General features: G+C 37.4%; 1 protein-coding gene across 1 annotated transcript; it reads left to right on the top strand.

Moving 5' to 3' along the window:
- Positions 1–17,133: 17,133 nt before the first annotated feature.
- On the top strand, positions 17,134–61,341 carry LOC131079062 (CASP-like protein 5B1). The gene is made up of 3 exons (XM_058016949.2): positions 17,134–17,584; positions 60,478–60,610; positions 60,751–61,341. Exons 1-3 carry the CDS (start codon positions 17,370–17,372, stop codon positions 60,940–60,942), a joined length of 540 nt encoding a protein of 179 aa, XP_057872932.1. The 5' UTR covers positions 17,134–17,369; the 3' UTR covers positions 60,943–61,341.
- Positions 61,342–72,089: the final 10,748 nt, after the last annotated feature.

Here is a 72,089-nt window from a genome sequence, read left to right as displayed (position 1 = left end):
AAGCACGATGATAGGCATTGGAGCATGATGACACCTATCAGAGTGAATTAGGTCATATCAATGTCCAGCTGGCATAGGAGGCATGTTAAGTATCTCAAAAAAAATGATTGATTTTTGCCTGATTTCAAACTTTTTCAATTTTTTTTTTAAAGTCCAATTTTATCCATTTCACATTCGTAGTTCAAATTTTTCGCATACATCATATCTTTTTTGCAATGGTTATCTGTATTTCGCATTCGTTAAGCTTTATGCATTAAACTTACCTTTTTCATATTCTGTTGTAACATTTCACGTATGTTTATAGATTGTTACATTAGTGTTATCTCTATCATATTCGTACTTTTGATGTCAAATACGTGTTATCTTTTTCACATTTGTACTTTTGATGTCGCATTCATTGTGAAATGTAAATTTTCATTGTTTAAAAAAAATTCATCTTGTAATTTGACATTTTGATTAATGCTCTGATATTTGTCATTGTAGGAGATTCTCAATGTGCATGACACTCGACAGAATAGGCCTAGTGGTCAGTCATTACATGATCACTTGACTACTGATGATATTTCACTGATTCACCATGTTGGATTGTACCATGTACTTTGTCTCCCCGAGGTTAAGACCAACAAGGGTCTCATTACTGCATTGGTCAAGAGGTGGCATTCAGAGACATGCACTTTTCATTTGTCGATGGGGGATGCATCAGTCACCTTAGAGGATGCGTGGAGGATTCTGCACATTCTGATCCATGGAGAGAGAGTGGTGTATGACCACAGGGCATGTGTTTTAGTTCTATGCAAATTTTATGAGTGTAGAGAGCAGGATTTAGGCATGGATGAACAATATAAGATCGGATGGGAACACCTTAGTCAGGAATATGATAACTTGACTATTGTTATGTGTAATCTTATTACGAGACCATTAGTTCCATATCAATGATGTCATGGATTCCCTATGGGATGGGCTAGGGTATTAGCAGGCATGATCAATGATAGGTGAGTTTATGCATGGGGTCTGTGTGTTCTTACCATGTTGTACTATCAGATGCACATAGTAGTTTACTTGAGATATAGGTCCATCATTTGTGGGATTATTCTCTTACAAGTCTAGGCTTGGGAGCATATAATTGTGTTCCAGGAAATTGTACATGCACAGTTGTAGGTTGAGGAGCCATATGCCTATAGTTATATAAGTACTATCAGACACAAGGGTATAGGGAACACCTTGTATTGGCATCATGTAATCGATGTATTACAACATTTTACATGGAGACCTTATCTGGATTGCCTTGGTTGAGTGAACGATGCACAACATCAATCATAATATCACCAAAAAAGGTATTTGATCGACAAGATTGTACAAATACAATGCATTATCGATGTGCATCTTATTGGATGGGTATTGAGATGGTTTGGTGAGATTTTGGGTGTTCCTAATATTACAACATACTTTTCTCGATCTGCTTGGGAGGTATTGGATTGGGGGGCTTGTATTGAGCCTCATATCGCATATTCAGAGTTTGATTCATTGAGATCAGTACAGTGGGGTTGGGGTGTAGGGGTAGTGGATCCAGGGACTAGACCACAATATGATGCTTGGTGGGCAACCCATCGGCCTGTTTCTTTGACAGATCCTACAATACCTATCACAACACAGATGGGTAGGCAGCTGAGACGACGAGGAGGAGGAGATGCCTGTGGAGGGGATAGAGGTGGAGGGGGTGGTGGAAAAGATGGGGGGAGAGGAGCGTCTATTGCTGCAACGATGGAGGAGGAGGGAGGAGATACTGAGGTTGACATCGGTGGGGATACTAAGTCAACCAACAATGATGATACCTCGCCAGGCTCATGTATCTCAGAGGACATTGAGAGTAGCAGTGAGGACATAGATATGCTTGAGCTAGAGGATATCCCTATGGGCTAGGCTATTGCATAGCTCGAGGATCCATAGGTTATGAGAGCTTAGATACAAAGACTATAGGATGCCCTAGCAACAAAGAAGTGACATAGGAGAGAGGACCAAGCTTTGTTTAGGTAGTAGCAGGAGGCATGGATACATGAGAGAGATACCTTGATAGCTGAGAGGGGTCGGTTACAAAGAAAGAGGGATGATTTAGTTCGAAGGGCTCAACTTTGTATTGATGCATATCAACAACATTTTTCTCCAAGGTCAGAGGCTCATTCACAGGCCAATCATCTCTTTAAGGTTGCCTGTGAGTTGACTTATTATCACCAACACTATGAGGCTATGGTTAACGAGGGTCAGAGAGTTTATAACTATAGAGCATATCGAGCAGATCACGGAATCATGATACTAGCAACGGGGTCCATTTATGGGTCCACCTCATCGACTATTGAGTCATCCTGGGGCAGGATCAGGCAGACAACCTCCTGATAGGGGCAGTGTTGGTTGATATTAGTTAGACATTTCATTGAGCCTTTAGACCTCCATATTGTTGTACTCTTGACACACATATTTTTGAGATATATATGAGATGCAGTTGTGGCGATGCTTCTATATGCATTTATTATATGTTGCGATATATATGTGATGGTTGATTCTATGATGCATGTTATCACAATGATGCACTTATCTTATTGTACATGATGCTCTGTATGTTGTTCATGATGCATATTATAATGGTTTAATACAATCTTACTTATGCACTTTCTAAATGTTGTATATGATCTACATGATATGTTGTGATGATATTATGCAATTATGATTATATAATCTATATGATGTGAGACCTGATAAATGAATGTGCTAATCTTATATGCAATTTGATTAAAATGAACTAATAAGTATATGAATATAATCATTTTGAAATGCCTTTATTATGAAATGTAATGAACCCTAATAAAATGCAACCTAATGCAAATATGAAAATGAATGTAACTATATGTGTGTGTGCGTGTGTGTGTGTGTGTGTGTGTGTGTGTGTGTGTGTGTGTGTGTGTGTGTGTGTGTGTGTGAGAGAGAGAGAGAGAGAGAGAGAGAGAGAGAGAGAGAGAGAGAGAGAGAGAGAGAGAGAGAGAGAGAGAGAGAGAGAGAGAGAGAGAATACATTCTTTGTACGTTGACCCAATGCTTTTAGAAGAACTATTAGTAAATTAGAAGATTGATGAGAAATGAGTTGAGATAGAATTAGGAGAAATGAAAAGATGAAGATAAAATATTGGAGATGATATATAACCACAAATTCGCTATGGATTTATTTTTAACCCAACATAATCATCATTAAGCCTTATTATGTTCTAATAGAGCTTTATACACCAGGGTATAAGAAACCAAGATATAAATGATATCCCATTGCATAAACAAACATGTAATAGACAAGGAGTGAACCCCTCCATTCTGGGTATATCATTAAGGGTCGAGGTATGTGTGATAATAACAAGCATAGCTACCCTTGACTTTCACTTGCATAGGATACTTGCCGAATGAACGTACCAACACAAACACCCAAAGTACTATTGCCTTAGAACATCATCAGTTCAAACCACAAACAAAAAACAAAGAAAAAGATCATGTGTCATCCCAACTCCTCTAGTCACTTGTGGACATCCTTAAGTAGGCATAGGAACATGACCTGTCACCAATTGATAAAAGATAAAGACTAACTAGGACAAAAATCTAGTAGCCATTCTGATATTTGCCTTTGCTTTGATTGTCTGCTGTGATGGTTGATGTCTAATCTTAGAGATTGAATACCCTATGTAAGACTGATTTGTCTGATTTCGAGTGTAGCCTTCCTTGATTAAGACAAGATGGTGATTGATTGATAGGGTTGGATGATCTGATTGATAAGACAATTTTATCTATTTGATTGCAAATTTTGATAAGATGGTTTATCTATTGTCGAACTTCATGTGAAATGTTTATTAGATATCTGCTATAGTGTTTGATCTCCGTGAAACAATTTATTATTTTTTAAGGACATTTTATGCTTTTTAGGGATTTTTGTTTAATACATTTTTTTTACTTTTTATGCTTTTTTCAGGATCATATTTGCAATTTTTTATGATTTTTTCAAGACATCTTGGACTTTTTACAATTTTTTTGGATTTTTTCAGGACTTTATCTGATTTTAAGGGTTTTTTAGGACTTTAGCTGATTTTTTTGGATTATTTTAGGACATTTTTTTATTTTTATGATTATTTCAGGAGATTTTGCGAATTTTTTGGATTTTTTCAGGACATTTTTCAAAATTTTGGATTATTTCAGAACATTTTTCAAATTTTAGATTATTTCAGGACATTTTATGATTTTTTGGATTTTTTCAAGACTTTATTTGATTTTTATGTTTTTTTTCAGGACATGCTCCTAGTTTGTAGACTTACATGATGCAATTTACAACCTATGCATACTTCACTTGTAGACTGGGTATTTAACATGATTATAATTGACACAACATGAATACCCTTATTTAACATAGACGATTGTGTGCACTAATCACATTGTTATATGCCGATAAAATTAAGGTTGCAAAACATTCCAGAGATAAGTATCCATTCCATTTTCATATATCTTTGGATGACTCAACTTAACATACCATGTGATTAGGATTTGTAATCAGAGACACATAAAAATCCTCCATTGACTCGAGACTTTGGTGTACAATTGCCTATGTGTGTGCAATTGGGTTTATTCCAACTCTTATGACCATTGGTGACCCTTAGAATTCTACATGACTAGCTACATGAGTTATCCTAACTCCAAAAGCATCCTAGATAGAACCTCATTGCTAGCAGACATCTATAGCCTCGAGTAGGTTATCACTATAATCTCTCAAATATTGCTTCGTTGCCACCAAACATCTATAGTCTCAATGGAGTTATTTGTGTGTTTCCATAGCCAAGATTTTGATATTAAATAGATTATTTATTGATGTTTCCTTTTCTTTCTCATTCTTTTTCCTTTGATCTTTTGATATATCATCAAGCATGTTTTATTTGGTTGGTAAGTAATGAAACTTATGTAGGTATGTCAATTATAGCGACGTTGAAGTAGGATTTTAGATTTTTCGCTAGTCATGTCATCAACCAATTATCTACAATGACTTAGAGCAGTTGATTAATGTGTGAAAGATATATCAATTGATAGATTTAGGTAACGAGAAGCAACATCAAATCCTCTACCCAACCAAAGAAAAATTCTTACCACAAGATGATGTTGAAGATGAGTGACCTTGAATTTCAAAAACATCACAAATGAATATCTAAGAAATGAGGTGAACCTTGACTTTCTCAAGTGCAAATAGGTGACCAAATCACATAAGCTCCTTCAGACAATTCTCTAATGACAAAATTAAATGAGAATACGATGCAAACATGTGACTAGCGTTATTGAAAGACACTATATGCAAATGCAATGCAACAAAGGAAAAAACTCAAAGCAAAACAAAAGGTAAATTGAACAATCATTAGAAATAATATTTATTTAGATGCATGTTGTTGAAGGGCTCAGACAGTGAATCACCGTCCATTGTTGTTATATTATACGCCCCATTTCCAATAACCTTATTTATCATAAAAGGACCCAACCAGTTAGGTTTGAATTTGCCTCATCACTCTCTTTCTACCAGATTTCTCTGATTCTCTTTCAAAACCAAGTCTCCTACCTTAAATAATCTTGTTGCCCTCTTATTATAACTTCTTTTTAGTATATTATGATACTCCTGCAAGTGATTCAATGCACTATGACGTTTCTCATCAAGCATCTCTAACTCTTGCAACCTAGCTACTCTGTAGTCTTCTCCTGATATGATATATTACAAGGATACTCGTAAAGATAGGAGCTCAACCTCAATAGGTAAAATTGCTTCTAAGCCAAAGACTGAAGAATATGGGGTAGCCCCTATAGCTGTGCGGACACCTATTCTATAGGCCCAAAGAGAAAGATTTATTTGGAGATGCCAATCTCATCCAACTTCAGTGACAACTTTCTTGAGGATTTTTAGAATTGTCCTATTTTTCGCCTCTACTTAGTCGTAGCTCTAAGGGTAATAAGGAGTTGCAAAGAGATGTTGAATATGAAATTGATTCACATAATTCATGCACTTCTTGGTTCTTAAAGGGCGTCCATTTTTTGTGACTATACACATTGGAATTCCATACCATCAAATAATATAGTTAAGTATAAACTTTGATATTTGATTTCTAGTTGTGTATGTGAGAGGGATTGCCTCAACCCACTTCATGAAATACTCAATGGCCATAAAAATAAAGTTATACCCATTAGAAGAAGTAGGGTTGGTTTTCCCTACGAGGTCAAGTCCCTATTGTAAAAATGACCATGGTGATGTGATAGGTTGGAGATCCTAAGCAGGTGCATGAATTAGATCTCCATGTATCTAGCATTGTTTGCACTTTTGAACGTACTTATAGGCATATTTATCCATGGTTGGCCAATAGTATCCTATACGCAATATTTCTATGCTAGGACAGGGCCACTAAAATGGGTGCCACAGATTCCATTATGCACTTCTTTCAAGGCCAATTGTTCTTCTTCAGAATCAATACATTGAAGAAGTGTGCCATCTAGACTTTTTGTATACAAGGTGTCTTATATGAGAACACGTTTGGATGCTTGATTTGTTAGAGTTTTGTGTTGATTGCAGGAAAGATCTGGAGATATGTACTGATCATGAAGATATCCATATACGTCATTATATCATAGTGACTCAAGACCCACTATCTTGCACACACATTCTAAAGGAGGAATTTCATATGCCGGTACCATTAGTTGTTCAACCATGAATTAAAATTGTGTTATGTTACTCAACATGTCAAGAAGAGATCAAACGGTTGCCATGACATCCACTGCTTTATTTTGGATACTCTAGGAAATTGCTCAAAGACAATATGACTGAAATATATGGCATTAATTTTATCATCTTGGTGGTATAGTCATCATTGAATTGGTTTAATATGAGTTGTGAGTCTCCATAGACATTTAGATTTGTGATTTCCCATTGCACAACAATATGAAGTCCTGAAATGAGGGCTTCATATTCAACCATATTATTGGTACATGGGAAACTGATTCTGTATGATTTTGGGATAGAATTACCTTGGGGAGTGACAAAGAGAATGCTTGCACCTGCTCCATGGTTGGTATAGGACCCATTAAAATATAATTTCCACATTGTTGAGTCTATCAATGTGAACACTAACTCATCAAGAAAATTTGTAGCAAAGGATGACTATCTTGAACATGAGCCTCTACCAACTGATATGCCATTATTTGGCCTTTTATTGCTTTCTGATCAACACACTCAATGTCAAACTCAATTAGGATCATGAACCATTTAGCCAATCTTCTTGTTAACGCAACTTTTCTTAAGAGGTATTTGAATGGATCAAAGCTTGCAATGAGTTACACCTTGTGGTTAAGCATGTAATGTCTAAGTTTCTATGACACAAAGATTACTGCCAAGCATGCTATTTTTATTGGGGTATAGTTAAGTTCATATCCCACCGGTGTTGTACTGATATAGTAGATAACCCTTTATTTTCCTTGGTCATCATGTTTCACCAAGAGTTCTCCTAAGGATGAGTTAGTTGTTGAAATGTATAACAACAAGGGTTTTCCCAATTTTGGAGGCATTAGGACTAGTGGTGACAAAAGATAGTCTTTTAATGCTTGGAATGCTTCTTGACATCGATTTGCCCATTTTAAAGCCACCCCCTTCTTCAAAATATGTTGAAACGGTTGACACTTATCTACTAATTCCAGGCTATGAAGCACTTAGTGGATTGTAGCCTTCCTTGTAAGCTCCTCAGTTGTTTTAGAGTAGATGGTGGGGGCATTTCCAGATTAGATTTGACTTTAGCTGGATCTACTTCGATACACCTGCTTGAGACTATGAAACCTAGGATTTTTCTAGTTGGTACTCCAAATACACACTTTTTTGGGTTTAGTCAGACTTTGTATTGCTCAAGTATATCAAAGATCCTAGCAATGACATCAAGGTGATTATCTCTAGTTTTTTATTTAGCTAGCAAGTTTTTTACATAATCCTCCATAATATCATGTATCATTTAATGGAATAATATTGCCATTTCTCTTTGATAAGTTGCAACAACATTCTTTAACCCAAATGCCATCACATTCCAATGATATGTCCTCCACAGATAGGTGAATGTCATTTTATGTTGATCCTTTGGTGCAATTCTGATTTGTTTATACCCCGAGAAACCATCCATTAGTGATAAGATTTCATTTCCAGTAGTTAGATCCACAATCATGTCGATGTTTGAGAGTGGAAAGTCATATTTTGAGTAGACCTTGTTCAAGTTTCTAAAATATGTGCACATCCTGATGCACCCAATGAGTTTAGTTACTGGTACCAAGTTGGAGATCCACTCTGCATAGTCTATTGGTCTAAGGAAACCCACATCTAGCAGTTTTTGTAATTCCACTTTCACTAGCAAAGCAATTTGTGGATGCATTTTTCAAAGCTTTTTCTTATAGGGTTTTGCTCCTGAAAGTAGTGGTAGATGATGCAGAATGAGCTCTAGGTCTAGTCCCGACATGTCAGCATATGACCAGGTGAAATTTATCAGTCTATGCTTAAAGAACTGGATAAACTTCTCTCTTTCTTCAAGCTTGAAAGACTCTGCTAAGTGAATTTTATGTGCAGTTTCATCATCATTGATGTTGACCTCTTCTGTCTTCTCTACAAGTAGTGCTGACCTTTCTAGATCAATCGACGAATTATCTAGTCTATCTTTGCTGGTATTTTCATCTTCTTCACAATTATTTGGACTAGAAGATGAGCTTGCCTTTTCGAAGTATGTAGTTCTATCCAAGTCAATTGCAAAACCTGCCTTGTGGTCTCCATATGATAGTCCCTCATGTGCACCAAAGAATTATGTTATTGCTTTGTCATTCTCGAACCAATCCAAGTGTGGTTGTTCTTGTTGTCCTTGATCTATGAGATGTGGAAACATTAGACATAGGTCTTTACTTTCCTCAAGGTAAGATGTTGTTGTTGTCATGCATCCTTTGGTGTAAAAATAATGCCTCCAAGAGTTGGGGTCTATCTCCTTGTCTTCATAAATAATACTATCATTAGTGGGTGGGTGATGATCATAAGACATGTCCACTACATAGGTACTTCTACTACGGAGAGATAACCATTCATATTCGTGGGAGTTTATAGTAGTTTCAATATATGTTTCTACATTCGATCCATATTTGTACAGTTATTCAATTTCTTCAATAGGAGGAAGTGGGGTTCCAATGATGTTAATGACTAATGGAATGCTTCCATGACTTGTGGACCCTTCTTCTATCATTGCGGCGGTACCAGTTTCTTGAATAAGAGGCTATGGTCTCTTGATACTTGATTCATTGGCAGGGGCTACACCAGTTTCCACTGATGCATTGGACCTCTCTTCTGTCACTAAGATAATGACAATTTATTGAATAAGGGGTTCAAGTCTCCCGACACTTGATTCATTGGCTAGTGCTACCCCAATTTCCACTGATGTGTTTGTATGAGATGATGGTGCAAACACCACTATTGATAAGTTACTCTGACTAGGATATCTTGGCTCAATATTTTGAGTGATGGGAGGTATTATTGGTGTAGGCAAGTTCAATATAACTGAAACATCATGTCTAGCCATTGGTCTTTGTGCCACATTTCCATATCCTGAGCCTCGATTTCTTGGGTTCTTTGAGGGTAAGATTGGTCCTATAACCCCTTGACATTGTGCTTGACCAAGCCCATTGTGCGATAATAACCATATCTTTGTAGCATTTTGAAACCTTTTCTATATAGATCCAATGGAAATTTGATTGAGGGGTTGTCTTCGCCATCTCTATACAACAATTTACTTACATCTTCTTACAAAAGTTCTTCATTTAACTCCCCCTATCTAATGAAAGAGCAAGAGGAAGAGTACCGAACCACTTCTTTTCCTTTATTTTGACCTATGGGATTTGGTGGTGGTCTCCAAAAAGATTTTGGTCATAGAGGTAACTACCCAATAGAGAGTGTTCCAGAGTAAGAATATTCACCACATCTTTCATCCTTGATTTGTAATGGTGCACTAGGTATTTAAGATGAAGACATTGATGTATCTACAATTGTCAAGGACTTAAGTTGTGAGGTGAGCGAAGCTTCTTAACTTATAGGGACTTGATTTTTCGTGCTTGCCCTCAAGTTATTGCAATGCTGGAATGGGTTTGGATAACCTTGTATTGTGATCTTAATGTCGTTATATGGAAATTTAACACACTGATGGAAAGTTGATGGCATGAATTGTATGGCATGTATTCATGGTCAACCCAGTAGCATGTTGTACTCCAATTCTCCATCCAACACTTGGAATGTGGTATCTGTAATAACAATCCCTACTTGCATAGGTAGAGTGACCACACCTTTCGATGGGCGTTCATCATCATCACAAGCTTTAATGTTTATCCTTTTGGAGGGATCAATTGGAATATGTGAATAGCACAAATCTTTGATGGGATTGAGGGTACATATGTTCAAACCAACTCTACCATTTGTCAATACTCTCTCGACCTTCCTTTTATAAACAAAAACTTCTAGGTGTAGTGGGTCATTATGCAAGGGTCTGTTTACTAAAACATCTTGCTCTGTGAAGGCAACACACAGAGTGACAACTAGATTTCTAACCATTGCTTGGAAGGTGTTCTCATCTATGTCTTTGGAGACAATAGAATCATGAAGAGCTTTGTCTAGGATTCTATGATTTGGAGAGCTACAAAGTAGCTCAAAAATTGATATCTGCGTAGGAGTTTTCTTCAATTGATCAATAACATTGTAGGTTCTCATTGCTAGAGGAAGATTGGAAGGAACTCCTTGCAGTGTGACTTTTGAATGGTGGGTAATGACTACACAGTCACGATTTCTTGGATTAATAGTAATGGTTTCCACTATGTCATCTCCTTGACTGATATTATTGATGATATAATCATAAGCAACTTTAGTGTAGTTTGTAGTGTTATCTTGAGAGCCTAAACTTGAAGCTTTCCCTTTGTCATGCCTGAAAAAGGGTCATTAAAAATGATGTGGTCTATATTGTAAGAGCCTTTATTTCTATCCATAATGATATCTCCTTGATCTATGAGGTCTTGAATCAGGTTCTTGAGTTTATAACAACTTGATGTTTTGTGGCCTTTGGTGCAATGATAGACACAAAAATCATCATCATTCCACCAGGTTGGTTTAAAAGGACCCGATTCATATGGTTTCACTTTTGGTAGAGTTATGACATTTGCCTATATCAATTTCTTCAATGTTGACTCAATTGGCTCCCAAGTGGTGTATAATTTCGTTTTGGTACATTATTCCTTGGGGGTCGAGAATTGCTAGTTTGTAATGCATTTGTCGAGAATGTATTGTTATCTTGAGACTGACTTTTGTTTGGAGCAAGAAAATTGGTAGGTCCCTATAGTGAAACCACTAGTTGAGCTTTGTTGACCACTTGGACATCAACAACCCCATCAATTGTCACATTTTTATTTTTTTGACCAAAATTTTATTTTTTCATTGCTTGTGTTATTAGTCGAGTTATTCTCTTTGCTATTCTTCAAAATTCCTTGTTCAATCAGACCTTTCTCACATTTCAAACCCTTTTTATTGACGTGATGGAATGCACTAAGACACTACATCTGCAATGGGTATTTGATCTAGGGAATGAGGTTTTATGTGAATATATCCACTTGTTCTCTTTCTAGAACATGGCAGGGACATCTACGGGTAAGGGATCTCCAACGTTGCACGAATGAAGCAAAATTTTTACCTTCCCTTTGTCTAGTGACACATAAATCCATAAGAGTCATGGGATTATCTATTTTATGAAAAATATTTATTATGAATTGTTCAACTAATTAACCTTAGGATCTTATCTTTGGTGGTAAATGCAAAAACCACTCCAAGGCCTGATCACCAAGACTTTTAGGGAATAGGCATATTAAATATGTATCTTCATCAACTACCTCTATGCAAGCCGTAAAAATTCCCTAATATGATCTCTTGGGTCACCTTTTCCTCTGTACTTATCAAATTTCAAAGTTTCAAAATGTGGAGGAAAGGGTGGCATATATGTTGTCTGATCAAAGGGATACATCCTCCATGGTATAAATTTTCTTTTTGTTTCTTAATTGCATATTCGTCATCTGCCTTTGTAGTTTTTGGACTTGTTGAAGGAGAATGCATGTTTGAGTTAAGGGCACATGTGGGGTATACATGTTTCCAACAAAAGGATTAGTGTTGGTGTACACTGAAGATTGTTGAAACATTGAGTGGTTGTGAATATGCGTGCTATGAGTCCCATTGGGTCCAGTAAAGTAGGAAAACAATGTGCTGACATTAGGTTGAGTTGAACCAAGTGGATTAATGGGACCTTGATTCAAACCTTGGTTGCTATAGGTTGATCCCACAAAGACTGACATCATTGGTTGAGAGGAGCTTGTTGGAATTGAAATTTGGGAAGCACTTGCTTGACTTTGTGTTGAGACATTTGATGTTGTTTGTGAAGTTATATTGGCATGTGTTTGTGATGCAACATTTACATTTGAGGATGCCATGCTAGAATATGAATTTTGGTTGAAGCTATAATAGCTTGAGATGATGATGCTTGTGTGCTCTAATTTGTTCCTTAGGTAGAGCTTGAGGATGCAGTGTGTGTTTGGGATGAGTTTGGTGTTTGATTCACATTTTGGTTTAATATAATCCCCGCTGGCAAGATTGTTGTCACATCAAAGTTTGGGGGTTACTTGGCACCATTTTGTAGTAGGAGGGAAAGATATATGTCTTGGTCATTGTTGACCCTTTTTGTGTCAACCCTTCCCTGAGGATAACCAATATGGGGAATATATTGTTTTGCATAACATGCATGTTATGCGCGCTTGGGTAATATACGTGTTATACACATTATATTAGCAGTGACAAGGAGTATTTTCTTCTATTTTTGAGTCAACTCACTTAAAGTTCCACTAGCTAGAGGGTCTTCAGTTATTTACGGGCCAGTTTTCCCCATTTCCCCTTATCGGTCTTGGGGGGTTTTCTTCTAAGGGTTAAACCCTGTTTCCTCACAAGGTTTTTAAGAACACGTAGATGTTGTTGTGGGCTAGTGGGATAATGGATCTGACTAGGGATTAGGTTTCCCTGCATGCAAAGGATAGAGGCAAAGATGACCGTGCGGGATAAGAACAGTAAGCAGTTTGGTTTTCCCCTACACAATAAAGTGAGGATGCTTAGGGGCCCCACAGGGTAAGCAAACAAAGTAGCACACGAGCTTCCTCATTATCCCACACCAAAAGAAAGGACAACAGAGTGCCTTGTGGGATAAGAAGAAAAGTGAACAAAGGCTTCCTCGCTATCCTGCGATGCTTCTATAGATGCTAATGAAAGCAAAGCCTAAGACAAAGGTGGCGACATTGCAAGAATATTTTTGAAGATTGCTTTGACCCAGATTGAGAGTATGGTTGATGATACCCTATACTCCACTAATGATTAAGGGCACGAAGACTGATCAAAGATTGATTGGTAATGGAGGGTCTCCTGATTTCAATGACTTTCTAGGCAAGTGCTTAAACTTGATTCTAAGACAATGCAAATGCAAATGAGGACTACTGAAGGATATGGAACTTATGAGGACCTATGGATTCTAAATAGACTCTATGATCACAAAAGGTAAATGAGATGGCATGGACTTTCATAGTTAACCTTGTGTTTGAGCTAAGTTTTGATTTTGAGAACTCTATTGAAGCCTTTTGGTGACCAAATTGTTGTTTCGTGACCTTGTTGGAATTGCAAATCTTTGTTGTAGGAATTTTTGTGTTGAAAACACAAAATACATAATGGTTGTTTGATTTTTGAACAAAGTGAAAACACATTCAAGTACAAATTCCTAGGTTGGAAAAAGACAATATTTGTTGGATTCCCATTGCAAAAATAAATCTGAGCAGCACTTATTTAGAGTGGATGGCTTAGAATATTGGCAGCACTGACTCCACCTTACATTGCTCTCACTTATTGGGCATGCCAAATTTCAAATTACTAGAGACCCGCAGGTCTAAAGGAATTTGTTATCTCTACTCTGAACTACGAGATTGTGGGATGACTTCAAAGGTCTGACCTTTTGCACCAGCAAAATAGAGGGTTTTTTGGTTTCTAAAACAATTGGTTCATAGTGGGGGAAATTTAGTATAACCTGGTGTCTACCCATGCGACAATGACTCAATTAAGAGCCTGTCTCGAAGGAATTGTCGGTGTAGATACACGTCACTAGGCAGTCATGGCTTTCACCTAACTTATTAATTTATATATCGGGCTAAAGAAATGCCACTTGGGTCATTCTCTCTCACCGACCTTATGGGCTTCTCGGGAGGTAGGTCCTCTAATACTAAAAAAAATAAAAATGTGTGTCACTAACACTTTTCTCTTGCACTTAGGACCATAAAAGCCAGGGGAGAGGATTGTGTGTGTTAGCAACCTAGGTCCACTCATGAGCACAAGTGTGCCAAACACAAAAGACAATTTTCAATTTTTAAGCACCAATTGAAAGATTGTTTATTCTAAAAAAAGGAAGACACTCTCCTAATCTAAGTCTGGATGAAAGAAGTTAGTAGTTTGAGGTTTTAGTTTAGTCTTGGACTAATCAAGACATCTCTGTTATATTTTTGCTTTGCCACATGCTGTAACAGACATTTAGTAACATAGAAAAACCTTGAAAACATAGACTAAACAAAAACAAAGCAAAATTAAAATAACCAGGCGGATGCAAAACATTGACGACATGCATGCAAAATAGTAACTCAATGAATGCAACACAATACCTGAACGAATGTGAAACACAAGGCGTACTTATGTGAAGCACCTATTGCACGAATGCGAAACCGTTTCCTGTGCGAGAACTGCAAACCAAAATTTGCAAAATAAATGATTAATTTTCACAGATCATTGTTGAAACCTCAATTGCGTCCTCTGTATTATCTTATACTTCTAAATGTAGGCTAGGACACGTCTTTGATACTGAAAGTAATTGATATGTAATTCTGGTTCAATAAGTAATTGGTTCGCTCGTAATATTCTCTGATATTGTCTTTGTTGACACCTGTGCTCTGCTTGTTGTCACAATCCTACAATCTTAATTTTTAACTTGTGAGCCATGTGGTTAAAAACATTGCAAATCCAATTCCTATTCTTTTTAGCAAATTTTCTTTAATTTAGAATCAGAACAAAATTGTAGACTTGAGAGGCGATGTGAGAAGTAACAAAATGAACCAAACTCCTTACCCAGTCCTTCACCTTTCATGTATGCAAAACACTCGACAGACGAATGCGACACGAGATTTGAACGAATGCGAAATTCTAACTACACGTATGCAAAAATACTGCATATATTGATGTGAAATTCTATGTACTAATGTGAAATGCCGTACAAGATTCCACAAAATTAACTAGATTAAATGAGTTAACCACCAAAACTCAAATCTAATTACTAAATCCATAACGAGAATTAAATAAATAACGAAAAATTAATGAAATATAGAAATTAATCCAAAAACCCTCTCATTGATTCCATTAATGGCTTCCATTGCTCTTCTCAATTGTTGTGGTTGATTGGCTCTCAGTGTTGTGCTAGGAATTCTGCATAAGAACGACACAGTAATTTCAAAGATAATGGTTATTGAGAATGGGAGAATGAAACTCAATTTATAGATTTCAAATAAAGGAATTGAATGGTCAAGATGCATTTGAGAACAAAATCGATCAATGATTGAGATCAGTTGAGACAAAATTGATTGGGAGTTGAACTCATTTGATTGATGAGTTGACTGAATTGATTGATCAATGAACTAGATATATCGATTAGTGAAATGAATAGATGTGTCTGTTCAAAAAAGTTGATTGATGAGTTAATTGAGGAGATGATTGATTTGATTGGGAAGTTGACTGAATTGATTGCACAATCAGAAAAAAAAGGTGATTGCTAGTTAGACTGGAAGTCAGTGCTAGTTAGGATTTTAACACGTGTTGTAGGAAATTAGCTTGGAATTCAAATTTGGTTTGCATTTGACTTGAATTTTGATTTTCAAAATCATGAAATGAAATGCAAATTTATTGAAATTAACCGAAATTAGAATTTGGGGAATTTGAATTTGAAAAACATGAATTAACTAATTAAATAATTTAAAGAAATTATTTAATTATTATAAAATGAATCTAATTAAATAGCAAAGATTATTTAATTAAAGGTATTAAATCAAAATTAATTAAATAATAAAATTATTTAATTAATATAAAGAAGAGGAGGTTAAATGATTAGAAAGAAATTGAATAATTAGTAATGATGATTAAATTAGTTCAGAAGAACAAAACATTAGATTAATTAAATAATTAAATAATTATTTAATTAATAAAACAAATAATTAGTGTGTTAGTGATGAGACATTTTTAGGTGTCTACAATGAGTATTAGGTGTTGAGAATTCTTATATGGTTCTTTATTGAAGCACTCATCACGAGGATCAAAAGCTTTGGGAAGAATAAACATGATGATTGTTTCATTTACGTTCACATTGTCTAGCCATTGTACATTGTTAAATACTAGAATACAATACATATCCAAATAGTTAAAGCCATCAAGATTTTGAATGCAATACATCAATTTTCTATAATAACTTATAAAATATCTCGTTATATAATAATAATAAAAAAAAACATATATTCATTCCCATATAAATAATAATATGAAAAATAAAATCTTATATATATCTTATTGAATTAGGTGGGATTTTTGTAGAAGATTACTTCATTAGATTAACCAGAATTAAATACAAGGAAAGTCATTTTCCTTACCTAAATATCTCTTAAATTATTTTTTATGTGAGAATGAAACTAAATGCTTTCACTGAAGTTTTATCTAGCTCAAATAATTAAACAACAAATACACGTATTCCGGACGTTCACAATCTAAAAAGAGAGAAGATGATGTTAAATTTTTAAAAAGTAATTTATTGGTTGGACTTGGGACAAACGAATGAGTTTAAAGAATGTTTGTGTCTGGAAAGAAGAAAATCAATAAAAAAAAGATGAACAGAATCTTTTACTTTAAACAAAGACATCATTCGTCCTGTTGACGCCTTTTATTTTCATCCAATACTGTTGTTTGGAGTTGGATTTTCTTTTCCTTTTGGAGACGTCCTTTTCCTTTATGCAGACTTCCAAACAGTTTGAACAACCACTTTTTCATCGTGGCAGGGTGCTTACAGATCAATGCAATCGATTCTTGTTAAAATAATAACCGATGATTGCGTTAGAGACCGAAGAAGAAGAAGAAGAAAATTAACAATACCAACATTTGGTGGAGGGGTGTAATTGATGGACTTAAGCCACCCAACAGTACACCCTGTTGGAGACCACCATGCTGCTGATTTAGAAGAAGGTCCTATCACGTTGTTGAATATGAAGGATTTGCCTGGGACTCCAGGGACACTTGGAGGCCTTGTTCTTCGTATGGGACAGTTTCTATTTGCTGCAGCTTCAATTGTAGTTATGGTCACTGGTGCTGAATTTGTCAATTACACAGCTTTCTGGTGCATTTTTCTCATCTGGGTCCTCCTGTTTTTTACATTCTCATTTTTGGGTACAGTTTTAATTGCTAAAATGCTCATTGCACATGTTTGATTTTGTGATACCTTGTTTTTTTCATGGTTGTTTAAAATTGGGTTAGTTTTAAAAGTTAGATGATATCAACAGATGAGCCGTAGGACCTTGTGTCATAGCCAATTTGATAATGGAACAAAAGGAAAATAAAATGTCCTGTTCCTAGCCTGAAAAGAGGGCTATATAGAAATCTGCAAGCTGTTTCAGTTATGCACATATTGCATTTTTGGATTTAGGTTCTTTGACTCGGACATGAAGTGGGTTTGTTTAATTGCCTAGATATAAACCTTCCTTGCATGTACAAGAGGGCTAGTTTTTTAATGGATTTCTTAGAGTGATCAACTGTTCTGTATTGATTTTTATAATTTATTTACAGGTGAATTATGAAACTTCCCTCACCGAAAACTAAACAAGGAGGAATCCAACATTAAACTTAGAATACCTCTAGTCGTAGAAGCTGTGTCGGACAGTTTTTTATCCCACAAACATTTGCCTGCAACTTACAGTGAGACTTGTTATCTGTTGGACTGCATTAACACTGCTACTTTAACGCAGGCACCATCCGATGGGGTTTGGAACGAGGTCGTCGTTATGCCAATCGTCTGCCTTGTGGCTTGCCACTGGAAGATGACAATGATCATCACAACTACTTTTGATAGTTGACTCCTTTTGTAATCAGATGCGTAGAACCTTCAAAAATAAAATTAAGCCTTCCCTCTCATTTTTCTATTTTTCCAATGTCTAGATTCTCCATTTCACACTTTTTCCTGCGAACTTTTTTGTAGAAAATTTACCTAAAGTTCACTGAACTGGAAAAAACTAAAATGAAGTAATAGTAGATTTTACGCCTTTTTCAATTGAATATAAGAAATCATATCTGTATTTCTTATCTTATGAAATAGAAAAATTTCCCAACTATCATATAGTTAAAAAATCTTTCCAGCACTTAAAATTTACTTGCCCCTATGAAAGAATTTGGCTTCCTCTTTTGGGGTTGGCAATATGTTATACCCTGATGTGAATGGGCAGTTCTTTTCTGTTTGCAATCTATTGCCTCTATTTAGAACTTTGTAGGGAGAGATGTGCTGTTACAAATTTACAATTATCATCAATTGTCAAGCTTAGGTTTAAAGTTTAATATAGATTGTCACATTTGATGTCGTGGTCTTTTCTTCTGTATATTCTTAAACTTGAAACTCTATTAACCTGCAATCATTTTAACAAGGATGCAGATCCATTGAGATGGTTCCAACTTCCAACTTCTTAAACACAACATTTTGGTCTCTGTCAGTTTCTAAGTACAAGCAAGGTAGGCAGTAATGTTTACAACAATGAATATAGCCCTAAATATTTGTGAGTCTAATGCATGGAGTCAATACATGCTATGCGATCAATGCAACAATGAGACTGGTAGACTATGGCATTTTTTACTTCAGAAAATAAATTAAAAACTTAAAATCCTAACAGTTGCAAATTTCTCTACATAGGGCATATATGTTATCCATTTATTTCTTTTCAACATGTTTTCACCAGAAGAGGACTTGGACTGATTCTTCTGAAACATGTTTTAATCTCTATATGTTTTTGTAAATCTGACTGAATTGATGTGTTGTCCACAGTGTGGTTTGTCTATTTCCATCTAGAAGGTTGTTGTATGGAACCTTTGTAACATATTTTGTCCCTAATAATCAGCTGCTTCCGGATCACGGAGTGTGATCCGAAACGTTGATGCAAAAACTCACATACAATCTAATCCGGAAGCAGCTGATTATTATTTCATGGATTGTGGAAACTTAATGTCTATTATATTTTGTCTCTGTCATTTAAGTTTCAACTCAGATATTTGAGGTATTTGGAAGCGGTCTATATTTCTCATTGTTTAATCTGTTATTGGAAAAAACATGCCTAGAATTCATTTGAAGTGAAGAAAAGAGGGAACATTGCAATTAGATAGGATGACATAAATGTATAATAAAATAATGAGGCAGGAACGATGCCAGAAAAATTAAGTACAAACTACAAAGATATCATATTAGCCAGAGTATAGTTAAGGAAATATTGGCCACAGACAAGAGTTAATGTTCTCTATGCTCAGAAACCTGTCAGCAGGTGCATAGCCTCTAAATTAATTATTTAATCTTTCGAAGAGCCATCTAAAAAATACAGATAAATCTGGGTACATTCTATTAGGGTTTCAATTGTTTGAATCTTCTTGCAGAAATCTGTAAAGGGACTGAATGTGCATGTAAATTGGACTACATGTCGAATTGTTGGAGATGCCGTATGACTACGAACTTTAAAGTAGAAAATTTGTTTGCCTTTGGCTCTGTCATCTAGTCATGTAACTACTCACTTGTGCTTAGCATTCACTCTTGTTAGGGGTAAAAACGTATGTTAGTACGAATAATAATTATAAGTGTGTTATGTGTGTTTATGTTTTGCTATTGCCGAGAGGTTCCCGTCGGGTAGTTGGGAGTTGGTGACGGTTGGCAACTTGGCCAACCATCGGGTCTATATAGTGTTTAGTTGGAACCTCGGCAGGGGATCACGTAGGAACCATTGGAGACATTGGAATAAAGATATAACTTTCTGGTCTGATTATTATCATATGTCATTCGTGTTATGATGTACAATTATTCTGTTCTATGAATGCTTAGTATATGCAGGTACTGCTGGGTTATTGATTATCCACCACTATACCTTTAGGGCTAAACAACTCTCCTATACCATTCCTTGTCATTGTTGCCTGTTTGTCACTGCTGTCAAAGCTAGTTTCTGTCTTTTGTCATACTTCAAGTCTAATTTTTCATTTTCTTGTCTTTTTCTGCCCCCAACATCACATTTCCAGAAAGGTCTTAACTACACCTTTAGAAACGATGGAAGAAAGCTTCCAAGTGTATACTAGAAAGGGTACCACAATGAGGCAACGCAGAACCGTTTGAAGATTTATTACTGTTTACATGATCACTACAGTGGCATGCCACCATCATTTGAATTATGACATAATTATTAGACACTTTATAACCTCATAATTATTTGATGTTACAATTCCTAACATTTTTGAAATTTTAAATCTTTTATGTATTTTCTCCCCAATGGCTGGTCTCGGTGAAACTGCAATGACAAATTTGAAAAATAAATAATTAAATCAAAATATAAAGCTGAAAGTTTCACTCAACTGGAACTGCAACTGCAACTGAATTGCAATAAATAAAAGGGGTAGATTAGGATTGCAGCAAAACTGTATAACTTATTGTTGATGTGTTTTTCAGGCACATACGAACACAGAATAAAATACCTTAAGTATCTTATCCTCTCTTGAACAAAATCTCTCAAATGCTGAAGATTAGCTTAAGGATCACCTGTGAAGACTCCAAGGTTCATGAATGTAGGGTCACTACGTGTGGATAAGCTCTGTTGGTTGATGTGATTGTTGGTATCACAAGGGGACTTACATTTGAATGCCCGAATGCTTGATTCGCTGGAACTTAGATCATCTGATGTTACAATATGGTGATGCTTTTGATCCTAAACTAGCTAGAGTTTGAAAAAAATGGCAAAAACTAAGGGGTTGAGAGAGTCTATTCTAATCCTAAGATTGTAGGAAGATGAGTGAATGATTAGATGGAATCCTACTGAGCGAGGTCTCACCATCAAACTAAACAATTTGACACAAGCTCAGTGCAATCTTCTAAGGATGATTCAAAGATGTTTGAATCAATACCATCAAACACTAATCATCATTCAAGTTAATGCAGAAGCAATGAATGTAGAACGATTCGAAGTTAGGCTCATATCATTCCTGTTGACCACACAAGGTGCACTTACAATCAGCAAGAAGCTAGTGGTATGGACAAAACGGATTCTACTTGAATACATTCAACAAATTCCACCATTCAATCTAATTTATTTATCATTCATGTCGTAGATTCTCTCTCTCTCTCTCTCCTCTCTTGCTTGTTTGTGACCTTCTTCTATTTGTCTCTCAATTCTTCTATTTGTTGTCCCTAGTGTTGTCTACTCGAGGATGATGCAAAATGTTGAGATCTCTTTTGGTCCCTCCCATGTTGACTCAAAAGACGCATGTGCCCTTTTTCCATGGTGGTTTTGCTTTCTTTGGGGGACGAGGACAATTCTATATATATATATATATATATATATATATACATACATACATATATATATATACATACATACATATATATATATAAATACATATATATATATATATATATATATATATATATATACATTCTTTATCATAAAAAACATATTGACCCCAGAGTTAAGCAAGACCACCCTGTGTTTTTTGTCTTGTGATCATTATCCTTTAATTTGTCCTTTCTTGGTGGCATATTATTGTGATAACGTGCTTGTCTTTTTGGGTGTATCCTACTTAAAACAATTGCTCCCGATAAGGTGTACACAATCGCTTTAACATGGGGGCATACACTCCGCTCAATGATCTCTCTCTCTTGCATATCTTGATACTTAAGTTACTTAGCGAACTTAGTCTTTTGCTTCGTAATTTTGGTATTTTTCTTTTCATGACTCATAGTAAGAGAACCTTACTAGTTTGTAGTCATGATTCTCTCTTTCTCTTTCTCTCATGATGTCCCTTTTATCTTGTCATAAAAGTTGTAAGATCCTAAAGTCCACTGGGGGCTTGGTGTATCTTGCCTACTTGGTGACTTGGTGAAAGTTTTTCAATGCGAACCCTTGTTTTTATCGAAAGTATGATTGATTTCATACTCCCGCTAAAGTGGGGGCTAAATGTAGCGTCCTAAAATTGCACCCCTGTACAATTTTGACCGCATTTGAGTCCCTACCTTAGCGTTTGCGCCCCTAGGCTTGACTGGGACCTGATTCTGCTCATATCACTCAAGTATGACTACATTTTTTATTTTTGCACCAATTGGGCACCTTGTCCTAGCCCTAAATTGGTGTAGGACTAGAGTGCCATGCCCTAGTCCTGATTATGACTAGGGCTTCATGTTTTGGTCCTCCCTAATTGGGCCCCTTTTAAAACCCTTTTTGCTATTTCAAATTTGAGTGGGAAATCCAGCTCCATGTCGGCTGATGTCGGAAAATTAGCAAGTTTTTTGTTGGGCAAGTATAAAAGAAGATTTTTGCCCTCTCATTTGGGCATCCACATAAATGAAATTCAATTCGACATCGAGCATTCAAGCATTCATTCAAGCATTCAGGCAATTGAGAAAGTAATCAGTCTTCCTTCAAGCCTTGGAGCAACAACAAAGTCAAGATTCAAGCATTGAAGTGGACATTCACATCCTATTTTGTCAAAGACTTCATGAAACCCTAATCCCGTGTGAAGACAAACTTCACAAGGAGGTATATCATTTGGTTTTTAGTCATTATTCAGCATCTCCCTCAAAAGGAGAATCTTCAATTACAACAATTCAATTGTCTTTTATCTCTATTTCATGGTTAATTCCAAAACCGGGGTTTGACTTAGGCAAGCCCCTATTCCCAATCTATTTCCCTTCCTTTTTGTGTGCAAGAAACAGGTATGGAGCCGCGATCTTCAGAATCAGAATTATTTGCAAAGACGAATCAACCCCTTTTGGTGTGCAAAAGTTCAGAGGACCAGGGCAAATTTCGGTATGGTCCCGACATTTTTGGATCTTTTTCGGGGGTTGGATCAGAATCTGCTTATATTTCTCAAATCCAAGTGCATACCTCAATCCGACGACTGTATCTCACTATTTCCATGTTTTTACCTTCATTTTCAGCACTTTACCCTAATTTTAGCAATTCAACTTACAAGAGAGGGCAAACAAATCCACCCCTTGAATCCAATTAGTATTTTCGGTCCTTATCTTTGCTGGTCTGTGACTAAATCTATTGGATGCAAGCCTCTTTTGAATGTAATGGTCCCTAAGCCACAAAATGTTTTCATCCTTTTTTTGGGTGGAAACCCTATTTTTTCACCATTGCAAATAGAAATTCAGAAAGATGTTACCGTGACATAGTGGCTGGAATATTATTCTTCTTGCAGACCATGTTTTTTGGCCCTCTGCAAATTCTCCTTATCTTTTCCGTGTCTTCTCCTTGGCACCTGATGGCCCCTCTTAAACTCTTGATTGGCTGTGTCTCTTTGTTTGAGGGAGACACATTATTAGAAAGAGAGACGTCCCTCTCTTATCATTGCACTTCCCTTTGATCCAATGGGAAGTATTGCTAAAATAGTTTGATGGTTCTATGATGTGTTGCCTTGATCTGTCCGTTCTGCTCTTGGATTTATGTTCCAACTCTTACTTGCCTTGGTCTGATTGTTCTCCTCCTGGATTATGTTCGAAATCCTAGTTGGAGGCTGCCACTAAGAACAAGGATGTTACTGCCTATAACTTAATAGCTGTTCTGATCTGTTTTGATTGATGGTCATCCACTAAATGCTTTGATTCCTTTCCTTTATATCTCTCAATGCGAGTGAGAGGTCACACCTCTTCATCATGTACGCCCTTTGGCAAGAGACACATCCTTTCACCATTAGCACCCTTTGAAAGAGTGCAACTCTTCACTATTTCTGCCCTTTAAAAGGGATACAACCTTTTATAATCAGATCTGTGCTTCTTATTTAAATCAGATCCGCACTTCCGATTCCCCAAATTATTTCCTTCTTAAATGAGGTTCTCTTGTCCCTTTTATATCTCATGTTTGAGGGAGTCACAACTTTTCATCTTATGTCTTTTAACCATTCATTAACTTAATTAAATTTTAATTTAGTTTTCAATAATTTAATTTTATTATTATTATTATTCATTATTAAATTCTATTTCAAAGTGGGGACATTACAGTCCGCCCCACCCAAGATTGCTTGTTCTCAAGCAATGATCATTTTAGCTAAATCTTTTCATGTGAGGATCCCCAAACTAACTCTTAGAGATTTGTAATCTTCAGACAAGTTTCCTCTCATCAATTGTGATCTTAAGAATAATTTTGGCTATTCCTATGGATATCTCTTCAAGACAAAGCAAGGGATGAGCTTCATATATATTAAGATGAGGATTAGTAGCATGACACAAATCTATGAACTTAATTGTGAAATGATCATGCTGACTATGCCTTATAGAATGGAGACCTTTAGGGATTAGTTCACTAAATCTCATTGTTTGTATGGTAGTCATACCCTAACATAATTATTCATACTTGATATCATGACTAATGACCATGTTCAGTCATGCTCTATACAATTTTTGAATATGATTTTAGTGATGTTTCACAATGAGTGATAAGCAGCTTGTGAAATGATAAGTGTTGTCTAGAGAATGGAAGAGATTTTGGTACAAAGAGTTAAGTACCACTTATGACTGCAGAATTGATTTTGAGGAAACCCCAAATGATGGTTTGACTCTATTATTAAATATTGTTCATGAGAGGGATACATATATATCTTGCTTTACAAGTTATGTCTAAATCAATAGTTAAGACAAATGGTGAGATAAATCTCTCAAAAACCCTATAAAGGTTGTATTAATTAGCTATACTTGACGTTAATAATTAGAATATGTATCTTGAACCCTTACATTGGAGAGTGATTAGGCAATGAGAAATTTCAGTTGATGGTGTGAATTTCACTAACACCGTAGTTACCAAGCAGAAGTGAGACACTAATCATAGAAATCTAGCATCACCTCTTTTTGCCGTACAGTTTGTATACAAATAGATTGTTATGGTTTGGTATTAACGTATTGGTAACTTAGGTGGTAGACTGAGATTAAATGTATCAGGAATATATTGAATGGCTAACATGTTTCCTTTCTCCTTTTATGACAATTTATAGGCAACTTACCATACCTATCAAGGTCTTATACTATTACTTCATAGTTCACACATTCTTCCTTCCTATAGGTTTCATAGTATCAACATGTTTCAATAATTCCTAGGTTATCCTTCTCGTGTTATTATGAGCGTGGGACTCATGTTTGCAGAATGGACCGTAGCAATCTGAAACATACACCTCATTTTAGATGGGATGTAAGAGTATAGCTCCTAAAACATTTATGAGTACTTACGAAACATGCTCATGGGATAGCTAAACATATTCAAGGAAGGCACACACATGAATTCAGCATGCTGAAAACATGACATACATGGGTCAAACAAATAAATAAGCATAAAGTATGCGACATGCATATAAGATACATACTCGAGAGGGGTACACATACAAAATACCCATGAAGTATTCATGTTGAAGACACATTGTACATGAAGCAAGCATATAAATATGCATGAGATACAAGCATATCCATAACAGCATAGACATATGTAAGGCATGAAGAATTTATATGATGCAATACACGAATACGCAGGAGGCATAAAGCATAAAGTGTACACATGAACATACGTAAGGCTTGAATCATATACATGTAAGACATGGATTATACACATGAACACACGTAAGGCACGAATCATACTGCGATGACCCTCGATTAGCAAATGTAATGAACATATAATCAATGATGCATATAAAAACCAATCACTAACTTATTAATAATGCAATATGATTAATAATACAAAGGCAGCCCAGTTTGAATTGATATCTTAGTCAGCAAAGGTAATCGTGGTCAAATGATATTCAAAACTATAATGTCTTCGTCAGCAAAGGCAACTGTGATAAATACTGGAACAATCGATAGTTATAATAAAACAATTATAATATGTAATCGTTGTTATTGAAACATTGTAATCATAATATAAATCAGTAATCTAATTAATGGTTAATGTATAAGATTATAACATAACCGTTGGTTATGAATAATCTTCACCAACGGACATGACCCCTCAGTGTAAGGTAGGATCGGATATAAATAAATATAGAAATCAAGTCTACTGGGGGAAGGAGATAGGCGGAAATTATAATCAGAACAATCAATGTCCAGATTGCATATCACGTAGTCTGTACACCAAGTGGCAGTAAAGAAATGAGAAGACACATTCACAACAGACAGTCAAGGACTGAATATGTCGTCCACACGGAGGGAGGTATATGTATATTAGCATAAACCAAAACTGAAGTAAATACTGGAAGCATCCACAGAGTAGGAAGTTTTCACAAAGATTAAATCGGATCATATAGAAAGACAACCAGTTCAGACCGGATACAGTCCCTATACTCAGCAAGGAAAATCTCTTAAAAATCTTCGAAGGTTCATACCTGCTAAGAAGAAAGGGACCATTTAGATCATTCTTAGTGAATGGTTAATCAGAACAGGAGCATTCTCAGTGAACGCTGATATTGGATAAGAGCACTCTTAGTGAGTGCCGGATCTGCATTCGAACGTTCTTAGTGAATGTTGGACTGCTACAGGAACATCCTTAGTGGGTGTTATAATCACATTCTTAGTGAATGTCGTAATCATTTCCAGAAACATTCTTAGTGGATGTTACATTTACATTCTTAGTGAATAACAATCTCAGTGAATATTAATAATCACAGAATAAGTGTGTTAGAAATCTGATCTTTTCTCTTAAGATTGCTCATCCAAAAGGACAGTCCAGACATTGGAACATTACAGTGGTATCAGAGCATTCATCCTGCCAACCTGTGGTATAAAGTTCATGCAAACTTATCAATGCAGAAGAGGTGCAGCATCCATGGCAGAACAATTAGCCAAGAAGCTTAAAATGTTCATGGAACAACCAATGAGAAATTCGAGAAGACGAATCAATTTCTCCAGCAAGCTATCCAAAGTACAAACAGCAATAATTATGGAAGACCCATCCCAAACTTAGGAGGAGATACACCCTCAAATCATTTGGAAAATGAACATTCAACTCAAAGCTCAGCCCTTAGGCCAACCATGCCTCCATTCCTACCAAGAGAAGAACCTATGGTAGAAGAAGAGGAGCCGGCAACAAACAGTGTAGAGGAACTTGCATAGATGTATGCTGGATGAGATCCCGAAGTACAAAGGCTCATTCCCTTTAAGGAGTACTAAGAAGTCAAAACCCGAGCCAACACAAGCCACAAGAAAGATCCTACAAGATCTCAAATCAAAGGTAAACAAGATGACCCTACCATGTTTTGAAGGCTCCGGAAAGGTCACCGCTCGAGCATGGGTTCATAAACTGGACACCTATTTGTCTCTCAGCCCTATGACTGAGGAGAATGCCATTAAGTTTGCCATCCTCCATCTGTCAGGGCTAGCCCACGATTGGTGGCATCATGGCATCATCACTCAAGGCCACCAAAATATACACACCTATACTGAGTTCACTCAAAAACACATTAGCAGGTTTGGTCAAAAGGATTCAGAATGGTATTTCAAGGAGCTGACTCACCTTAAGCAGCGAGGAACTGTAGAAGACTTTATCAATGAATTCCAAAGATTATCCGTCATGGTCCCAGACTTATAGCAGAAACGACTCACCTACTTGTTTATTGAAGGACTTAGGACTCAATTAAAAATATTGTGAATCCATTAGAACCACGAACCTTGGAAGAAGCAATACAAAAGGTGATGAAAGTGGAATCCAATTCTTCAAAGGAAAAATCCAAGAATCCTCCACCTAAGACACAGCAAAAATGGGAGAATACAAACAAGGATGCCAAGGGTAGAAGATGTTATTCATGTCGAGGACAATGGAGCGCTGATCATCAATGCCCTTGCAAGGGGGGAACAAATGAAGAAGGGACTATGTTTCAGATGTAAGGAACCATGGGGGCATGACCATCGATGTAAAAGAGGACAGGCACATCAAGCTGAGGAAACTCATGATGAAGAAGCGCCTAGTAAGAAAGCAAGGTTCAGCACTAATGAACATGGGACCTTAGCTGTTATATCTCAAGAGAATGAGCATAGGCCATTTTGAATCAAGGGAACATTAAAAGGGCAGAAAGTAATTGCCTTGGTAGATAGTGGGGCCTCCCACAACTTTATCAGCAAGAATCTTGTACAAAAAAGAAGGTTGAAAACCCAAGATTTCAAGGGATTCAAAGTAGCATTTGCTAATGGATCCATTGATCAATGTGCTAAAGTCACACCACAGCTGGAAATTACCTTGGGTGAGCATACAATTAAAGGAGATTTTTATGTTGCAAATCTGCAAAATGATGTAATCTTGGGAATGCCTTGGATAAATTCCTTAGGATGCTTCACCATGGATAACCCAAATCTAGAGATATGCTTCAAACAGGACGGATGAGATATAACACTAAGGGGACTACCAAATGGTTCTCCAAAGGTGGTGACTTGTAAAGGAATGGAACGAATCCTTAGGCATGACCAAGGGGAATGGATTGCGCAATGCATGGTCTTGGATAAATCAACTCCTTATGAACAAACAATTCACATAGATATCCGCCCTTTCTTAAGGAAACACAAGAAGGTATTTGAAGACATTCCTTCGGGTCTCCCGCCAAAAAGGGATTTTGAGCACTCCATAGAACTTGAGGAAGGGGCAAAGCCGGTAATAACCACTCCTTACACGCATCCTCGGAAATTCAAGGAGGAGATTGTAAAGATCATCAAAGAATTATTGGAAATGGGTCACATTCAGCCAAATAGCAGCCCATTTGCATCCTCAGTGGTCTTAGTTAAGAAGAAAGATGGCACTATGAGGATGTGTATTGACTATAGGGCTCTAAATAAGAAAACCATTAAGAATAGATATCCTATCCCTCGAATAGATGAGTTGATGGACGAGCTCCATGGAGCTGGATATTTTTCGAAAATCGATCTAAGGTCAGGATACCTCTAGATTTGAATGAGGAAGGAGGATGTAACTAAAACAACTTTTAGATGTCACTATGGGCATTTTGAATTTCTAGTTTTACCGTTTGGCCTTACCAATGCCCCAGCTACTTTCCAATCATGCATGAATCATATTTTCCGGCAACAACTAAGAAAATTTTTGTTGATATTTTTTGATGACATACTTATTTATAGCAAGAAATGGGAGGAATACTTGCAACACATTGAGGAAGTTCTAAGTATTCTTGAGGCAGAATCTCTATATGCCAAAATATCAAAATGCGAGTTTGGCTTAGAAGAAATACTTTACTTGGGGCACAAAATTAATGCCGAAGGTGTGAGTGTAGATGAGGAGAAGATCCAAGCCATCAAAGAATGGCCCAAGCCTAAGACCCTAACTCAGTTAAGGGGATTTGTGTAGTTACTATAGATGTTTTGTGAAGGGATTCTCTAAGATTGCCGCCCCCTTTATGGATTTGACAAAGAAAGGAGCTTTCATACGGGACGACACAGCACAACAAGCTTTTGAAAAAAAGGAAGTCATGAGTTCATGCCCAGTCCTTGCAATTCCTGACTTCACAATGCCATTTGAACTTCAATGCAATGCATCGGGTGAAGGAATTGGTGCAGTACTTATGCAAAGGAAGCATCCCAAAGCATTTGAGAGCCACAAACTCACAGAAATAGAGAAACACTACTCCATCTATGACAAAGAAATGTTGGCTATTATGCATGCCTTAACCAAATTCAGGCAGTACCTCGTTTGTGGTCAAAATTGACCACAATAGTTTACGATTCTTCATGAACTAGAAAGATCTCAATGACCAACAACAAAAATGGTTGAGCAAAATCCAAGCCTATGACCTTGATATTGAATATGTCAAGGGAAGTAATAATGGAGTTGTGGATGCCTTGTCTAGACGCCCTCATCTCAATACCATCACAAGCATTTCTGGGGATTGGAAAAGTGATATTATTTCAGAATACATCAAAGACCCGCAAGCAAAGGAGATTCTAGAAGGAAGGGTACCAGATGAAGAATACAAGGTATGGGACGACATCATTCTATACAAGGGCAGAATATTATTAACCCCGCTTTCAAAAATGAAGAACAAAATCATGAAAGAATACCACAAAAACCCTTTAGCCAGCCACCAAGGGTATTACAAAACATATAAACAAATCAGAGAGAGGTACTCATGGAAAGGATCGAAGAAAGCTGTCCTTAAATATGTACAAGAATGTATGACATGTCAAAGGAATAAAACGGAGCAGACACACCCCACCGGGCTACTACAACCACTACCCATTCCCAACCAAAATGGGAAAGTATTTCCATGGATTTTATAACAGGGTTATCCAAGGTACACAAGAAAGATAGCATATACGTAATTGTGGATAGGCTCACCAAGTATGCCCATTTCTTTGCAGTTCCCACAGAATATAAGGCACCTCAGATAGCAGAATTGTTTTTCAAAGAGGTCTTCCGCCTCCATGGGTTACCCAAAAATATCATTAGCGATAGGGATAGCAAATTCCTTAGTAGATTCTGGCATGAATTCTTTCGACTAGCCATGACAGACCTAACTCCAAGCACAAGCTACCACCCACAGACTGATGGTCAAACGGAAATAGTTAATAAATGGGTGGAAGGATACCTACGGACCTATGTCATGGGGCAATAAAATGCATGGATTAAATGGTTAGACTTGGGCGAATATTGTTACAATACTACTCATCACATGTCAATTGGAATGAGCCCTTTCAAGGCTCTATATGGATATGAGGCTACATCTTTCGGGAGTCTTATCATTCAAGATAACAAAGTACCAGGAGCTCAAAACTTCATATACCAGAATACGGATATTATGAAGGTCTTTAAAGAGAATTTACAACATGCTAAAAATCAACAAAAGATCTATGTAGATTGGAATCGTGTGGAAAGAATTTTTGAAGTTGGAGACTTGTATTTTTGCGATTACAACCCTACAAGCAATCTTCGATCAAAAGAAGCGGAGCCGAGTAACTCAAACCAAGATTCTATGGTCCTTATAAAGTTATACGAAAGATTGGCGAAATGGCCTACGAACTGGAACTACCTGAGAGTAGCAGAATTCATAATATCTTTCATGTATCCAGATTAAAAAGGGTCCTTGGACATCAAGTTACCCCCTGCACCGAATTGCCACCCCTGGATGATGAAGGACAGCTCATTTTGGAACCAGAAATAATTTTGAAAACTAGAGAGAGAAAATTGAGAAATAGAACCATTACAGAATTCCTATTTAAATGGAGAGTGTTATCAGACGAAGATGCTACATGGGAGAAGGAAGAAGTAGTTGGTATGCTTGAGGACAAGCAAAATTGGGAAGGGGGGACTGTGACGACCCTCGATTAGCAAATGTAATGAACATATAATCAATGATGCATATAAAAACTGATTACTAACTTATTAATAATGCAATATGATTAATAATATAAAGGCAGCCCAGTCTGAATTGATGTCTTAGTTAGCAAAGGTAATCTTGGTCAAATGATATCCAAAACTATAATGTCTTCATCAGCAAAGGCAACTGTGGTAAATACTGGAACAATCGATAGTTATAATAAAACGATTATAATATGTAATTGTTGTTATTCAAACATTGTAATCATAATATAAATCAGTAATCTAATCACTGGTTAATGTATAAGATTATAACATAACCGGTTGTTATGAATAATTTTCACCAACGGACATGACCCCTCAGTGTAAGGTAGGATCGGGTATAAATAAATATAGAAATCAAGTCTACTGCAGGGAGGAGATAGGCGAAAATTATAATCAGAACAATCCATGTCCAGATTGCATATCACGTAGTCTGTACACCAAGTGGCAGTAAAGAAATGAGAAGACACATTCACAGCCGACAGTCAAGGACTGAATATATTATTGTCGTCCACACAGAGGGAGGTATATGTATATTAGCATAAACCAAAACTGAAGTAAATACTGGAAGCATCTGCAAGTAGGAAGTTTTCACAAAGATTAAATCGGATCATATAGAAAGACAACCAGTTCAGACCAGGATACAGTCCCTATACTCAGCAAGAAAAATCTCTTAAAAAATCTTCAAAGGTTCATACCTGCTAAGAAGAAAGGGACCATTTAGATCACTCTTAGTGAATGGTTAATCAGAACAAGAGCATTCTCAGTGAATGCTGATATTGGATCAGAGTACTCTTAGTGAGTGCTGGATCTGCATTCGAACATTCTTAGTGAATGTTGTAATCATTTCCAGAAACATTCTTAGTGGATGTTACATTTACATTCGTAGTGAATAACAATCTCAGTGAATATTAATAATCACAGAATATAAGTGTGTTAGAAATCTGATCTTTTCTCTTAAGGTTGCTCATCCAAAAGGACAGTCCAGACATTGGAACATTACACATACATCTGAAGTTACGTAAGGCATGGATTATACACTCGAAAGCATGAATCGTACACATGAATGCATGCAAGGCATGGATTACACACTTGAATACATATAAGGCATTGATTATATACAAGTGATGCAGAAAACATGAAGTACACACATGAATACACTTAAAGAATAAAGCATATACATAGCACATGGATTCACATAAGTCACTTAGCACATAAAGCATGGAGCATGAATTGGCATAAGTTATAAAGCATATATGTGGCACATAAAGCATGAATATACACTTGAATTCACTTAAGTCACGAGGCATACAAATGAATACACTCGAAGCATGAAGCATACATGTAGCATATGCTCATGAATACACTTAAGGTATGAATACCTATGTCTCTTAGTCAATCATCCCTTTAGGCTGCACTCCAACATCATTAATTAGTGGCCTATTTTTACAATCTTTCCCTCCTTTAGAAAGTATGGACACCTTCATTTCATTCTAGGAATCTCTAGTGGGCAGCAATGAAGTATCTACACTCCTTTTCCTTGGTGAAGAAGGTTGTGTGCACCTTTTCAGACCTAGGACTTGTGTACACTTTATGGGACTAATTGATTCCTCCCATTCTTTTATGCTAGTATAGTGATTTTACATGGTTGAAAGGAAGCTCATTGACATAAATTCGTTTTCCAATAAGCTTGTTGGCATTATCCCTTGTCACATTTTGGAATGCCTTTTCCAATGGGCCTGCTTTTTTTTTGTTTCCTATTATTTTTGGGTAAGAGGAGAATTGTTTTTTCAGAAGATGTCATAAAAATGGATATGTGGTAGACATGGTTGGAGTGGAGGATAAATTTGTAGGTGGCTTATTCGATTGGGGACCTTTCTTGAACAATGTATGTGACTTCAGTTGATCTTTTCAACCCCTTTGTTGCTTCTTCTTGCTCTTTCATAAGATAAGAGTTTGTGTTGTTGGCAATCCATGTTTGTCTGACAGCTGTAAGCTTTTATTTCTTGGCCAAGAATTGCTTGCAAATTATTGCACCTCTGAATCTTTTTCAAATAAAACAATTTTTTTGAATCAAGGGCAACCTAGCCTTACAGGGTCCGATTTAGGGTCTTAGCTAAAGAAATTTCTTCTTGTTTCATCATTCTCATCAGCAGTCAGTAGATCAGCATTTGAAAAGCAGGTTTAAGGGCAGAACAACAGATTTATAGATTAACAGGGCAGAAAATTAGAATTTTTAAGGGCAAATTTTCAAATAGTAAGTGAAATGGACAGCAGAATAAAGAAGTTTTTGGAATGGCATTAGTAGAAGATGAAGTGAGAAGCAGCAAAGGAGGAATTACACACCTAAATCCTAAGCTCACATTTGAACTGGCTGAAACCCTTCAAAGTTCCACCTAGCTTGCAAAAGATGGCAATAAGTGAAAGAAACTAGTCTTGGGTGCAATTTTTACATGGCAAAGCCACACTCAACTTCTGTATCAGATCTTTAAGTTTGCTAAGTTCCACCAACCATATCAACCAAGTTGACATCTAGATTCAGGCCATAAAAAAGTTTTTAGAGGAGATCTTAGAGCAAGCAACTTGCGTTGAAAAGAATGCAGAGGATACAAACCAGTTGGCGATTAATGTAGGTTTAGACAATGACCTCTCAGAAAATGATTTAGAGGACCTTGACGAGGACCATGTGGATGAACTGGACATTCTTGAACCTCGCTGTATCAGCCAAAATGCTGCAATCACCCTAAATTGTGGTCCATATAGAAAAGGCAAAGGCAGAAAAACAAATAAGCAAAAGAGGGAAGAAGAGGCACTAAAAAGAGATCAATTTTCCATCAAAATCTACCTGTTAAGACCTACTACCAAGGGAGGAGCCCCCTCCCTTGGGAAGCAATGAAGATTCTTATGTGGAATGTCAGGGGCTAAAATGCCCCTGACAAAAGGCGCTTAATAAAGCGTCGGTTAGCTACATCACAATCAGACATTGTGCTTATCCAAGAATCAAAACTGAACAGCAAGGAAGCGGATCTCCTTAAACACTACAAGTGCTGGGATGGCCGATTCGCAGAGGCCAATGTTGCATCAGGAGGTATGGGCATCCTTTGGCAACCAAATCAGGTACACTGTGTCATTGAAAATTTCTCTAATTTCTGGCAAGTAGCAAAGGTTAAGAGTCTGAAATCTTCACTCAATTTCATTATTATCAATGTTTATGGACCAGTCAAAACGCAAGATAAGTACAATCTATGGCATGAACTCACCAATATCATCTCATCATATCAAGGCAAAATTATCTTGGGCAGGGATTTTAACACTATTTTATCACTTAGAGAGAAACATGGGGGATTAGGACGTGTCACACAGGTACAGAGAGATTTCCAAACATTTGTACAAAATAATAATCTAATGGATTGCCAACCAGCCAATGGAAATTTCACTTGGAATAACAGGTGATCAGGTTTCACCTATATTGCAGAGAGACTCGACCGTTTCTTACTATTTGAGAAATGGGCAGAGTATCCGAGTCTACCAACTTCACTTATTCACCCCACTCCCATCTCGGATCATTTTCCTGTAGAACTTGACATTTCTGAGAACTCCAATGGAATCAACACACAATTCTGTTTTGAAAGAATGTGGTTCAGACACCCAGAACTTAAAGCAAACATTAAACAATGGTGGGAGGAACCAGTTAGGCAAATAGGTACATACATGTTTATAATTTACCGGAAACTCATAAATCTGAAAGATAAGCTTAAAGAGTGGAATAAATCCATCTTTGGAAACATCTTTGACGATAAAACCAGAACTGAAAAAGAAATTGCAGACCTGAGTAACATGGTCATACAAAAAGGAATGACTCAAGTAGAATTTGAAAAAGAAAAAGCTCTCATGGAGGCATATAAAGAAATTTTAGCAAGAGAGGAGACCTATTGGAGAACCAAATCCAGAGAACTATGGTTAAATGATGGTGACCACAGAACCAAATTTTTTCATACGTCAATTAAAAACCGCCATAGCCATAACAAGATCACTCAGATCGAACTTAACAACCATGATCTCATCACCGATCCACGTGAGATTCAAAAAGCAGTAGAGCATTTCCAGAATCTCTTGGGGGGATAGGGAGACTCGGACCAAAGACACAACAATTTCACACAATTCATCCCACAGATCATCACGGGTAATGACAACAAATTATTAATGCAGCCCACAACCCTGGAGGACGTTAAGAAAGCCACCTTCAAGTTGCACCCGGATAAAGCACCCAATCGCGATGGCTTTATAGCATTGGTCTTCCAAGAATGCTGGGAATTCATGGGCCATGAAATATGGCTCATGTTTGAAAATTCTAGGAAGAATTCCACAATACGTAAATATTTGAATAACACAAACATAGTCCTAATCCCCAAAACATTGAATAGTAAATCCTTTTCTGACTACAGACCCATTTCACTCTGCAACACAATTTATAAAATCATATCAAAAGTAATGGCAAACCACTTAAAAACATTACTACCTAATCTGATACCAAAGGAACAGAGTGGTTTCGCCCCAGGTAGAAATATCACAGATGAAATTATAACAGCCTATGAAATTCTCCACTCCATCAGGAAATCCAATCTAAAAGGAATGCTTGTAAAATTAGACATCAGCAAAGCTTATGACAAAGTCAAATGGAGATTCCTAATCCAAATAATGGACAAATTTGGATTCTGCCCTCAATGGGTGAAATGGATCTACAACTGTATATCTACCCCACAATACTTAGTAACCATCAATGGATCTGCCTACGGCTTCTTTCAAGGATCCAAAGGACTTCGACAAATAGATCCACTCTCTCCTTTTTTATTTGTCATTATAGCAGATGCCCTTAGTAGAGCACTTACAAAATTCAAAGAACTAAATGAGCTAGAAGGTATCAAGAATCAAGATAGTACAAGAACTCCCTCCTTTCTCGCATCAGATGTTTGCTGACGATACACTACTTTATGGTGCATCTACCATCTCTGAGGCAAAGAAGATTAAGCATATTCTCAACAATTATGCCAAGGCTTCGGGACAAACCATTAACCCAATTAAATCTAACATTTTCTTTTTCAACACTTCATTACGAATCCGCCGAGCAATAAAAACAGAACTAGCCTTCAATGAAGAACAACTGCCAGCAAAATACCTCGGAATTCCACTGTTTGATGGCACAAACAAAGGGGATCTATGGAAAACCACAATAGATAAGTGTAGTAAAAAAACTGAGCAGTGGAAGGGTAAATGGTTGTCCCTAGCTGGACCTATAACCATGTTAAAGTCAGTATTAGCAGCCTCACCTATCTATATGCTCTCTTGTTTAGAACTGCCCAAACACATCAAACAGAAACTTGCGCCTCACAAAGGAGATTTCTATGGCAAGGTTCGAATGAACAGAAGAAATTCCATTGATTTCATGGGATAAGATTACCCAAGACAAAGCACAAAGAGGGGCAAGTATCAAAGATCTTGAAATCCAAAACTTAGCTCTAGGAGCTAAATTATTCTGGCACATATGGAATTTTATAATAAATGTAGGAATTTGATAATGAACCATATCAACTCGAAAATAGGAAATGGTGACCGAGCCTTATTCTGGGAAGACTCTTGAGATGAGCACCTACCGCTTGATTCTTTCCCAGAATTTGTAGTCTTAAAATCTCAACTTGAACAAATCTTTGGACGTACTGTTAAGGACTACCTAGACATCAAAATCTAAGATGGTATACCCCATACCCAGTGGAAAAAAATGAATATGATAGACCCTAACATATGAATCTTGTTTCTCAGGGAGCTGGAAAAGAGACAAATTATTATATGAAATAAGGAGGATGAACTGATTTGATGTGCATCCAAATCAGGTAATTACACACCTGAACTAGGATATGCAGTTGCCAAGAATGATATGCACAACACAGATTGGCCTACCAAATTATACTGGGGCACCTATGTCCATCCCAAAGTGGGGGCTTTCACATGGACTACCTTGCACAATAAAATACCTACTGGGGATAGGCTCCAAAATATAGGGATCTCGGGGCCACATAGATGCCCCTTGTGCAAAGAATTGGAGGAAACTACAAACCATCTTCTTATAAATTGTAAAATAGCACATTAATGTTGGATGCATTTTTGTAATAAAGCTGGGAAATATGGACCATTACAAAACAACCTTATGGATCTATTCCAAGAATGGGCATCCCACAATAAGGGTGAATTATGGAAAGGACTGTGGCAGGAAATTCCGACACAAATCATCTGGCATCTATGGAAGGAACGCAACCAGAGGATCTTTAAAAAGAAAAAATCATTGATGGAAACCATTTTGCACAAAATCGAAAGTGGCATATGAGAACACATAAACATCAAGGTATCGCATAATTTTTTCAAAAATACACACAATGGGATGATTACATCTCCAACAACTGGCCACACCTAATTATCCCCAAATGAGACTTCATAAAGGATAAGTCAAAAATAACAAAAGCCAGATGGAAACCTCCAACTGAAGGGAGATATAAATTAAACTTCGACAGAGCCTCTACAGGCAATCTGGGCTTATTAGGAGCAAGATTCATTATAAGGGACGAATTCGGAAAGCTCAAATGGGCAGGCTTAATCAAATTACTGGATGGTACAAACAATGATGCGGAATATGCTGCTATTACATTTGCACTACAAACATGCATTTGAGAAATCAATTCAAAATGTGAACATAGAAGGAGATTCACAGATTGTGATCAATGTAATCTCCAAGCAATATTTGCCAAACTGGAAAATCTCCACTCGGATTGAAAGAATTGTTCTTCTTCTGAACCAGATTCCCAATTACACGTTAGCCCATATATCGCGAGGCAAACAAAATGGCAGATGCACTAGCGAATCGAGCCATCGATCAAATCCATCCATCAATTATTTCAAGTAACGAAATGGATTGGGCAGGCCTATCCTTCACTAAAAATTCTGAGACTCTTTGACCTTCGATTGAGACCTCTTTCGGTACACAGATCCATAACATGCATCACATTGCATGGCAGTGGTCATACCAAAATTAATGTCTTCCTCATAGCCTTTATGGTTGTGGTCTTTTACAGAATCAGACATATTCGCTGCACCAAAACACACCCCTCCTTATTTGGTCAGTCTAGAAAGCCATTTCTTTTCTCAATCACTTTTTGGAATTTTATCAAATCGGATCCAATTTCAACTACTCAGCATAGCAATATCCGGTTTCCTAAGCATCAACATATCTTTTTCAACTATTACATTTTTTTGTACAGTGATAGCTTTCAAGCTGTCTGTAGATTGGAAGGGTTTGCCAATTCATATCCTGCAATATCTTCCTCTGTTCTCAACAACAACACTCATCTTAGGATCTTTTGCTGGTGCTACTTCCTTTATTTCTTTCGCTGTTTCTTTGTTTTTAGAACTAACCAATATGGCAAGAGACTTTGGTGTAACGTGCAGGTGCATAGTTGAGAATTTAGATTCCGGGTCTTCTAGACGATTCAAATCTGTTGTGATCGCACTGGCCAAGGAGGCTATTCTAAAATGTTTGGTATCAACGCATGGGCACAGGGAGATGGCCACATTCATGCTGGAAAATTTCTTGAAAGGCTGCACACCCCCTTTATTCGAGTAGCTGGTAATACCATAAAAGGAATGAGAGTCATCAAAGAAGCCCTGGCAAAATAATACTACTTGCCTACCATGGAAGCATAGATTTTGTACATATCAATCTTGTAGTGTAGAACTTGCTGCTATTCTTTGACTTGGAAGCTGAAGCAAAAAGGGCAAAGTGAGTGAGGCATGGACCTTTCTTATGAAAGGGATTGTAAAGATAGAAATGGAAGATTTCAATGCCTTCCTGGCTGTAAATAAGAATTCTTTGAACAACTGAATTGGACCTTCATGCTGATTGAAGAAATATCCTTTCTTTTCCACCAGCAGTAGTTCCGTTTTGTATATTTTTATGCCTTTAATATAAAAAGGAGCTACCCCTTAGGTAGCAGTTTGCTTTTTCTTTTTAAAAAAGAACTTGAATAACTTAATTTTATAATGAATTTTAATAAAAGCAAAATAATTTTTTTTTGGGAACACAACTTTAGTACATCAATATTTAATATTATTTAAAATTACACAATACCAAAAATAACTTTAACAAATAAATATAATTTTTTAAAAAAATTAATAGCTGCTATGGGGCAGCACCCATTCTATTTGCTGCCCCATTCTATTGTAAATTAATAGCTTCTATGGGGCAGCACCCATTCTATTGATTCAAAAAAATGTACATCCTTCATAGTATGAACCTACGTTACCCCAAGTTTCCGGGACAAGGGGAGGGGGGGACGAGTTTCCGGGACGGCAATTTTTTTTTGCCAAATTTGGGGAGGGGGGGGGGGCGGCAACGGGGACGGCTATATAAAATATAGGGAAAATTTAAAATATATAGGAAAATTCTAAATGTTCATATGAAAACATGGATAAAGCATGCATCTATACATTATATTCATATGAAAACATGGATATAGCATGTGTATGATACTATGAAAACATTTTAGAATGCAAACATCGAACATACAACATTATCAATAGACTCAATACTCAATATGCACTCATAATTCATAATTTCAATTCATTCACATTGTCAATATGTATATCATAATAGATATTAAAGAAATAACATACAAAATGCCCAAAGGCCACACTGCTGCCATATTGTTTCATTGTCAATTGTGATATGGAAATCAAAATAGTACTAAGTAAATACTAAAAAGCAAAGTATAATATTTATTATTTAATATTTTATTATTTAATTTATTTTCTATTTATAAATTTTAAAATTTATAATATGAATTAATTTAAAATTATAAATATTTGATATGAGTTAATAAATTTAATGTTGCCTTTTAATTTTTGATAGAGGGCCCATGTTAGAAAAATAATAAAATATAGATAGTCGTATTTTGATTTCATAACTATTCAAATTCAATAATAAAAAAATTGATAGTCGTTTTTTAAAATTTTTCAATATAGGGCCCATCCTAGAAAAATTTAAAAAAAATTGAAAATACGACTTTTTTTTTTTAATATTTTTCCCTAGCTCTAGATGTGGGGGACGTCTAGCCGTCCCCAAGCCGTCCCCAGCCGTCCCCCCGTTTCGGGGACATCCCCTCAAAATTCTGACAATTTGGGGATGGGGGGGGACGTCCCCTGGCCGTCCCCAAGTAACCGAAACGTCCCCGGGACTGGGACGGGGGTTTTCAGGTAGGGGACGTGTCCCCCGATTTCGTAGGTATGAACCAGTCCATCACCTATCTACCCAGTAACAGAGGGTTGAGCTCAATATCACAACAGAATAAAAAATTGCGCTCAAGGGCTAAGCCTTGCTTAATTACTGAACCAAAATGTCGTTGGATTATTTGTCATTGATGTCAAAGGCTTGTTGAGTTTGTTAAGATGCTGATTATGAATTTTGGTTGAGCTGTCTACTTGTCTGCCTGGTTGAGCAGCTTGAGCTGCTGGGTTACCTGCTTGAGGTGCTTGAGGTGCTTGTATGTTTGCTGGAGCTGCCTAGTTATCTGTTTGAGTAGGGTGTGTGTCTGCATCAGCAGTGTGTGTGCCTACTTGTCTTAATCAGCAGCTTAGTCAGAGTTTATGCCACATCATTAGTTGAATTTTCAAATATGATGGCAACCTTCTTTGACTTAATCAAATATTTTCTGTATGACCCCGCGTAATTGAGGCTCTACATTTTCTTTTCTAAGATTGCCTTAATTATATTATTCTGGCTTCAGAATTAATTGAATTTTCCTCAATTGGGCTGGAGTGTTTTTTATTTTATTTTGGGAGATGGAATCTTTTACATGGTTTTCGGGCTATCTTGGCTAAGCTTTCTGAAGGAGAATATTTTACGTCTTTTTTCTCTGCTGCAGTCATTCTTTGAGACTTTTTGGTGCCACAATTTTTTTAATGGAGTGGAGCTTTAATGTCAAAAAAGAACCACTAGGTGTATGTCAGGCATGAGACGTAAGGAGTATAGAGGAGCTGGCAATTATTTTCCGATATGGAGGAGTTGACAAATGATTGTTAACGTTTGTGCTCCTTGAATGCAGGTTTTTTCAAAATTTTTGTAGTTGTTCCTACACGTTTTTTTGAGGAGTATTTTTTAAGAAATGGACAAGCTACGTTTTTGTGGATATACCATCGTGGAGTCTGTGAAGAGAAGATATGGTAGTTAGCGCGAAATTAATTGAAGCATGTTTTTAAAAAAATTGTCGAACCTTTTTCTGTGAAGCGATAAGGCATATTTTCGTTGGAAATCTGGGTGCTGCGGAGTGTGGTGCGCGTTTTTGATTTAGTTGGTTGCGTTGAAGTTACATTCTTGAATGCGTCGGTTTCGGGTTTGGTTTTGTTGTTTACGGAGCTTCCCGATTTTAAAAAAAGGAATATCTATGTTGAGTGTGTTTTGTAGGGGATGCACAAGGTTTCAGGAAAGGATTGAAAACGTTTTCTGTTCTGTAAGGCATTATTGAAATGCTGGCTGGTGCATGGGCATTTACAGAGGAGTAAGAGAAGTGGTGCAGTTAGTTTGGAGTTATTTTTCGGCTGGACTGGTGTGAAATCATATATCGCATTTTCTATGTTTTGAATGGTTTGAAGTCTCTAGATACTGATCAATTTTTCGCACATATTTTGGCTGTGTGGAGTGAGATCTTTGTGAAAGGCAGCAAAAATGTTTCATTTTTAAGGGCAGTATATGCGACTTGTGACGCATAGTAGAGAATTTTGAAGAGTCTAAAAATGAGTCTTTATTGACAATGATTTAGGTGCCATCGGAAAAAAGGGAGCTGTGTGTTAGGTGATCGTGCTGAAGAAATAATGTGTTGGGAATGTGATGGAGGCTGGGATTGTTTTGTTTCAGAATCTATGTTTTAAAAAATTATCGTTGATGGCAGAAGTGTTTTTTTTTGATGTTGAGTTGCAGTTCTAATAATTGTATTTTTGAGTTTTCAAAGTTGGTGTATTGAAGGGGGTTGGTGCTCTCTTTTGTATGGGGGTTGGAGCCTCTTCTGTTCTCAGTTGGTGCTGAGAGGAGAGTTGGTGCTCTCTTTTGATTGTTGCTTTGTAATCTGGGTTGGAGCCCATTTGAAGTTAATGAAAGTCTTTTAATGCTGTGGTTTTTTACCCGAAAAGGTTTTCCACAAGATATCTGGTGTTTTTGTCATTATAGTTATTCTTGTTGTGTTTTTATATGAGTTTTATTTAAAAAGGGTTAAATTTTTGCAATACTGATTCACTCGCCCTCTTAGTATTGGCTGTGTGCTTCTCAAATGTGTCACCCCCTATCAAAATGGTGCCACTTGTGAGCTCAAAAAGTATTCTATTCCACATAAGCTATCCCAATGCAGAAGCAAATAAGAAAAGTATATACTATAGTTAATTAGACAATCTATACATCAGAAGGAGAGAAAACTCGGGCTCCTTATGTCTTCTGTCTTCTTCCTTTCCTCGACTTTGGCTTTGATTGGACATTCTGGTCTGCAGTCATCATGGGCCAAAAACTTGACAATTCGTAGTGGGTCTTCATCCTCACCATTGCCCACCATCTCCTCCTTTATAACAAGTCCAAATTCAGTATCCTCATCATCGCTGCCAAGGCCCTCACTTCTCAGATAATTCTTCACCCAATCATCCCCTCATTCAAAATTATTCCCATCAGCTTCTTAAGGAAAACAATGTTTCTAGAGATGGACGACTTTTTGCCCTCAAACAACACCAGCTTTGTGGTAGTGACTAGGGGCGATTTTGTCACCTCGTTCCCATGACGGTGGACCACATAGTAGTCCTGTGGGAGAGGAATCCACTTCTCCTCATCCACATTATCCAGAACATCTTTGATTTCACCTAGATATGGGATTTTGAACACCATCTGGCGCAAAATCTTGGCCCCCACCTTTGTCTCACCCATTTTCAAAATAATCACCAAGAACTTAGTAAGGATATCAGTATTGACACGATGCCTGTTGCATGCCTTCATGAATTCATCCCCAAGAATGGTCTCCACCGCATGGATGATCAACCAATGAGAGGAAGCGAGGATAGTTTTGAGGTGCTCTTCAGTGACCTCTCCCAAAAATGACATCTAACCAAAGAAACGGGACTCGGACTCGGCAAGGCCGACCCGGACTCGGACTCGGGACTCGGAGTCAGACTTGACTGGACTCGAGAAAGTGAAAAACTCAAGAAATTTAGAGATTTGTAAAGATTTAAAACTTGTTTCATGCACCCTTTATTGAATACACCTTACAGACACAATAACATCATCAAACTCAGCTCATTTGATTACATACACAAGTATACATCAATCACATAAGCATAAACACAAATTGTAGCTAAAGGAAATAACAAACATAGATATATAAATATTGTCAAATGTATACAATATTACAAAACTCATGGAATAAAAAATCCATGTCATCATATGATCATCATCAAGTGTTCCATACAAATACCAAATCCATGTCTCTGCTCGTGCTCTCCGCTCCTCCTCTGCAATGGCTACAGTCTCAGCCTCTATATCTACCTAGTCGATCCAATCAGTGTCAAACTCGGAGGTTATATTTTCCCTACTTCTATCGACCCAGTTTCCCCCCATATTTTTCGATGGGGGTTTGGGGGCAGCGCCCCCAATGTGGAGTCAAGGGGCATCGCCCCTTGCGGGGTCAAGGGGCAGCGGGTGCTATTTTTCTATTGGCTGACATGTTGTAACCCTAATTTTTCTCATTCTCAGGCGGAGGTTGTAGTGAACAAAGACGAGATCATTCATTTTTAAAAAACTTCTTAAAATGTTTTTTTTTTGTCATTTTATTTAACGTAGCCGGTGACCGAGTTTCAGGCACTGGACTCGCCGAGTTTGGCGATTTTAGGCCAAACTCGCCACCTCAGCGAGTTTGGCGATTTTGTCTCCTGGACTCGGTCGAGTCCAAGTCCGAGCTCTGCAGACTCGGGAGGCATGACTCTGACCAGGACTTGCCGAGTTTGGGCGATTCTTGTTTCTCTGCATCTAACGTTTATTGGAGACCAGCCTAATGGGGGTATCCATTATCAAACCCTGATAGCATTGCTTACAAAACAAAATACATGAGTCACCAGAGGTCGTTGATGGATATAAATAGAAATTATCAATTTGTCATTGTCTAATAGTGGCCTTCCAATATGTCCTCGCCATGATACCACATTAGTCCAACCCTATCATTTTGAATCCGCTCAAATCTGCAGTGGAGTCGGATAATTAATGCCTTGCTAATATGGTGCATGCATAAGTTTTATTCGCCGTGCCTTGAAATAATGTTTATAGCCCAAAGGTTGTGTTGGCATGGGACATGTCATGCCCAATCTCTCGTGAAACTTTCCATAATGTGCAGCCTCCTAAAAAATTGTTATACCAATGTGCACTTAGTATATTGGTGAGCGTGCAGAAAAGAAATCCCTTGTCCTCTCAATCCGCCAACATATGCGATAATGATAGGGTGGCAACAGCAAAGGACCCACCTCCATTTCAAACTCGATCCACCCATAGAATAAGTGCCACATCCACTAAGAAGCTCATTTTGCCACTTGTTTTGCCAACTTATCGGCCATCTCATTTCCTTTGTGGTACACATGTGACAATTGAAATTTTGAAAATTTGCTGATGAGTTCTCGAATGGGCTTCAACCAACAGCCCAACTTCTAGTTTGGTGTTGAATTCTGTCTAATGGCATTGACAATGGTTAGGGAGTCTCCTTCAAGATGCAACTGCTTCACATTTAATTCTAGTCCTAGTCTTTGCCAAGTAGAGCTGCTCTGAATTCTACAAGATTGTTTGTGGTTTCCCCCAAGTGCTCCCATCTTTCTCCAAGGATGTTGCCATTGTGGTCACGCACAATACATTTGGCACCACTAGGGCCTGGGTTACCCTTTGGCATGTTGTCAAAGTTTATCTTGATCCACCCTTTCTCCGGTGCCAACCATGAAATTTTAGCTTGGGGTTTGTGAGGAAGATCATCCTTCCTAACCCCTTTAAAGGGGGGAAATAAATACAAAATATTGTATAAATAAAATAAAAAATAAAAAATATAAGCCTAAAATTATTAAAATTTAATAGGTCAAATAATTATAAATTGAATTATCTCTAATAATTTATATTTATTATTGTAATCTGACAAAAATAAACATACAAATAATTAAATTAGCTTTTACTTTTTTTTTAAGAAATAAATGGGGGTATATTAAGGGGCCTCTACCCTAAACAATACTTGGAAAACAAGTGATACAGCCACCAAAATATCTGAATGAACAACTCTTGTAGGGGTGTACATGCAATAGGGACAAACACCGAAAAAAAATGGTATATAAGTTATTATGGTAACCAATATCTAAGACTATCGACCATATATAGACATGTTGCAATAACCCTAATAGTCACAATAGAACAAAGTAAGGAGCTAAGAAATATTAATTTATGCGGACCCATGAAGCACCATTAAACAAACCAAGACTAACATTTAGCTCCACCTTTTCATTGCATCTCCAAAACTCCCTAATGAGAAATACTAGCACTACTAGGTATCGAATGCCACCTATCATAGGCTCTACTAAAGATTCCATTCTTAGAGATTGGAATAACCTTAACTTGCATTGGCAAAAACATTGTAGACTCCTCTAAGCCATTGAATAGGATATCCAAGATTAATTCTATATGCCCCACTGAGTGAGAATAACAATGATTTTCAAAGTGTAAAAGAGCATATTTGCGTATCACCTCCACAATGCTCTTGTGATAAGAGAACCATGTTTTGAATTACCTTTAAATCTTGATAGAAATCCATAATGATGACACATCATGGCTAAGGACTTGCACCTCCTCCTGCAAGACCATAACCACATCATGCTCCAAACCACCACAACCTTACACCAAGCTTATAATCTTGCCACCCATGTCACCCCAATCTACATCACCATCACGAACTAACAAGTCGACATTACATTATTTCAGCTCATTTGAGATAGTTGCACCCAATTTATCTTTGAAATCTTTTAAAATTGTGGCATGGTTCTGAAACATACTTGTGTCTATAATGTTCTCATGCCCCACAATAGATTTGGCCAATTTTAACGCTCTTGCATTCGGACAATTAAATATATTCCGTAGTTGTTTGTTTGAGACCACCCTTTTGTGTAGGGGAATGTGAGATAGTTCCATTCCACATTTTTCCATAACCAAGAACCTGAAAGCCAACTAGACACACTTGGAACATTGAACAAGATTGAATTTAGAGGAAACTAACAAACTGTGCCAGTATTTAGAACGAGTGAGTAGTATCCAACTTACATACCACCACATTGCATTCATTATTATGCATTGTGACAAGCTATAACATTAAATACCCAACCAATATTCATGCAAGATATCACAAGAAGGCTGTAAGGCAAGCTAAAATAGATCACTCACCATAGGCTAGAATTATGACCATTTAAGCATTAGCTTGAATAAGCTATTCCTTGTCAATAAATATAGCCAAAATCTCCTAGTCTGAAATTACACTGCTTACCAAAGATGTAAAACTTGAGAGATCTATGTCATTGTTAGCTAACATGACTGAACTCTATTTGACTCATGATAGCAATGCTGAAATTCCATCTACTCATTTTAAAATCTAGAGAAGCACTTTTTCTAGATAAAAATGACACATTCAACTGGGGCAGTACTCTTTTTGCAAAGCATTGATTACAATCTGAGAGTCCCCATCCACTATTGTTTTCTGAAAACCAGTCATGTGAGGTATCATTAAATTTGCCAAAAGTTCCGCCGACTCAACAAAATTGTTTATTTTGATACCAAGGTACTTGGATTCACCCATCAAAAAAGTCCTAGACATCTCTGATTGCATAACCAGCTCCTAACAAGTCTTGGTTCCCCTTAAAGTACTATCAAAGTTAAGCTTTACGCTCTTGATGGGAGCTTTCCATTATTCTTTTCTACCAATATTCCTATGAACTACTAACCCATGAACAAGTAATTAGCTCACATCTAAATCTTATATAATAAATTAAAATAGAATATATGAAATACAAATTAAAAAATATATTAAAATCTAAATATTAATAAAAAATAATTCATATACAAAAAAATAATAATAACAGTAAACATATAAAATATAAACTTATTAAATTATTAATAATATATAAAATTAAATTTATAAAAAAATATTTAAATGCTTGATAAAAGTTGAATCATAAAACAAACATAAAATAAAATAAAAATGGGGATGTCCCCGCAGTGCAACGGCAGTTGCAAAGCCCCGTGGATAGGGTGATCCTTGGTTCGAGTCCCTGCTTTCCTGTGCTCCTGGCTGGTGATGCGACGTGCGTACGGTCTGCGGTCAGAGGTGCTGGTCAAAGGGGTGTTGATACCCGATAAAAGTATGCAGACACAGTGAAGGTTAGTTCGAGGTGTTATGGCCTCGACTTTGGTCACAGTGAAGGTTAGTTCGAGGTGTTATGGCCTCGACTTTGGTCACAGTCAGTCAAGCAATACGGTGGAGCAGCTGACAGAGAACCAGCATGTAGAGATAGGGTGGCCCGAGCTTTACAGATGGAGAGATAAGGTGGTCCAAGCTTCGCGGATGGAGAGATAAGGTGGTCCAAGCTTCGCGGATGGAGAGATAAGGTGGTGTCGCGACTGTTGGAGTGATAAGGCGACTGTTGGAGTGATAAGGAGTTCTTGCTCGTGGGCAACAAAGTGGAGGTAAGCTGCAAGAGTCAAATCTAGGAGATGTTAATACCTCAGCAATGTTACCATGGGATGGGATCCCCCAATGTGATCCCACTGGTTCAAAGCTCCAGTCAAAAGCGTAAGAGACCCAATTACTGATTGAGAAAAAAATAAATAAAAAAAATGAAATGTATTGAAAAATGAAGTCAATATATTTTTTTATTAATTTACAATTTGTTGGTAAATAGTTTTCTCACTGCAAAAATCACCAAATTCACCCAACGAGCAGCAAAAAAATGTACCAACAATTGGAGAAATCGTTATGAGATTAATTGGAGAAATCATTATGAGATAAATGATTCTCCTGTGTTTAAGAGAGGCAGCTCCGTTGTGTGATGGAAATTTAGATTTACAAGTACTTTTTACCAAAAAATACCAAAAGACAAACAAGGAAATATAGAAAAGAAAATAAAGAAATTTCACCGTGAACTCGAGAACACAATAGCAATTCCTAAAGAGAAAAGAAATCACAAAAGAACACAGACTTTCGATCCAATAAAGCAAGAAGAGCAGGTAAAGGGCAAGTAGATGAGTAGATAACTAATTGTACATAAGTGCAATCAGCTTCAGGAAGAATATCTGACATAAGAACAACAATTCCTTGGGAATATTTAAACAGCAATTCCTTGGGAAAAATTAGCACTTGTTCATTCTGATCTATTTGGACCCATGTCTGTTCCTTCACCTAGCGGATTTCTATACTATGTTACATTTATAAATGATTTTTCTAGAAACACTTGGATTTACTTTCTAAAATCTAAAGAATTTGATGAAGTGTTAAATAGGTTTAAAGAATTTAAAGCTTTAGCTGAAAATATGTCTGGTAAAAGGATTAAAGTGTTAAGATCTGACAATGGAGGTGAATACACCTCAAGTGGCTTCAATGACTTTTGTGTAGAAACAAGAATTAAGAGGGAGTTTTGCGTTCTCTACAATCCTCAGCAAAATGGTGTAGCTGAACGAAAGAATAGAACCATTGTTGAAGCAGCCAAATCTATGATTCACGATCAGGACCTGCAAACCTTCTTATGGGCTGAAGCATCCAAGACCGCAGTGTATATTCATAATAGATGCCCTCACCGTGTCCTAAAGAACATAACTCCCGAGGAAGCTTTCATTGGAGTCAAACTAGATATCAGCCACCTAAGGATCTTCGGAAGTCTTGTCTATGTTCATGTGCCAAAGGAAAAGAGGACTAAGTTAGAGCCTTCCGGGCAGAAGGGTATCCTTGTTGGATATAGTGAATCTTCCAAGGCATTTCACATCGACATTCCTAGGCAAAGGTATATTGAGGTAAGTAGGGATGTCACCTTTGAAGAAAATATTGCTTTCAAGAAATCTAAAGGTTCTCTAATTGATAATGATAAAGAAGTTAATGATAATCAAGATATGGATATTGATACTAACCCTGAGATTCAGAGGGAGTCTATTGAGCCTCCCGAACCTATTGAGTATGATGATTCTCCTGAGCCTCTGGTTCCAATTGATGGACCTAGAGATATTGCAGTTAGCAAGAAAAGACCACTTTGGGTTAGAAGCACAATTCAAGATGCAGAAAAGTTTGCAGCTCCTAGTGGCACTTTCAGAGAAAGTAAGAGACCTCAGAAGCTCTCCAACTATGTTGCAATGATGTGCAACATCATTGAGGCTGAACCATCTAGCATAGAAGAAGCTATGAACCAACAAGCATGGAAGTTAGCTATGGACGAAGAGTATCAATCCATCATCAAGAATGATGTCTGAGATATTGTGCCTAGACCTAAAGGTAAGTCTGTTGTTTCTTCCAAATGGTTATTTAAAATTAAACATGCTGTTGATGGTAGTATAGAGAAATATAAAGCTAGATTTGTAGCTCGTGGTTTTTCTCAAAAGGAAGGCATAGATTATGAAGAAACATTTGCTCCTGTTGCTAGATATACTTCCATTAGAACTATTATAGCTATTGCTGCAGCCAAAGGTTGGGAGCTACATCAGATGGATGTAAAGACTGATTTCCTTAATGGTGTTATTGAGGAAGAAGTCTATATTGAACAACCTGAAGGTTATGAGATTCATAATAGAGAAACTCATGTGTGTAGACTGAAGAAAGCTCTCTACGGCCTCAAGCAAGTTCCCAGAGCTTGGTATGAAAGAATTGATAAGTAATTAGTTAGTTTTAGGTTTTATAAGAATGATGCTGATCCTAACATTTACTTTAAAGTATTTGATGGTGAAATTCTAATCCTGGTTTTATATGTGGATGACTTATTTCTAACTGGTGAAGATAGTCTCATCATTAGGTGTAAGAAAGAATTAGCTACTGAATTTGAAATGAAGGATCTAGGTCTAATGCATAACTTTCTAGGATTAGAAGTGTGGCAAAGACCTAATGAAATTATTCTAAGTCAAGGAAAATACACTATTGATATATTGAAAAGATTTGGTATGATGGATTGTAAACCTATGTCTACTCCTATGGAAACTAACTTGAAGAAGTTGAGTATTTTTGCAGCTAACTCTGATTTTGCAGATCCTTCAGAGTACAGGCAGTTGATTGGAACCTTGATGTATCTAGTCAACACTAGACCAGATATTTGCTATGCAGTGAGTGCACTTAGCCAATTCATGAACCAGCCAAAGCATGTTCACTTGGTGGCAGCCAAGCACATCCTAAGATACTTGTGTGGAACAATTAGCTATGGACTGAAGTATTCAATCAACACAATAATCAATTTGGAAGGCTACTCTGATTCTGATTGGGCTGGAAGTGTCACTGACAGGAAAAGCACTTCAGGAATCTGCTTTAGCTTGGGTTTCGCTATGATCTCTTGGGCCAGTAGGAAACAATCCTTTGTTGCATTGAGTACTGCAGAAGTTGAATACATTGCTTCAAGTGTGGCAACTAGAGAAGTAGTTTGGCTTCGCAAGCTTCTTGCTGGGTTGTTTGGACAACCTTGGGAATCCACTGTTATTTATTGTGATAATCAGAGTTGTATTAAAATGTCTAATAATCCCGTGTTTCATGACAGGTCAAAACATGTGGAAACTCATTATCACTATGTTCGTGATATGGCACAAAGAGGTGCCATCCAGCTAAAATATATCAGCACTGATGAACAGGTTTCAGATGTTCTCACCAAGCCTCTAGCTCGAGTGAAGTTTGAGTACTTCAGAGAGAAGTTTGGAATTGTGGAGAACACGACATTGATTGAGAGGGAGTCTCAATCTTAGTGATGCAATTTAGTTTGCATCCTCCACCCTTTGCAGGCAATGCAAGGTGGAGTCACCCTCTGTGGGCAATGCAAGGTGACATTGTATCCTTCTCTGGGAGAAGGCTGAGGTGTAAAACCTCTTCCACCCTCTGCGGGCAATGCAAGGTGGGTCCATCCTCTGTGGGCAATGCAAGATGGACATCATGAAATGAGTTCATGATATTTATGTGTTTTATTGCAGATATACCCTATGAAGCTTATACATTCATCCTTGCGGGCAATGCAAGATGAAAGTCATGAATGGATCATGACAAGTGGCAGATATCCTCTCTAGCTAAGAGGGAGTGTTGAAAATAATAGCTAGTTCGGATAATTGACTATGGCAATTTAATATTGTTAAAGACAAACGTATTATCTCTCATGTAATTCGAACTATTGGGCTGGACCCAATCATGTAACGTGGAGGCAAATAAATGGGCTGGACCCAAACATGTAACGTGGAGGCAATTTTGGGCTGGACCCAAACATGTAACATGGAGACAAGTAAAATGTAACTTGTAAAATAACAATGCAATTTAAATAAATAAACAAGCAAGCCGACTTGAGGTATTAGCGCCAAAGGTTGGATATAAAACCAACAACAAATGAAGTCATTATCACCTTCATCAACACATGCAATCTGCTCTCCAATATTTGGCAATCTCTCTCTCTCTCTCTCTCGCGAACTTGCCTCTCATCCATTGTGTGAAGGCTGGCTGTTAGGTGATGCTATCAAGATCATCTTGCGAAGTTGATGAAGATTCGCCTTGTGCGAATTTGATGTTGATGATAAGGGCTGCAATCTTCATTATCATATAAAGAGAAATTCAGATCTGCTAACTTGCTGGTTGAACAACAATCTGAGATAAGCACACTTGCCTTGTAAATGGCCTACATTTGAGATAATACATATTGTACTTTGTGGTTGGGTTTTTCACCTCCAAGAGGGAGGTTTTCCCAGGGTATTGGTGTGTCTTGTCTTGTGTTTTCATTGCTGTTACTGTTCTGTTATAATCTGATTATTTAAAATTAATATCTGATTGCTTAAAACTAACGCTACAGTCCACAATGATAAAGGCAAATAAAAAGCATCTCAAGAACGAGAAGATCTCACTCATCTCATTCAAGATATCGAAGAAGGCGGAGAAGATAACGATGAAACCACTTCACCGCCTAGAGATGAGCAAATGCACGAAGGAGCACAAATTCAAGAGGGAAGATCTTCTATTCCGGAATGGCTGAAAGAAAGACTAGCTCAAGAGGTGACAGTGGTCGAAGAAGAACAAACATATGATATAGCAAGTCTTCTAAGCCAAACTTGAGAGGTCACCGAGAAGAAGAAAGATATAAAGATGTCAAAGGTAATTAGAGATGATTTGGGATCAAGAAAGTTGCAAATAGCCACTCCAAGAGTTGAGAAATATGGAGAGATTACAGCAGATGCGTATGATATGGAGACCATTTATTTGGGTCCACTCACCTCTGAGCAAGCTGTAGGTGAAGCAACTGATTCATTGAAGGTAGTCAATGACATGTTGAGAGCTGAAATAGAGAAGAATAGAAGATTGGAAAGGAAGATAAGTGCGTGGAAGAACTATGTCCAGCAATTTCAGCAACCATTGACACATCAAAGTCCGACAGGCACACCACCTCCTTTACTCCCAGTAGAGTCTGTAGATCATATGGAGAAAATGAGGAATTCAACATAGTTGATGGATACATGGATAGAGGATTCATATACTAGAGTAAGCAAGTTCATGAACTTATGTCCTCATAGAAGCCTTCGAAGCATTTACTCGTGCTAGGGATGTTATCATTCCAGTGCTTCAAGTAATAAGGAAGACATCAAGGGAAGTTCTATCAAGGGAGAAGATAAGAAGAGAAGGAACTGCACCTAGCCTTCTATGATGGAGTAGCCTACTTCGCACGAAGAAGATCATTTTGAGGAGATTGGAAACAGATGTAGTCAAGTTCAGGATGATATGCACCGAATCCATGATAAGATAGTGGGAGTAGCACAAATTGTTTTGGGAAGAAAGATTGATCCTGGGACAGTTATAGAGGCCAAGGAGTTGGAGGAAAGAATAAGAGTTATTTTCCATGGAGCTGATGGTATGATAACCAAGGAACAATTGAATGATATGCTTGAGTTCGTTGTCTTGGCAAGCAAAACTCAAGAGCTCGAACCTAAATGGGAGGATGCTATCGTCAAAGCTTTCAACGAGGTCATGCACATGGAAGAGCAGCTGAAATCTCTACCTGAGATCCCGATGACTGAGATAGAGGACATGGTGACTAGATTCATCAAATATGCTAGAAAAGAACGTGAGAAAGGGAACCAGATTCTAGAAGACAGTTTGTTATGATCCCACTTGGCATTCCATTTTCTTATTGGAGGATGATTTCTTAATTTCCGTGCTGACACATGCTATTTTCTCATTGGTTGTTTCATGATGATGATTATCTAGATAGGATTTCATTTGTATCAAACCCTAATTAGGGTTTAGGTGGCAAAATCTTGGCCCTTGATCTTCATTCGATCTCGGCCCTTCATTGTATTTGGGAGTCTTATATAAACTCCACTCATTTCATTTGTAATGGTTAATAGAATAAGATTAAGAGCAATAGGAGAGAAATAGGCTAAGGTGTTAGAATAGCGACAAGAGAAAGACTTGAAGATTTTTTGTTGTTTGGCTATTGTATCAATAAACATTGAAGTTATGGTGTTTCTACTCAATCCTTGAAGTCTATTGCATGGTTCTTTATCTTCTCAATTCAATCTTTGATGTTAGTTTAAGCATTAAATTAAATGATGGAATGTTGCATTTGATATATTGTGAAGCTCGTTATCCATACCACTAGCTTTCTTGCTGATTGTAAGTTAGCCTTGTGTGGTCAACTGGAACCATTAAAGTTGTCTAAGTTTGATTGTTGTCTAATCATTGATATGCATTCGAGTAATGGTGTTTATGCTTAGCAACGATATGAAAACCTTTAAACATCCTTAGAAGATTGCACTAGTTCTAGTGGAGTTGTTCATGTATGGCGATGCTATAACTAGTTGAGTTTCACTTGTGTCATTCTTCATCCATTCATTTTTAGGATAGCTTATAACCTCTCTAAACCCCTATCTTTTGCCATTTTTTTTATAATCATTTAGTAGTATTAGGAAGAAACTTCATTGCATATCATTCGCAAAGTCCTTCATGAAATCTTTTGTAACCACAAATGCCCCTTGATGAAACAGCAATTACAACGACCAACTGAACTTATCCATACGTAGTGACCCTACATTCATGAACCTTGGAGTCTTCTCGAATGATCCTTAAGCTAATCTTCAACACCTGAGAGATTTTGTTCAAGAGAGGATAAGATACTTAAGGTATTTTATTCTGTGTTCGCATGTGCCTAAAAAACACATCAATAGGTACTGGTGCCGTCACTTGGAGCAGCAAGAAGCAATAGGCCGTGGCTCTTTCCTCGACCGAAGTTGAATATTGGGGAACAATCAAGGCCGCATGTGAGGCAGTTTGGCTCCGAAGGATGCTTTCTGACATGTAGATGCCACAAGTAGGTCCTTCTCCCTTGTATATTGATAATCAAGGGGTGCTCAAACTGGCCAAAAATCTAGTCTTCCATGAACGTACCAAGCATGTCGAGCTTCATTGTCACTACATCCGCAAGCTAGTAGAAGACGGATCAGTTCAGTTGCAGTATGTTCCGACAACGGATCAGACTACGGATATTCTCATCAAGTCTCTGAGCCTGGATAAGTTTGTAAAATTCAAGGGGCAACTTGGTGTTTTTGATAGATTGACCATTAAGGGAGGGTGTTAGAATAATAATTCCTTATATTGTTAATGGTCAACTTAGGTTGTTAGACTTCATTAATGTCTACAATTGTAGGTAGGAGGTGACTTCTAACTTATATATATTGTATTTTTTCTTTAGTTAATAAATAAAGATATTTTTATCAATGAATCTGTTATTCACAAGGGAAACCTCATTTTCTGCTGCATTAGACTCGAAACCAGCAAATAAATTCTTGCCTTAAGCAGCATTACTATGAAATGATGTTAACTTTCTTGAACCCAAACCTTCTATGGCTGTCCCAAATTCTTTTCAGCCTTGAGATCAAGTGCATCTTGTATAGGAAATATGAAATTTAAATTCTCATCATCATGCTTATCATTGGCAAGTAATATTTGTCCTTCCATATTATGACTATCTTCAGCTGTGCTGTTTCCATGGGAATCTTGCTTTGATAAGGATTTGGATTGTGTAAATTTGTTTTTTCATAGCATTGGATCTGGATGCATTCAGTTTCAAGGGTATAAAATTTATTTTTTGGCGACGATTATTGTCCTGAGTCCTCATATAACTCATGTCTTATCAAATGACAACTATCTTCACATGTTTTCCTTGCAAAAGGATCTAGCTCTAAAAGAGATTTCACCTGCAATGACTTCTTTTTTTGAGGGTCTTATCGTTGCTTTCTTCCTGTTTTAGGAAGACTGTGTCTCAACTCATAGAGATCAATGCAATTTTTGAGGTTTCTTTGTAAACCATTTTTTTCACAAACAAATTAACAATCTCAGTACAACTGTTAGCAATTACATTAGTGTTGTGTTCCAAAAAGTTGAATAGTATTCGATAAAGAGCCGATGGCATCACACTCCTTATTCACAGACATATGATCTTGCTCAGCGTTCACAATATTGTCAGTTCGTTGAAGGTTTGCCTTCCTTTCATGTTCACTTACTTTAGGAACACTAAATTGCCCTTTATCTTGGATTGAATTAGCAAAATGCATACATTTTTTGTATTGGAGCCATCATGTTTGCACCTTTCCCGATAGATAGATGGTTTCTTCTCCTTTGTACCTTGACAAGGTTCCTTCAAATGTTTAGATGCATCTATGTTGTTTCCATCATCATCTTTTTATTAGAAGTGTTTCTATTTCCATTGACTGGATAGTTTTCTCTGCTAGCACATCAAATTCTTCTACACCTTGTTTTCCATGTTGGGCCATGTTCTTAATATTTTCAATCCTCTCTCCTAGATATGCTTTCTTTTCCATGATTCATTTCATGCTTACTTCTCATCTCAGAATTGTTAATTACATTATGATTATTTTCTTTGATATCATTTACCTCTTCTTTAATGTAATATTTCCAATCTCCCAAAAGACTCTGCCATTTTGTCTCTTATTATGACTGTCTTCTGTTTTTCTTTCCATGCATTGTCTTGTATGCACTCTCTTCCTTTCACATTCTTCTCGCACCTATTGCCAGCCATACCCCTTTCATTCTGAGCATATCCAGTTATCTCATTTTTGTTGAGTAGTTCATGAGCCTCCTCTATCAAGCCACATTTTGCATTCATGTCAATGATCATATGACTTCAAATTGATAATCACCTCTAACTCATGGATCTCTATCCCTATCCAGTTTTCCCAATTCATATGCAGCAGATGGTATGCTTTCTAGGCCGAACCCATTAATATATAATGCCTTTGGAGATAATGCATGTCGAGAAGCTATGTCAGTACAATCATAATTATTAATTCCAGACAAATTTAATGGAGAAGCAATATTTGATTTGGCTTCTTCATCTATGGACAGCCTACTATGAAGATACTCGAGCAATTTTTGGGTAGGATCCAAAATCAATGAGCTTCGTATGGCTTACAAAGAACTCCCAACCAACAGAAGCTTTCTCGATGTGGTCATTTTGCCGAGCTGTGGTGACAACACTACAAAGTAGTTGTTTGATAGATCCAAGATAGAAAGTTGCGGCTTGTATGCCTCTTTGATTGACCTGAAATCTTTGTATTATTTTCTTTTGAATGACTTACCTTGTTCATCTTTTGAACACCATCTTTTGTGTTACTTGTTTGAATTTCCCCACTGTCCTTATGTGAAAAGCTTTTGCTGCGAAAGGATTTATTGCTTTGAGAAAGAAAGAATCTCTTTTAAAAGCAGATAGGACCTCTCCTGAGGTCAGAGTATTCTTATAGCCAATTGCACAATGATCACATTGTGCCTCAGCCATTGTAAGACCTCTCTATTTGTCTGCTTATCGCTCTAAAGTTCAGTAAACAACTTTGGAGCATACTCGTCCACCCACAACTGCTCATTTGTTGTTTGGCTACATAAAGTGGTTTGATCCCTCATATCTTCTGTGATAGCTTGGCAAGCCTGTTCAAACATGTACCTTTTGAACCTTTCAATGATAACATGAATTAACTCAGTCAAAGTCCTTAGGAGCTTCACTTTATATATTGGAGTAGCTACCATAATTTACAGTATTCCTTGTGAAATTTTAAGTGTAGCTGTTATTATTAACCACACAACTGTCATTACACTTGATCTAAACAGTTTCATTTTATGCTCGTGACTTCCTGAGGAAATTGGAATATTTTGCTTATCAAAACTAGTGGATTCTGACAGATTTCCCCAAATATATCAGTTGTTTGATAATCTCATGAACCAAAACTCATGTTTATCTACAGTTTCTACTTGTATATATATTATATTTCTCAGCAGGCCTTTCCATATTTTCTTATGGAATCATTTTTTCCAATCTTCCAACAGGTATATCCACCCTGTATTCACTCCAGTTAGTCCTTCCATCAGAAGTTATACAGCGAAGGGGATGATCACTGCAGAAGACCAGTGTTTTTGTTGATATGAAGAGTAATCTTGCAATAGGACCAGTGCTGGTGGACAAATAACAAGCAGAGGTCTTCAAAAGCTTTTCTATAGGATCAACATTGAAGCTTAGTTTGAATATATCCTCAAGCCCACCTTCTGCCTTAATAATCTGTATTGATTCCCCACTTTGTGTTGTCCTTAAGCCGCATCACTGCATCAACAGCCAACACTGCAAAATGTTTATTTGTCCTGTGCAAGGATTTTGGAAATCAGAGTGGTCATTGCAATCTTCATCATAGCTTCTGCATTCCTTTTATTATCCCAGACCCACCTTTCTTATTACGAGCATACTTAACAACCATTCAATAGCATCCTGGCATGGGCTTTGAATTAGCCAACATGAAATTTCAGATTAGGGGAGTTTAAAATTTTTAGTGCTCAAAAATACGGGTTACACAACCTAAACTAAGTTTAAAGTTAATAACTTTGTAAACCTAAATTGGTTGTATACTGTAGAGGCAATGAAAAATAAAAAAACAGTAATCAATTGCATTTTATGTAAAAGCAGGCAGAGAACATGACAACAAAAAATAAAATGCAAATCATACACAGCAAAATATCAAATGCAGCAGGGAGGATGGGGAAGACAATATACAAAATCAGATGAAGGAGGAAGACAAAAAAAATTGTAGCAAGGAGGATGGGTAAGACACATTTTGTGTTCATCCAAATCTAGAAGATGAAACAGGGAAAACAAAACCATTTGTTAAAACTTAAGAGTGCACGTCTGCTCACTCCTTTAGTTGTGTTGCTCAACCTTCGCTTATCCCTATGCTTGTGCGCTTAGCCTTAGCTTCTGTCTATCCTTGCTCATGCCATTTAGCGTCTTCTTAGCCTCTTGGTCCTTGTTCATGTTGTTTGTATTAATTGTCTACACATAACTATATTAATGAAAAAAGTAGGGTTTTCTATGTTTTCAGATTAGATCTTTCATTTTGAAAAATATTCACTTGGATACGACACAAACAACTAGGTTACTGAAACTAGATGCATGTTACATGGCTAAAGGTTTGTCCTCATTTTGAGTACAGGCGGGCATGGTACTTGAAACATATCATACTTGTACGTGTATAGGGTACACCAATACGCATAATAGAGCTTGTGTAAGAAGCCACCCTTTTTGTAGCTACAAAACTGTTGCAATTTATTTCCAGTTTAACTATAAAGGCCTTTTGTCAAACAGTTCACATACATTCTTATGTGCACAGTTTCTAGACTGTAATATGTTTGTGGAGTTCATTGATGGTTTGAAAACACAATGCAAACAATCTTCATGAAATGCTTGTGGTTATCTGGATAGGCAATTTATCTTAACATTCTTCCCAAGTGTTGTGTTGTTTTCACACATCGCCCCATTGCAAATGGGGACCCCCACTTTTTTTCGCTCTTTAGGTAGATGTTTTGCTTAGATAGTCTTAGCTTAGCAATAATCTCTTAGTTTTAGCCTTTGCTTATGAGAGGGTGGCGTATCAAGATCAAAGTTGTCAATTCGCTAATATTATCAAAAGTTGTCATGAAGCATGAAATGAAACAAACTTATAAAGTCTTTAAGATAGCAAATGCCAAGAAGTATACGTAAAATACTAGAAATATATGTGATTTTATTTGTTACGGATAAAAATACTTATTGGGGTAAGATCAATTTAGGGCAAACTTCTTTTTTCCTGATTACTCTGATGGCTAACCCATACAACCAAATTTCAGTTTCTACATTTTCATGTGTATTATAATCTAGTCTTTTGAGATATAAATTAATTGAATTTTATAGACAACTTCCTGCAAAGTTAATTCAATTGTTGTGTATGATTAGTTTTTTCTCTTCTGATTGCCTGTGTGATATGTAGGAAAAAGACATAACCTGGATCGGATGGTTGTTTTTTCAGCTATTTGGTTGCTGCAATGGCCTTACAATTTTTGTGGAGCTTTATACTAGCAATTCTTGATTTATATGCATTACTCATAAAGAGAGGCCTTCACAATTCAGTATTGCTAAGCTTGTTTGTGGTGGGAGATTGGGTATGAAGATCTATTTCTCTCTGTTCTGTTCATGATTTTAGAAATTTTTTATCATGAGAGTATACTTGTCTTTGTTATCTCTGCACTTTGTAATATAAGTTTACGAAGATGTTAATGACAATAAATTTTTCTGAAGGCAGGTCACTGCAACATTGTCACTTGCAGCAGCCTGCTCAGCAGCAGGAGTGACTGTTCTTTTTGATAACGATCTAAGCTATTGCGATCAAATACATTGCCACAGATATCAACTTTCTGCTGCAATGGCCTTCTTGAGTTGGCTATTGGTCGGAATTTCATCTCTCTTAACATTTTGGCTGTTAGCTTCTGAATAGCTTTTATTATAATTGATTTGAACCACAAGAAGTAAAAGAAAAAGGGCACTGTAAAGTAAGCTCCATCAAAGTAGTTAAGATAACCTGTTGCTTTGAACATGTATCTTAAACCTCTGTCATATGTTCAAGTGGCTTGATTCAAGGGTCTGCATATCCTACTCAACCACTAAGCCTTCTCCATTTAACCTATACAGTTATGACTGTTTGTCTCATCTGCTTCTTGTAGCTGTGTAAGAGGACTTGAAAATTGAGTACTCATATTTTTTCTGCTCATTAGCTTTTGGGGCAACGCTTTGGATTGTGAATAGTTTATAAGGTGGCAAGTTGAAATTGTATTTGATCTTATATTAAATTATAAAAGGAGTCTATTCCAATTCACAGAAGATTACAGTTTATTTATATTTGTGTATAGTAGCTGATATAGAAATATCTTTAATTAACAATCAAAAATCCTAGTTTGGTTGTGGAACCTCATTTGTTTGGTTCTGTTAAATGGAAATTCTTTCCTATGAAAATTCATTTTTAACACAAGGATGCAAAATATTGTTATTTAAGCATGATCTTATTTTAATAAATTGACGTGTTAGCATATAAATGGTACTGATTTAATTATCCTCATTTGAGAAAGGCCTCTTTGAATGACTAGACTGGGGAGATTGGTGAGGATGGAGTAATGGGTTGCCTGCAAGGCAGATTTAAAGATGCAATTGAAGAGTCTGGTTATGCAAATCTCTGAGATATTTAAATTTTTTACATCAAAGTAGCAGCTCAACACAAAACCAGTTACAGATAAGCAAAAACACAAGAGCTTACATATGATTACAAAACGTATCACCATGAGAAAACTTACAGCATTTTAAAAAGAAAAAAAATGAAGTAGAAAAACTTATTTAATTGCCAGCCAATGTCTATGTTGTTGAAATAGTAACAAAAACATGAAAGTGTAAGGTTCAAATTTTCTAACACACATGTGGGCAGTCATACCTTTTGTATCTTTACACATTAATACTTATTTAGACGTTGTGATGATACATTTGTGGTTATGGTAGTTGTTTATTGATTTCATGTATGTTGACAGGTGGTCTTTAACAATGCTATGGTTTTAAGTTCAGTCTAGTTAGATGTTAATTTGATGTAGTTGAAAAAATTAATTTAGAAGATCTTAATTTCATATGTTGCTAACTATTTTATGTGTTGGTTGTAATATATGAATTTTATTTATAATAACTGTGATTGAATAATTATATGTCATAAGTATAATATTATAATTAGATGTTGGTGTTAATAGTAAAATTTTAAAATTGAATTAAAATAGATAGTAAAATTTTAGAGTAATTAAATTTTTAATTAAATTGATACATTTTATGTTATTCAAATTGTGTGGTTTAATACTCTTTATGTTATTTAAATGGTGCTGTTTAATCATTACGGATTATGGTTCTATTTTATCTATATTGGTAGTATGCAATTTATCTATTTGATTTGTTCAGCGTGTATCAGGTGTGTATGAGTTAATTGAATGTATAGACATGTGAATGGTGCAATTTAATATTATTGTGCTTTGTCTATTGTTTTTTTATGTTGAGATTTAATGTGCATAATGAGTGTGTAGAATATTGCAGGGTAGGCTAGCAGGAAGCATTGCCAAAATATGGTGTTAATCGTGTGCAGAATATGACAGGTTGACAGGTTTTGCTAGTGGGAGGCACTGTTATTGATTTTATTAAAATTTAATGATTTGATAAATAATGTCAAATGATTTAAAATGGTCTTATTTGGTTGAACTTAATTTGAAGTTTTGGAAAATTTTCAAAAGTTAGAAAATATGTATTTTTCAATTTTTTTTATTAAATAATGTATTAATAGACAAATAAAAATACATTGCTGAAGGGTAGTCAAAAGACTATCAGTAAGACATTAAACAACACTTAAACTAACAAGAAGATGCTAAGAAGCTAAACCAATTAGATAACAATTAGTCAAAAGACTTGAATAAAAACTAAAATCCACATCTTCATTACATCATTACATAAAATTTAAAAACCATACGAAATCTGTGAGGACTAGACTAGTAAGACAAAAGAAAGCTAAAAGTAACAGCTATGATTTGAACTAGAACAAAATATGAAACCGTATGAAATACATAAACTCTTTGCAGTGGTGTTGAAGGACTCAAAGTTTAATATTACCCAAATAATTTCTGTACTTAATATGATCCTTGGTGTCTTAAAAAAAGCAATAATCTGATACAAAATGTCAAAATAAAACATTACGCGTATATTGATTATTCAAAAGTTATTGCAGATGTTGCCTAAAACGACAATGTCAATAGTTAAAATTGGGCATGCAACTTGAGACCACTATGGAGTGGATCCAGAGAAACCAGAGAGTCCAGAGAATCTAGAGGTCCCATAGAAATCAGAGGAATCAGAGCAACAATAGTTTTAAGAGGAGTGGTTAGACATGGAACTGGGCGGGCTTCCTCCACGTTCGGCTCGGCTGAGCACCTCTTTTAGTCGTAGCTCTGCTTGTCCTTGGTGAGCAAAAGAACAAAATCTTTGGGAAAATAAGAATACTAAAGACCTAAACTACAAAAGTTTGAAATGGCAGAACCATGGAAAGCCTCAAAATGTTGGTTTTTCTCGTCACCCAAGGTCCCTCCCTTCCCAAAATGATGTTTCTTCTAAGTTCCCTAGCTTAGACTCTTGGGCGAGCAAAGTGGCAACAGGTCCAAATAGCATTCCTCTTCAAACAAGGAAGTCCAACTTTGCTTCAGCCAAAGAGATCCTTCCCTTCCAAAAACTAACTCATTCTCAGCACCTTCATTCCCACTTCAGGGCTCTGAGAGAGCCGCCTAATCGCAGAGATCATGGGGTTTTGGGTTTCAGAAATTCCTTTCCTCCTTGGCAAGCCCCTCCTTTCGATCATAAGCATTGAAAATGGAATAGGAAAGGCATGGGGAGTAAGCTTTTTGTCCTTCTCTCGGATTCTCTAAACCCAACAATGGCTCGCCTTAAGGAGAATGCCATTTTTGCTCAATGGTGCGACTGCCAAGGGGATAGCAAAGAAATCATGCCTGGTGGACTTCCTCTTTCCCAGGAATGATCTCAATCAGACCTTTGCAGAATGATTTTTTCTTTTTAGAATGTGCAGATTCTATGTTGAAAGAAGCTATCATTAATGGTAGCCCTCTTTTTTTTCAGGGCTCGACCTTCCATTTCTTAGACTGGAAACTAGGCTTCGACCCTGCTAATCACAAATTTCAGACTTCTCCTGTATGGCTTTCTCTAGTTGGTCTTCCATTTGAGTTTTGGTGTCCAGAGGCCCTTTTGAAGATAGGAGATGCTTTAGGATCTCTAGTGGGTATTGAGAAAGACTTCATGAATGGACTAAAGGGGGATGTGGCTAACATCTATGTAGAAATAGATTTAAAACAAGGCTTTTACAACGAATTAGAGATAATCTCAGAGATGGGTAGATGGAAGCAGAAAGTTCAGAGATTGGGAAAGGAGACTCTTGGTAAATGCATCCTCCAAAATCAAATAGTCTGCAACTGCTCTATGGCTGCTACTAGAAGTGCAATCTCTCCCCTTCAAACAATTGCTGTTCTAAAAAATGATGAAACGAATCTTCACATGGAGAACAAGGGATTGGCGCCTCCAACATAACTGCCTGTTCCAGATGTTGTTCTAAAAAATGATGAAATGAACCTTCAGATGGAGAACAAGGGATTGACGTCTCCAACAGAATCGCCTGTTCCTGCAACCTCATGCTATATTCAAACTCCAAGGCCCTCTCGGCTCTCAGACGATTTGATTGTAAACTTGAAATCTCAGTCACTCCCAGGTTTTGGCTCTCCCTCTTCTCCCCACCCTCCTCCATCCTTTCCCCCGCTCATCCTGTCTCTGACTGTTAAGATCCAAAGCAACAAGGCTGTGAGGAGTCTATCCGGCCAAAAGAAAACCCCTTCTCTGATTAGGGGAGCCTTCAATTTATTTTCTCAGAATCCTAGAATGGTTTCAAAAAGAAAGAACAAAGTTAGGTGAAAGAGAGCAGGGGGTGCTCCAGTTTTAATAGAATCAAACAAAGGTAAACTTATGTCTCTAGCTAACATTTTACAGGAGGAGGATGTTATTGCTAAAGACATAAAAACAGATATGGAGGTTGAAGATGATCTCTCTCTCTCTCAGATGGAAAGGCGTCTCTAGTTAAAGTCCAAGCCAATTTACCTCTTAGCCCTCTGCCTTCCCCCTTGGAGCTCCCCTCAAAGGAACTTTCTAATTGCTTGGCTTCCCCACTAAATGATCTTCTGTCATCAAAACAATGCTTCAATCTTTCAGCTGAACTCCCCAACGCTCTCATGATGTCGTCTTCCTTGATGCCACAAGATTTGGAAATGCACCTGGATCAAAAGACTCAAAGACTTCTTCAGGATTATATGATTAATGATGAGGATATGGATTTGGTTCTAGATACCCCCTTAGCTGTAATGTATTCGTAGATCAAGGAGAAAAGGAAAATGAGATTGAATCAGTTCATATATGGAAAGGGGAAACCTAATTTTGGCTCCTCTCCTCCCAAGAAGGGCCACAGATCTTTGAATGAAGTAAGAACTCAAGAAGGGGTAGCAGAGAGCCAATCCAAAATCACAGACCTTTGGAAAGTAGAGAAGGGAAATACCCTTCCTGGACAACAATAAAAATCCTTTCTTGGAATGTTAGGGGCCTCAATGCCCCTAACAAACAGAGGGTGATTAAGAGAAGGATTCTCTTGGTCAGCGCAAATGTTACCCTCCTCCAAGAAACTAAGTTAGATTGTCAGCAAGCTGTTTCCTTTGGTTTGGGAATTAGCTCCCTTTTTCAAGCAGTGTTCCACAGGGACGCGTCCCCCCCCCTTTTTGGGTGCGTCCCCCCGTCAGAGACGTCTCGGGGACGGGGGGACGGGGACGCGACGTCCCTCGCCGTCCTGCCACCGCCACCCAAATGCCGTCGGGACGTGGAGACGTCTCCGCGTCTCCCAGGGAGACGTGGAGACGTCTGGGCATCTCCGTGGGAGACGCCTGGGCGTCTCCCGCGTTCCCACGCGAAAAAAGGCACTTTTTAAATTTTTTTTAAAACATGTGCCTTTTGGGGGGGGTTAAGGGGTAACCCTAATTGGACGTGGGCCCCACCCTACCCCCCAAAATAACACAAAAGCATGTTTATTTTGGATTTCACTCTCATTTTGGAAAACTGATTTTTTTTCCAGCAACTTGAAGAGGAGGAAATACTTGAAGAAGATTGATTGAAGGGGTGAGAAAAGTGACTGCAAGCGTGATAGGAGCTAGAAGAAGCAAGAAGAAGAGGAAGAAGAAGATTCTTCTACATTTTGGAGAGATTTTTCAAGCACAAGGTAGGGTTTTTCAACTCCTTCTTGTTTTTTTTTTGTTTTACTTTTTGATTTTCATTGTTCTATGTCATTTTTTGTTTTTTTTTCCCTATTCATCTCAAGACTCAAAATGAGATTTGATGTTGAATCTTGAGGGCATTTTGCCCTTAAGATTCAACATCAAATCTCATTTTGAGATGAATAGGAAAAAAATTTAAAAATATATTGTTAAACAAGGCTGATTTTATTTTTATTTTTATAATTTTATTTTGTGAAATGCAGTGTCAATTTCACAATGAGCTCCCAAGGCACGAGTGAAGATGACATGGAAATCCATTCTCATAGTGAGAATGATTCAGAATATGAACCTGAAAATGAGGGGGGTGACCATGGGGCTGATCCTGGAGCCCAATCTAGTTCTATGGCAAGTGCACCAGCTAGTACAGGTTGCCCTTCAGAGTTGTTGGCACCATATGCTAGGGGTCATTTTGATCCTAAGTCTCCTCTAAAACAGTTTGCTTCACAAATATCAGTACAAGGCATTGCATCACATTCAAGTGGGGGAACAAGGAAGTGGAAGTGCAATATTTGTGACAGAGAATGGTTTGGTAGCATTAGCAGGGTGAATGCACACTTTCTGTTTTGGAGAGGAAAAGGCGTGAAACATTGTAAGTTTTTGGAGGAACCCAAAAATATACAGTACAAAATTGAGTTTAACAGGCTTTGGGGGGTTCTAGATGACACAAATATTTCAATGCCTACTACTTTGTCTGCTAGGGCATCACTTCACGACAACCAGAATGTGCCAGTGCCACATACTTCTCATGCTTCGCAGGCAGGAGGAATGATGTTTGGATCTCCATCTACTTCCACTTCTACTGCTGCCAGGGCTGGGAAACGTAGGTTGCATACACCACAGAGCAACCCCATTGCTGATATGTTTAATGTGCAGCTGAGAGATGAGATAGATGAATCCATTGGCAATTTCTTCTTTGCCAATGGCATTCCATTTCATGTTACATGGTCTCCTTATTATAGGAAGATGATGGATATGGTGGCCAAGGGAGGACCATCTTATGTGCCACCAGGGGAGACGAAAATGAGGACCTCGATCTTGGATAAAAGCTATTCCAAGATCAATATTTTGATGGAGAAGATGAAGGCATGTTGGGCGGCATCGGGGTGCAGCATAGTTATGGATGGGTGGACGAACATTAGCCATCGTCCACTCATCAACGTCATGGTCACATGTGCATAGGGCCCATACTTCCTTAGAGCAGTTGATTGTACAGGGCATCGTAAAGATGCTGATTTACAGTTTCAGGTCCTCAAGGAGGCTATTGAGGAGGTTGGGCCACAAAATGTGGTCCAAGTAGTGACAGATGCAGCCTATGTGTGTAGAGCAGCAGGGAGACTCGTTGAGGCAGCCTATAGACACATTTGGTGGACCCCATGTTGTGTGCATGCCATGAACAATGCACTCAAGGACATGGGGAAGATTGACTGGATTAGAGGAGTGGTCACCGATGCGAGAGATGTGCAGATGTTTATCTGCAACCACCACACTTCACATGCACTCTTCAGGACCTTTGCGAAGAAGGAGTTCTTGAAACCAGTTGAGACTAGATATGCATCCTATTTCATTCTCTTGGAGAGAATGATTGAGTTGCAAGAGGCATTGCAACTCATGGTTATGACTAATGAGTGGAATAGGTGGGCTGAGGCCAAGATAGAGCAGGGGAGAAGGGTGAAGGAGATAGTGAAGAGTGATGTGTTTTGGATTGATGTGAAATACATTGTCTCCATCATTTCTCCAGTATTCCAGGTGATCAGATATGGGGATGGGGATGCACCTAACCTTGGAGAGGTGTATGAGTGCATTGACTCTATGCTTGACCAGATGAGGGCTACTGTGCGAGTGAAGGACCCCTCTCTAGCATTCTACAATGAGCAAATCCGGCCTATCATTCAGAGTAGATGGGACAAGTTGAACACTCCTTTGCATATGGCTGCCTTTGCCTTGAATCCTAAGTGGTACAAGGCTAGACTGGGTAGAATGACACCGATTGAGGATGATGAGGTGAAGGCGGGTTTCTTTAGGTGCATAGAGAAGATGTTTGATTCCAGAGATGCCGGCACAATGCGCACTGAGTGGGGAAGATTTGCCACTCTTAGAGGTTATTCAGATGCGGCAAAGATGGATATAGACACTATGGCACAGGAGGACCCACTTTTGTGGTGGACTTGTCATGGCCCGAAATCTTTGACCACCACTCTAGCCATCCGTCTGCTATCCCAAGTTTCCAGTTCTTCAGCAGCTGAGAGGAACTGGTCTACATATAGCTTCATCCACTCTCTTAAGAGGAACAGACTTACCTCTAAGAGAGCAGAGAAGCTTGTGGCTGTACACAGTGCTTTGCGTCTCATAGACCGCAAGACACTCGTGTACAAGGAGAGTCCAACGACACGATGGGATGTAGAGCCAGAGGAGCCTTCATAGATTGATGAGGATGATCCTACCACTTCAGATACAGGGCTAGTTGGTGTGAGCTTGAGGGACCTTGATCTTCAAGAGTCCAGCAGTTCCAGTGAGGAGGAGTTCGCAGATGATTAGAGGCCTCCATTAGCTACATTTTGAGTTTTGTCATTTTGTCTTTGACTCTAGTTGTCTTTGACTCTAGTCTCTTTTGTAATGCTATTGCTACACGTATATGTATTTGGCTACTCATTGTAATGATGAATTATGTAATCATCTTTATTATTATAGACTTTGCAATGGCATCAGATATTCGTATTTTCGTTTTCCTTTTTCGATATTCATATGATAGAAATGAGAAATCTCCAATTTGACAATTTCATTTGTCAAATTTTATTTAGCATTTAGCAATTAGTATTACTAATCTAAGTAATCTTGGTATTTCCTATAGTTTCATTTGAAATCTAATTCTTATACTGTTATACTGTTATACATCTTTTCAAAACTAGTTTTTCAAGTACTATATGTATATATATGAGCACCACCACCCCGCCGTCCCCCCGCCGTCCCCAAATTTAGGCCCTTGGTCCCCCCGTCCCGGAAACATGTCCCCCTCGTTCCCCCGTCCCCCTGTCCCCAACGCCCGTGGAACACTGTTTTCAAGCTTCTCTTCAATCAACAGTTGCATCAGAAGGGGCCTCTTGGGGTCTAATGATAATCCGGAAGCCTTCTCAAGTTCATGTGGAAGGTGTTGCTTCCAATAGAAACTGGTTGCTAGTAAAGATCACTCACAAACAAACACTTCCTTTTTTATCATCAACACTTATGGACCAACATCTGCTCAAAACAAGCGGCTCCTCTAGTTATCCCTTGATGGGGTCATATCCCAGCTTTCAGATCAACAACTCATCATAGGAGGTGATTTCAATGTTATCAGGTATGCGTCAAACAAAAAGGGAGACATTATCAGGTTAGGCAGATCTCAACAAGATTTTAATGACTGGATAGATAGGAATGGGCTTTTAGATATTGACTCAGGGGACTCCTTTACATGCACAAACAAGAGAAAAGGTTTTAGCAACATTTTAGAGAAAATTGATAGATTTTTCTGGTTGGGGGATCTCAGCTCTTTTCCCTTCTCCTTTGAGTGTTCGGTTCTAGCTTGTTCAGGATCTGATCATTTCCCCATTATGCTATCCCTTCAAGGAGTCTCTGACACCTCCAAATCTCCTTTTAGATTTGAGAACATGTGGATGAAAGATCCAAATTTTCTAACCTTGATAGAAGACTGGTAGAAAGAAGAAGCATTTGAAGGCTCCAAACTTTATTGCTTCATTTCAAAGTTAAAATATGTAAAACCAAAGCTGTTGTAAGGGAATTCCCAACACTTTAAAACCATCTTCTCCTCCAAAAAATCTTTAGAAGAGAGGTTGACTATTCTAAATGCAAAAACTATTTCTGAAGGCATGGATCAAGACTCCTTTAAACAAGAAAAGAGTCTGCTCACGGATTATAAGGATATCCTATCTAAAGAAGAAATTTTCTGGAAGCAGATGTCTAGAGAAAATTGGCTCCGGATGGGTGACAAGAATACTAAGTTCTTCCATAATGTGACAAAGATTCGCTGGAGCATGAACATGATCTTAAAACTGGATTTGAATCAGAACCAAACTATAGATGACCTTGAAGAGATTAAGAGAGAAATAATCTCATATTACTCTACTCTACTAAACAACATAGATGGTTCACATCTTACAGAGCAGGGAAATTTCTTGGCCTTGATTCCAAAGATCATTTCAGATGAACAAAATCAGAAGTTAAATGAGAAATTTTCACTGGAAGAAGTAACTCAAGCTCTTAATCAGCTTCCTTTTGGAAAGGCTCTTGGCCCAGATGGATTCCCTACTGACTTCTTCAAGTAATGCTGACATATTTTGGGACAAGATCTTGTTGAGGCTCTGGAGTTTGCAAGAAGATCAGGCAATTTGCTCAAAGAAATCAACAATATGTTCATAGCCCTTGTTTCGAAAAAGGAGAAAGCTTCTAAATTAGGGGACTTTAGGCCTATTTCACTCTACAACACAGTCTACAAAATTCTCTCAAAAGTCATGACAAACAGAATGAAGCCCCTTATAGCTTGCATTATATCAGAAGAATATGTTGGATTTGTCCCTGACCACTCAATTCTTGATGGTGTCATTGTGGCCCAAGAAGCTATCCACACTTTTTCAAAATACGAAGAGAACAAGTATGATAATCAAATTAGATATCTCTAAAGCTTATGATAATGTGGATTGGCGGTTCTTATGCAAAATAATGCAGGCTTTTGGTTTTGACAAAAAATGGATCAATTGGATATTTGAATGCATTTCTACGCCCAAGTTCTCAATCTTGATAAATGGGAAGCCAATAGGTTTCTTCTCCACCTCAAGGGGCATCCGGCGGGGAGATCCTATCTCTCCATTTCTCTACATTATCATGGCGTAAGCTCTAGGGAGGGCCATTAAATCAAAACAATCTAACAACCTACTGGAAGGAGTCAAAGTAACCTCAAACTTTGTTGTCACACATCAACAATTTGCAGATGATAACCTCTTGCTGCGTGCAACAAAAGTCAATAATACAATTCAACTAAAAATGCTTCTGGAATCCTTTGGGAAGGCCTCAGGACAAACCATCAACAAAGAAAAATCAAAAGTTTTCTTCTTCTCCACCCCTCCCCCCTAGAGGTTAAGATCCAAAGAATATTGAACTGTAGATCAAGCATCCTTCCCTGTATACATCTGGGCATTCCAATTGACAGAGGATTGAGGAACACTAAAGTCTGGGACCCTCTTAAGCTAAAGATGGATCATAATATAAACTCCTGGAAAAGGAAATGTCTTTCATGGGCTGATAGATTAGTAATGCTCCAAGCAGTTATTTCGGCCCTTCCCATCTACCTTTTATCCTTCTTATCCCTAACGGTTGGTTCAAATTCCTTCATGATCAAGAAGATGAGAAACTTCTTTTGGCAAAACACTGAAGAAAAACAAAAAATTTCCCTAATTTCATGGGATAAAATCATCAAACCTAAATCTATGGGGGGTCTAGGAATCAAAGATGTTCGCTTGCAGAACAAAGCTTTAGGAGCTAAACTAGTTTGGAAGTTCATTAAAGACCCCAAAGCAATATGGGTTAGGATGATGGCAACTAAATATTTAACAGATGGGGATCCTCAAAACCTCCTTAGATCTAATTTTCATCCAAAGGGTTCTAGAACTTGGAATTTTATTGTCTCTTGTAGAAACTTAATTGCAGATTC

This window comes from Cryptomeria japonica, chromosome 4 (genome assembly GCF_030272615.1).
Source record: "Cryptomeria japonica chromosome 4, Sugi_1.0, whole genome shotgun sequence".
Taxonomy (NCBI): Eukaryota; Viridiplantae; Streptophyta; class Pinopsida; order Cupressales; family Cupressaceae; genus Cryptomeria; species Cryptomeria japonica.
Note: the sequence above shows the minus strand (reverse complement) of the source record. Positions and strands in the feature narration are given on the sequence as shown.

Bases quoted from the DNA above. Each gene is read 5' to 3' on its own strand.
- LOC131079062 (XM_058016949.2), top strand. From the start codon at position 17,370: ATGGACTTAAGCCACCCAACAGTACACCCTGTTGGAGACCACCATGCT. The intron at 17,585-60,477 runs GTGCATTTTTCT...TTGTTTTTTCAG, and splicing joins GTCAATTACACAGCTTTCTG to CTATTTGGTTGCTGCAATGG. The intron at 60,611-60,750 runs GTATGAAGATCT...TTCTGAAGGCAG, and splicing joins TGTTTGTGGTGGGAGATTGG to GTCACTGCAACATTGTCACT.